Source organism: Bactrocera oleae, chromosome 6 (assembly GCF_042242935.1).
Source record: "Bactrocera oleae isolate idBacOlea1 chromosome 6, idBacOlea1, whole genome shotgun sequence".
Lineage (NCBI taxonomy): Eukaryota > Metazoa > Arthropoda > Insecta > Diptera > Tephritidae > Bactrocera > Bactrocera oleae.
The window spans coordinates 2,538,312-2,599,259 of NC_091540.1; the positions used below are offsets into that span (position 1 = coordinate 2,538,312).

The window sequence follows — 60,948 nt, forward strand, 5'->3', positions numbered from 1 at the left end:
AAAGTATGCAAAAACTTGGTAAAACATTTTTATACATCCTTATAAATTTTTAGCATACATTAGACGCACCTAAAAGCCGGTTTCAAAAATCTCAACGTCGAACAGCAGCAAAAAGCGTGTACACAGTTTGCCGTTAACATTAATCAACAATGCTTGGGCGCCTAAAAGGTTGCTTCCTTCTTTACCATATACAACACTTCTTTCCTATCGACGTTCGTTTTTTATGCTCTTGCAACTTGCTGCTACAGGGTATACTAGATTTGTTCACTTAACGGTTGTATTACCTAAACCTAATCGCGATAGATGTAGGTTTATGTATTATATATATAAATGAACATGATGACGACACGAGTTGAAACCCGGATGTCTAACTGTCCGTTCGTCTGGCTGTGTGAAAACCCCAGAAGCCATACAAGTACTTGTATAACTAATATAAAGATTTTCAAACATTCGGTTGACTGTACTCATTACATATCGTTGATGGTATGTGGAGTACCTTACTGAAACTCAAGCGTTCAACATGTAGCATATCTGCCGAAATATATGAAGTTATATTATAATACATATAACAAGTTCCGTTATTCTAACAAAATTAATTATATTGGCCTTATTCTCATATTCCTAATATCATTAATTTCGATCTTCTAGTTGATGTTTTGCAATCAACTCAATATATTCAATTTAGCCTCCTTTTAAGTATTTTAATAAAAGTTAATTATCGATGACGGGAAGTAAATATAGTTACAAAACTAATTGAATCTATCATCTATAATATAACTTAATAATATAAAAATTTTTATCTTAATTCATTCACGGTTTAGTCGAATAATGAATGTTGAATTCTTCCGCAAGATTGCAAATGAAGGTATTTGCCCGTCTTTGTATAAAATGATTTGTTACATCCGAACTTAGCCCTTCCTTACTTGTTTTTTTTTTTGTTGTTTGTTTTTTCGGTGTGTCTTTTGCACTTTTCACCAGTCCAGTGCACACACTTTGCGATGGCAACGAGAAGAAAAAATATTTACCTTTAAGAGATAATTTGAAATTTATTTGTTTAGTAACTAAACCGGTTCTAGGCTTTTATTTACATGAAGCTTGTGCAAGCGGAGTGTAAGTGAGTGAATATACATATGGCAAACGCACGTGTGGAAATTTTTTCTTAGCTTTTTTTTATGAAATTTTGAAAGGGAATTTCCGTAGCAGCTAAAAATAGTTTAAACGTTTTCTTGGTTTTCGTAGTTTTTTTAGTTTTTTTTTTTAGTGGAAGTTTTGGAAGAGAATTTTCAAAGCATCAAAAAAACACGCTGCTACCGCGTGCTTAAGTGTGTCTTGCGCTTCCCATTTTTGAGTCTCCAAAAACGTTTTGCGTAACTAATGACTGCTCCGGTGCATTTGCATAGGCTTTATTTTACTTTTTCTTCACGTATGCTTTCTGTATTTCATCTTTAGTCAATTTGCTTTGCGGTGCAAAAACTTCGTCTTCCGTTTGCTGTTTCGAAGTTTCTTTTCTAGTAAACTTTGTCTGTAGACTACATATGTGTATGTGCTTCTATATATTGTATGTGGAATATTGTCTATTTTTTATACACACACATATGCGCTAACTTACTCGTTTATTGTTTTCCTTTGCAAGCAGAACTATCTTAAATATTTTGCTCGTATAACTTTAATAATGCTAAATAAGTACGGTACTTTGTTAGACAATTTCGACCTACATATGTTAGTGGTGTGCGCAGATGTTTCATTACTCTTTCATAGTAGCACAAATAATTTGGAATAACTGAAAGAAAGCAAAGACCAGTACATACAAATCGTTAAATGATGTTTTTACAACAACACTTGTGAATCGAGACCAAATCTTTTTATCATAAACGTCGTAGCCTTCTTTAACCAGAAGATTCATTTTTGTTGAAGCGGTCTTCATTGTAAATCAAAGGCTATTTGCTTGGGTATGTAAACTAAAATGGAGCGAAAAAAAAAGGGTTTTTGACTCAAAATTTATTTTAACGCTTAAGGAAAGCATGTTGTCGTTTAAGACTTTTTTTTAAAACTCCAATAATGACCACAAACAATTTTTTTAAGTTGATAACTTTTAATTGGACAGAAAGAGGACTATCCACAATTTCTAGAACACTTATCAAATTTACTTTAGAAGTGAGTGCGCCGCCTCTAGATGTTAAAAAATTTTCTTTTTTAATAATCTACAATCTACAATTTTACCCTCAGGCTAAGCAAAAAAAAAATTGTTTTTCGTTTTACGCTAATGTGAACTAAGAGTTAGTGGAACAGTCCCGAGCCCTTCTTGAATTGAAAATTGAGTGAGTTGAAATACGTCTTAACCTCAAAGCAGAGTCAGTCCGTGCAACATGTACCTTGAGTAAAAATTGACATATCGTAATGAAACTTGGTACAGGTGTTCCTTGGCCAAAGAGGGAGGGCAAGTTCGTAATGAAAAAATTCGATCTCGTAGCGAAAGTATTGATGTATTTCTTTTATTGATCTGAAGACTTTCCCTCACGTACAGAAAATTTTTTTTATAAAGCTGGGGATTCTCGAAATACTGGCAATCACATCACATCTTCAGAAGAAAAAATCAACACTACACACATTCAAAACTTTTAACGTGACCATATTTTTTGCCTCAATATTTTTCCACCAAATTTTATTTTACGTCAAACGCAGCAGTTTTTTACACTAAATCATTTATATTTTAGCCCATATTACGCCGCGCACATTTATCAAATTTATTAGGGCATGTAAAGGCAAACAACTATGCTTTTTAATGGTGATAAATTGTCGAGCTTGAACAGAGTTATAAATAAATCATGAATTTAGCGCCACAGTAGGCGGATTAAAAACAGATTTGAAAGGTGTTTGAATAATTTTCTTTAATAATTTGACTTGTTTTGCGTTATACGCACGTTTATTATATATGAATTATTTATTTATTATTAAAACAATTAATGTTAATGATTTCTTAAAGTGCGTTAAAAATTTATAGATATGCCTTTCAACTTTTATTTTTGAATTTATGTAAATTATTATCGATTAATTTTTATATTTTCCAAACGTTTAGTGGCATAAAAATATTTATGGTTATTAGTGTGTTTATAACATACAAATGAAAAACTTTTTCATATTTATTTCTAAACACAATATGTGAAAAATAAACAAGCTAGGATGATCAAAGCAACTTTGGTTTGCAAAATATCTTTTTACCTTCGTAATTCTACATAAATTTATGACGATTTAATGCCCACAAGTGAGTTTTTAAGTCAAAATTATCTAATAGCATAAATATCTAAATATTTGCATGTATGCACAAGTATGTGAGCACGCTTTTACTAACTAAGTTGCCATTTCCACTAGTCTTGAATTTGCATAAAAAAGTTCTTATGAAAATTGCTTGGAATTATGCCCAACAGAGGCAATTGCCTGCTCTCCTCATATATCGCTGCCGGTTGTCAACTTAAGAGACCATAGCTTACACATGCTGCGAATACAAAATTTACTACGCACTTGTGCATAATTAAACAATGCAGAGAATTATGTTTTTAGAGAGTTTTTTTTCAGCGCCTACGGCAAATAAAAAGGGAGTCAATAAAATGTTGCAACAAATACATTTGGCCTACGAGCAGTAACTATAGATATTTTAATAATAATGTATGTGTGCGTATTTGTGCGCTTTTATTGAAATGAAATTGCTGTTAAGTTTTCCCGAAAGGTCGACGTTTTAAAAAATGTTGTCTCTAATGCTAATATTCGCATGCAATAAATTGCTGTCGCGTAATAAAAATGCCACAAATATTGGAAAATAAATACAAAAAGACGAATGCATGTATAATTTAATTAAAAGATTATATAGGTACATATATATTTCAAACATTTTTATTCTCATTTCTCAACTAATAATAGCTCACTTCCTCACTTTTGGCTGCAATAAAATATTAAATGTTCATCATACGGTACGTGCTACCCCTAGCTGTTAAGCAACTATTATGTATATTGATAAAGGCGTGACATATTTTGATTGCAAAGCAGAGTTTGAGAGTTTGGTCAACGATTGTTCCGTAGACCGATTTTTCGAAACTCTGATATTTCAATATGTAAAATAACAAAATTTAGTTTTCATAACTTCGTGCATAAAAAATAACTTCTGATAGCTTACTTGATAAGTTTTTGAAACCACTATGGTCTAGCAACTTTATAATGGCCCTAGCTAAGGAAAATAGTCCTTTTCTACCTGAAAAGAGTATATATTAGGCGAGCCGATTTAGTTGTGTCCGTCTGCATGTATGAATATCCAATACCAAAGAGAAATGAGCTTAAAGAATGTGTTAGCGCAAGAAAATGTTTTTATCTAATAGCGGTTCTCTTTCTCACTTCAAAGCCTGCAGACTATATTTAAGTAGCAAAGTAGGAGTTGAAGTACTCAATCAAAAATTTTTAACAACCGTCATCCACTGAGAAACAACGCCCCTTTTGCAACTTCAGCTACTCGACTCAAAAATGTCTACATCGCTCGTTACCTACACTAGTCGTACAGAGCTTTCAATGGAATTTGCAACGGTATCTCAATCGAATTTGATTGCATAACTCAGCTGTTCGCCAAGCTGTGCCTTCATTTTAATTTCCGCCCCATCAATGGTTTCTGATATTTTCACTTGTCAAGCGACTTTATCGCATGCGCATATCGAACGGCGCGGACATATCTCTCACTGTCAATTAAAGCGCAAGCGGGAAGACATGAAATACGCAGAGAGATAAGCAGTCGGGCGGCATGGTCCAGCAATTTACTTAGCGTTTGTGTAATTGCATCTGAGCCAATTACAGCGAACAGTTGACTGTCATAAACATGACAGAGCTTTATACTATACGCACTTTACATGCAAATGTATGTGTGTGAACTATATTTTCCAGCGGAATGTCAGCAAGCGGCATGAAATGAACGGAAATGCGTGAATTCTGCCGCTCATGCGGGAATGCAAGAAAGCCGTTACTTACAAGGAAATGAAATTGCAATCGTTAAATTGATACGCGCAACAACAATATGCATGATATATGCAACAATAACTGCAAATATATGAAAATCCATTTATTGCAAATCTGCTGGTGTGCAAATGTGACGTTACGTATACGCACTGTTCCAACCGGCGCACTCATATGGGGAGCGCATACAAAGGAAATTGCCACAAATTTGTAACAACCGTTGAAAAGAAAAGTGCTGCACTAAGTGCAATACGAATGCGGCTTACGTGCAGGTTGGGAGCACAGTACTGTTTGTATATTACACATTACAAATGCACCTTTCAACCCGCTTGGTCGTTTTTCTTTAGGGAATTCTTTGTTGTCGCGCTATTCGTTACTTTGTTCGAGCTTACAATACGAAATTCGGCTTTGTATGTGTGTGATCGCAAGCACTTGATTGCTTTGTGAGCGAAGGTAATCTCTTTTGGATTTCGCGTGTAAATATTGTATGTAAATGTAAATAAAAGTGCGAAATATAAGAATTATATTGTACTTTTGTTTACGTTCTTCTATTGATTGGGTTGGCTTGATACAATACTGGAGTCAAATATGAATAGTAAATCCAAAGAAGTTTCACACAAAGAGATTTATAAAAAACAAAAAAGTAATTTTCCTTTGGTTACACAGAAGCTATGAAAACCTTCACAAATGAAAAGGTTTCAATACAAGAACTTGGTTTTGATCTGACAGTTTGTACTCCCGCTATGTATGTATATGCTATAGTGGTCTTATGTAAAACATTTATTCGAAGATTGTAGCATTGCTTTAGACAATAAGCTCTGCCAAAATTAGTCAAATATTATGTCACATAAAACAGTTCTCCTTACAAAGACTTGAGTTTAATCTATCAGCTTATATAATATCCTATAATAGTGCGATTCCGACAAATGAGCAGCTTCTTGGGAAAAAAATGTGTACAGTCGATACGCAATGAGTAAATTGTCAGTTCAGTTTTAGTCATTCAGTTCAGTTCACCCTGAACATTTAGATATATACTTTATAGGCGCTCCGACATTTCCTTCCGGGTCTCAGAAACTTCACGGCAAAGTTCAGGTTATATATGTAATATATATATATACAATATAAGGTAAATAATTTATTTGGTCAGAAGGTTCTATAAATACATAAGTTAAGTATACAACGAAAATCTTATGAAATGTCAAAAGAAAAACAAAGATATGATTTTTGCAATTTATGAATAAATATCTAAATTGAAGATGAAGAAGTGAAGTCACTACTCGATGAAGATTACAGCAAAACAAACGAAAAGCACACATAATCTTTGAGAATTACTCAAGCAGCCATTTCAAAACGTTTAAAAGTAGCCGGAAAAGGAAAACAAATGGGTGCTATACAAGGTGCAATTCAAAAGTTTCAGGACTTTTATTAAAAAACGAATATTGTATAGTTTACATCTTCGCCTCTGATGGTCATCTGTAAAACCGTTGTCAGATCTAAAATTCACTGCTCTCTCTCTCTCTCTCTGTGTGTCTTTTAACGCCCTTTTAAGTCCTCCCATACACTTCATTACACACCTAAAACAAATAAATGCTTTCGCAAATTACTTTTCTTGCATAATTTCCATACATATTAACATTACTTACAACTTCTTGCTATTATATGCGGAGATATTTTAGATTTACGACGTGTACGTATTTTCATAATGCGCCGCGTCAAAGCTTATTATACAACCGCTGTAGTGCAACCACAAATCTGCCACACAAAGTTGCATGCATATGGTAGCGATGTCAACACGTTGCACACAAACAGAGTTGGCGCGCACGCATAGCGGAAACCGTCATTAAATGTATTGGTTAGGATAAACAAACATTTTTGGGGGGTGTGGTTATGCTCGAGCGGGTGGGAACGCGAAGCAAGCGTGTAAATATGTTTGCTTTTCCGTCAAATTTGCCACACTGTGGCATATTTATGTGGCATGCACAAATATTTTACTGCGCTTTTGACTTGTGCTTATGTTGTTGCACGCACACAAGTGCACAAACTTACAATTGGTTGCACTTGGCATGCATACAAAAGTACTCGAAGAAAATTTGTTTGTCTTTCATTCTATTTGACTGCAACTTTGCACCCTGCTGCGGCGCCGTTATACGCACAAATTGCTGCTTTTTGTTGCAAAATCTTCAAAGTAAACATATTTATGCGCACATATCTCGGCTGCCGTAAATTAATGTATAATTACACTAATTAAAGAAGAAATACCCCGTGGGTTCGCTGCAGTGTTCTTGGGTTGTATATATATACAATTTTCGGGTAATAAAGTATTGAATAGAAAGTTCAATCAATAATCAGTTGACGGGTTTAGGTTTTAGGCAAAATCCCTTTTGGTATTCTTTTCGCTCTTTTCGTAATCAATTATCCGGTGTTGACCTTTTTCACTGAGAAAAGGTTTGCTTGAAGTTTGCTTGAAAGAAATCACTGAATACATTTAATTTTCGCAACATTTATTATTGTACATATTAAAGCAGTTTTAAATTATTCTATTTATAAATCAATCATAGCGCTAAAAGCAATTTATCAATATGGTATGTGCCTTTGCCAATGCAAAATAAAAGCATTTTCCTAAAGCCTTACAACAACTTGCTTTTAATCGCTCAGCTTGTATGGCAGCTGTATGCTATAGTGATCCGATCTAAACAACTTTTCCGGAAATTACACTAGTTACACAGGGCAATATACCCTGCTAAATTTCGTGAATATATCTTGTCAAATACAAAAGTTTTCCACACAAGCACTTAATTCCGATCGTTTAGTTTATATGGCAGCTATATGTTCTAGTTATCTGATCTAAAGAATTTCTTCGGAGATTGCCTTAGACAGTAATCTATGCGAAATTTCGTGAAAATGTTTCGTCATCTTTGTTCAGTTTGTATGGCAGTTAAAGACTAGTGATTCGATATTGGCGGTTCCGACAAATAAACAGCTTCTTGGGGAGAAAAGGATATGTGCACAATTTCCGATCAATATCTCAAAAACTGAGAGACCATGCTAATCATTAGCACATATCTTTTATAGGGTCTAAATCATTTTAATTTTAATTACTTGCATACACATTGACGTCTTTCAAATTCAAATTCAAAAACTTCTTGCCATAATATATGGAAATGAGAGTTGAAATTCGACATTTATAGCTGTAACATAATATGTATTGCGATTTCATGAGTGTTAAACTGAAGCAATTTTTACAAGATAAATATATTTAACATGCAAGTTAATTTTTACGATGCTCATTGAATTTCTTCAACAACCAAAAGTCAACAGATAATCGGTCCATTACTGTGATCGCTACTTGAATACAAATAAGATAAATATCTGCATCAAAATACTGAATTTTCTCCAACTTTAAACCTTTTAGTTGCTCCTTCCTTTAATTTAATTTTCTTTATCTCAACTATTTATCAACATAAATGCACAGCATACACAAAACCATTAATGATTACATATTTACATTTTGTGGCCTTGGTATTTATATTATAAATGTTAAAGTTCACGACAATTTGATTGAATTTGTCTGCGTACAAAAGAAAACTGGCAATAACATTCAAATCCAGCGATTAAGACACGAAATGGCACGAGAAAAGGTAATTGAACATAAGACGTCGCTATAGGCGTCGTTTTTATTGCCAAAAACCCTTTTAGTCAAATTGAATGGTGGTATAAAGCACGAAATAGATTCAAAAGAGATTAGGGGCAGAGGGAAGAAGCATTCACATAAAGCTTAAGTATCACATATTAACATAATTGTTTCAGTTGTGTTGTACATATTTTTATTGAAATGAAAGTTCGAGTTAGAGCAAACTAAATGTAGAACTTTCATTTACTTTTTATTTTAAATCATGCTCTTCTTTTGGTCACAGTAGATCTTACACTATATAAGAGCAAGTATTTTAAGGTTAGGAAACTATTCTGATGCTTCTTAAAAGGATTTCAGTTCACGAAATTCAAAAAGGAAGTACATAGATTGGAAAGCTAAAGAATAATTAAGAGTGCAAGAGGGATAGAATCCATACCAAATGAAAATGGAAATATCTCATGCATCATTCCAAATCGCAAACCATTTGACCATTTTTTGAAAATTAGACCGAACGAAGTCATCTCTGCAATACAACACATGGAAAGCTGATTTCCAATGCATTGTTGTCTATGAATTCAATAAAGTATATGTATAGAACAGCTCTCCGCAAAAGACGCTTCCTGTTGGCAGATAACTCCTCTATTTAGTGTCAAATCACCATTAAGGCAACTGAGAGGACTGAGAGGAACTCTGTTTAAACCGCATGATGTCCCTATAAATATTCACATGCAATTAAACAACGATTTCATCTTCCCAAATAAACGAAAGTGTGAGATCCCAAAGCAGCTGCTTTTTTATTTATTAGAACCGGAGATATTGTACCACTTTAACATATAGCTGCCATACAAAATGTAGAATCAACCTCACGTACCTGTGTGAAAAACTTTTGATTATTGTCCCAAGCAAAAGTACAATCTTCGAAGAAATTGTTCATATCGGAACACTATAGCATAAAGCTGCTCTACAAACTGATCAAACCAAATCAAGTCCTTCGAAGAAAAACTTTAAACTGTGAAAGGTATTATAGTCTTAAATTTTGTTCTTTCTTTGCAAAAAATGTTCTCAATGTTATTCTAAAATTTATTCATTCACGCTTTAACTCCTCTTAAATACTACTACTGCCACCTTTCAAACTATCAAATATCACATACGAAAACAATAAACACACTATATTGGCATGACACCAAAGTGACAGCTTCATCGTTTACCTTAATATAGTGTTACAACAGCTTAAAGGGAGTTATCAAATCCAGCTTTTATTTTTCGACAAGCAAAAATTAGATTTTACCGTAATTGAAAGCAGATAAGAATCTATGTAAGAAAATCATGTATAAAAAAATGGTAATTGACATATGTCCGAACATATCCAAATGTATGGGTTTATTTATACATGGGTACATATATATGAACATATATTGCCTTACATTTGTTTGTTGTGCTAAAACTTCATAGAATTTGTGTAATAGAGTACCGAGGCACACACATACTTGTATATGTGTCATGTAAAACCCGCAAAATTATTTGTTCCTGAGTACAAATATCCTTTATATGTATTTACAAGTTTATGCACTTGTATATATGTATATTTGTGTGTATTTGTAAGCCTTCTCAAAGCAACCTTTCATAAGTATTTGCTAACATACAGACATCAAATATTGTGTATGCCTGCATAAGCGTGAGAAAAGTGCCGCTTAAGGTCCTTTTACACACTAACAAGCATACTTATACATATGTAAAGTATATCATTCTATTATTTCCAAGGTTAATAGCTCACTATGTACTCCATTTAATTCATGTATCAAATGATTATTAATTTTAGTATCAAGATAGCAAACTACTTTGCCACAGGCACCTACACATAGCTGAATAATTCAATTTATACCACTTTCTATACTAAGTATCTCTAAATTTGTTATTAGCGTCTATTAATGTTGTAATTATTATTATCTTAATATTTTTGTTACCCTGCAGCTTTTATACAAAATTTAGTGAATTTAAATAGCACAATTCACTTTGAAATTCTAGCAATTTTCACAGGGATTCTTCAAATTTAAATATAATATAAATAAGTAAAATTGGCTGGAATATATTACATACTATGAAATATTTGAAGTTAGCTTCATTTGAGCGGATTATTTGTTGGGGTGTTGACAAAGAATGAACTTTGTTCAGATCGGATGGATAAATATTAGGGGGCGTTTCCACTAGTCTTAAAACGTACAAAGTGAAAAAAATATCTGGCAAACCTAGTCAGCTTCAAAACAAAATTGAAATATATTAATTTGTGAATATCGTATCAATGTGTTTGTAAATTATCTAAAAACTGTCGTATCCAAGACAAATTAATATTATTTACGACCAAAACTAAAAACGCTTTCCTTGCAAAGCGAAGCAACTGTAACAAGTAACGAAACTATTGTCTTAATCATTACGAAGTGGTTATTACATAGAATTATGACCATGATTCTTTTTTCCATCGGATTGGTTTTATTGCCACCAATTCACTAAAAATAATCGTAAAGCGCGAAAATCTCAACCAAATGGCATGTTTACGCCAGAAGAGTCAGTGTCGAATGAGTAATAGTTCGAAAACACCGATAGTCAAGCGCCTACAATACACGACAATATATACAAAGGCGAACTCAACAATTTGGTCCTACCACAAGTGAAACAAATAAAGCTACACAAACAAATTTAGAATATATATTTTTAAGCTTTTTCCATTGCCAAAAACTAGTTTCTCCCACCCACGTAAAACATTATTGTATGAAAAATATCATACAACAAGTACATAATTACTCTAAATGCAATTTAGTTTTGAGAAAATCAGCATGTGAGCATTTCCGAGATGTTTTCCTGCAATAGTTTCTACATATATAAGACTGGTGTTTTAGGTTATTTGTTCGTTCGCATATTCTTCCTACCATGAACAATTGTGCCAGAAATATTGCACTCATTTGCATTCGTTTGCTAAATTGCACTACACGCATAAATCTTTCAAATTTCCGGCGAAACAAGCAAAGGTGGAAATTCTCAGCAACGCAAAAACGTCAGACTGAATGGGTTGTTGTTGGGCAAGGTAATACCGGCAAAGGTATTAAGTGTAGCAAGCAGTCACAGTAAATAGTAGTATACTTTGACGACTTAAAATTTGCATTTTCATGAAACTTAAACTGTTTAACCATTGTTGAACTTACTCATATCAAATAATTGCAATTCATTGTATGAAATTTGCTTGACTAGCAGACATACACTGCGGCGTTATTGAAATTTCGGTGAATTGCTTACAAATAAGTACCTAAAAGTTCTGAGAAAAATTAAGGAGACTATATACACTCCTTTATGTATGTATGTATATAAATAGCTGTAAGTAAAATTAGCTTAAGTCGACTAAAAGACAATGTGGATAATTGGAACTCGATGTTTGGTTGTTTCACGTTTCTAGTTTAGAAATAGGTTAAAATAGAGCAAAATATTTTTAAGCTATTCTAACACATTTTCATATTTTTTTCTACCGTCTATTCATATACCCAGAGTATAGTTTCTTTGCCACGAAGTTTATAACAGCCCGAAAGAAACGTCAAAGACTTTATAAAATATAAGTATATCTATACAAAATTTGATCTAGCCGTTATTTAAAGTGGGCGTAGCCCCGCCCTCTAAATGGTTAAATGTACATATCTTTCAAACCGCTGCAGCTAACTCTACCAAACTTGCTGAGAAGAAGTCATTTTAGTACTTCTTCATACACTCTGAAACTCGGTAAAATTAGCTAGTAACCACGCCCACTCGCCATATAAAGGTTATGTGGAAAACTACTAAAAGTGCGATAACTCACTGAATAAATGTGCCACGAGGATTAAATTCTACAACCTGGATGGTAGGGAAAAGCCTTATAGGAAAAAGTGTTAAAATTGTGCAATGAACGTGGAACCGCACACCTTTAGGTGAAAACCTATATCTCAGGAACTAACAAACCGATTTCATTAAAATTTTAGCTGTGAGTTTACCCAAACATTACACTGTGAAATGGCCGAAATCGGATGACAACCACGCCTATTTCTCATATAACAATATTTTTTTCACTGTACAATATCATCAACATCAAAAAAGTTACCAAAATAAAAATTTTCACAAATAGAGCACTGAAGTAAGTTTCATCTTACACCCAACAATTGTTGAAATCGGACAAATGTGTGGACCACAGTGTATATGACTAATTTTTTCCCGAACATATCCATCGACCTGTGAGCTGCATATAGTATTGGAATTCGGAGAGAATACGTTTTTTATGACAGCATGCTGAAAATGGGCAAAATCGGGTCGATTCTCTTAGCCCACATATACTTAATATAAATATTTTTGAACTTCCGGTTAACTTTATACCTTATATATTAATAAATCTATGAGGTATTCTAATGAAATTCAAACAAATTTTCTTTCTAATAACAGTGTATTCTCTCACCTGAAAAGGAGGAAATCAAGGCGATACATATAATTGGAATTGAAAATGTGTGATATCGATCCACCACCCATCATAATATCCCAGCTCTCATTTACTACATACTCGTATAAGGATTTTCTTTAATCCAGAATGAAATTGAAATTTCCCATCCTATGGTTAATGTTTTCCTTATAGATCCCATACATTGAATTTAGATTTGATTGAGTTTAAATCACATACATATATCTCATTTGAGTTAATTAGGTTGAAATTTTTTACAACATTTTGACACTCTCGGAACATGTTGCTGTAGAGTAATGAATTTTCAATTATATTTCTTTTTAACCCGAACTTAGCCCTTCCCTACTTGTTTTTCATTACATTTTCCCATTAGCGCTGCATCAACTGTTTCTTACCTTAATTAATTAAATTGCGATTTACTTTTAGAGCGCTTTAGCTAAGTACACACATACAAATACAAATAAAAACACTACTAAACAAATGCATGCAAAAAATATCTATCTAAAATTAGAAGAAACAGTTTCAATTAATTAACTTTAATCGGCTTTTCAAACCGATTAGACTAATATAATTACTCGCCGGTAAAAAAATTGCAAACCGCAAAACACAATCAATTTACAGCTTCTAAGTAGCGGATTTCCATATTGAGTGTAGAGCAGAAAAAAGTGTTTCAAATAGGCAAAGTGGAAAAACTATACACAATAATAGTAATTTTTTAAGAAAAATATTTTTTAATATCAAGTATTTTTTGCGCGTAACTTAGAAAATTATATGATGATGATTGATGAATATCTAATGAATTCTTAAGCGCTCGCTTAGCAATTGTTAAAATGTTGCAAGTATGATATATGTCTATTGTTACTTAAGTACTTCCCTTTCAGCTACAAAAAAAAACGCTTATATAAAGCTTCATCTGTCCTCTCTAACCTGGCCTCTACCCTTATAATTCTTATTTCGAGTACCACTAGATATTATTATTCTAAATTATGCGTTCAGCGCATTGAAATCATCAAAATCTAATCAAGATAAATATAATTGCAAACCAAAAATGTTTGCATTCAAATTTTTCTTTTCCACCGTCACAAAAACTTTTCGCACAAAAGAGTTTCATAAGCATCAGCACACAGGAAAGTATGACGCTCGGCAGACAAACATAATAAAAATTCTTTACAAATTGCCCCTTGACTGCAGTGAGAAAAAAGAATGTACTTCGTAACAATTTTGAAAAGCAAAGCAGCTTTCATGCATGTGCAAGCACACAGCAGTCCTTCATTGGCATTGTATAATATTTGATTTCAATCAGATGGTCCAGCCATTCAACAATCCACAAATTAGGTAAACTCGAGACTTATTTGAGTGAAAAACTTGAAATTTCTGCCGAATTCACAGTCAAACTATGGACAAAGAATAAATTTAATAAACTCGTAATTTAATTACAAGTTTATAGCCGCAAGCCTGTGCACTTACAAGCACATACTCGTTTATCTAAAGTTACACGTACAGAACAGCAAAACATATGTATATACCGTTACTTTAGCTTACAATAGTCGGCGCCACAAGCTGGCAGATATATTGGAATGTGTGACCACATCCACCACACCACATATGTTAGCATGCCTCTTTATCACTGCTTCACTCAATGAGCCATCAACTTACTCAGCACTCTCCTCCATACTGTCCATCCGTGCTTATACACAAGCAAGTGGTTTGTCCACACTTTCTATTGTTGATTCACCGTCTTGCACTGCATTGACTCACCCGCTGGAAGTTATCTAGAAATTGATACATAAGTACATACATATATGTATACGAGGACAGTTTGGAAAATAAGTATCTCTTTGGTCACAGATTTATTTTTATATTTAAAAGGATGTTTAAGATATGCTCAAACCACCATGTTCTACATTTTACCAAGTTTCTCGTAAACGGCTTCATATAAAAATCCATCAGTTAATGTTTTTGAACGTAATTGAGAAATGAGAAATTAATTTTTAATTTAAAAGGCACACCAAAATTCGTTTTTTGATCAGTTCAACTCGATAGGTCATTGTATGCAGAACTATATATATAGAACAGGCAGAAAAGAATTTAATATTGATCGGATCATTTGTCTTCGAGTTATCACTGCAGCGCATTTGAAAAATGCTGTTTCGAAAAACTTTAAAAAGCTGTAACTCAAAAACTATTTGATATCGATTTAAAATTTTAGTATGTTATTTTTGAAGATATAAACTATCAAAATATGAAAAAAAAAAAAACAATAATCGATTTTTTCTACATTTCACACTAGCTGTGCCCTTTAAATAATATAGCTTCGGCACTTGGCATTCTAACAGGATTTGTCGATAATCAAACAAAGTGGCCCTAAAACTTTTACAGCTACTGAGTTTCTATTAGCAACTTTACTCAAAAACGTTCAGGGTTTACTCTTTGTAAAACACGATACAGCTTTAATATTGGTTTTTTAACATCGGTTTCTAAGATTAAACATATGCTTTCTAAATATAATAAATATTAATATCAATAATCTTGGGTATACCGTCCCAACTGAAAAATGTTCTGCTATAGTATTCATCGCTTTTTGATACAAAATTCTTAAATTTCCTAAACTTTTTCGAAATCTACGAAGCTGTCGATTTCTCACAACTGAACTTGACTTATTAGACTCCTCTCGTATTAAGATGCTCGCAAATCTATTGTTTGACATGTTCACTTTTGTGGTCGATTTGTGTTAGACTGAAAGCGCTTCGTTGAATCGGGGATTCTACTGTCCACATGGGAAACCCATGAGAACAGCAATGAAATCTAACCTAATTTGGGCTGTGCTTTAAGTTCTAGTTTGCCTACGCAGTTTTTTGACTTATTTTCATAGTCCCAAGGCAAGCAGAAATCTACAAGTGTAGGTAAATAAGTATTCTACAGTTATATTATCAGTCGAGAAAAATAGTGATCGATCAAAGACACAAAATCAAAGACACAAATGTATTGTTCTGCGTAAATGTTACGTAGTTCTAAATATGTTCGTAACCAGATCTCACACCTGAGTATCAGCAGCTCAAGATATAATAATCTCATTAGAATGATAGGCAACAGATGTTGTTATTGTATCCACATAATTTCATGCTAAGCTAATGAGGCGACAAACCTTATTCACACTTTTATCTGGATGGTCGTTATTGTTACATAAAGTCACACAGCCTTGTTTTCCTCACCGCTCTCCACGAGTTAAAGCACCAATTGTAGCAGAAAGATGACGCAGCTTATTAAGTTGAAAATAACCCACCTGGTTAGCTGCTTTTTTCGTTTCCACATGACTCTTATTCGAGTTTACAGAAATATTCCTAAACACGTGGACAAACATTTTCTCAACGCTGCATTTGTGACAAATATCTTTTCACTCCTACATAAATTAAAAAAAAAAAATTGTGGGACTTTGTAAATAAATATTTCGAATTGTAATTTCAAACTTTTTAGCAGCTCGCTTAATGGTTTCTGCGTCAAATTACATTAAGTACCAAAAGTAATTACATGAATTACCCAGCAGCAAGTTTAGCGAACTTGTGTGAAAATAATTTGGAAACAATGCGAGTTCAAGAGCGAGTCATATTTTGCCTTTGTAAATTGTTGTATTTGTTGTTGTAATATTTTACTTCTTTTTTTTGTTGTTTCGTTTTTCCATCACAATTTCATTTTTTACTGAAACGAGTACTCTGACTTTGAAGCCACCACCTCGAGCATTAAGGAAGCAGCAGCAGTTATCATGAATACATACACATACAAACATATAAGAATATATATACATATGTATAAGTGTGGAAATATGCCTCTGTAACACAATTGTTTATTCATAACAAGTGAACATGGCGCTTATTCCACAGATATGTATAAATGCCCTGTAAAATACTTAGTGGCAACTTGACTATTATTCGGCTGAAAAATTTAAATAGACACGTGACGCTAATATCGTTATACAAGAAGAAAAGCATACATATGTCTACATACATTATATATATTACAAGTATACATCGCTTAATGCAAATAAACTCAAGGTCTAGTAATAGTAAAAGGCCAGAAGTGGCAGCTGCTACTCGAAGACTTTCGCCTTTCACAGCTTTGAGTTCTGTTGAACGCCACAAAATATTTCAAAAGACATTAATAGGCCAACAAAATCATAGGCATTTTATACCGCCAAATATAGAAATATATGTATGTGAACGTTCTTACATATGTGCTCGCACAGCAGTCGCTAAGCGCCATCAAAGTCAGCCTGCCTATACATAGCTTTGTGCGCCTAAAAGTGCACTTCAAACTCGCATTGAAACAAATTGAGAAATAACGCTGCCTTTGACGTCTCTGAATCGTTATTGCAAAGTCGAAATGTATTTATTATGCATACATGTGCATATATACATATGTGCACATGTAGCTATCATGTGGGTCTTAACAAAGCAGCGGCTGACGCAGTCTCGTTTGAAGTCTGTTCTCAAGAGCGTTTTCAAAGCGCAAATGACGTTTGTTTGGCAAGCGCGTGGAAATCAGCTCATTCAATTCAGCAGCATGTCGATGCGTAGAATTTATACCAATTTTCAGATAATAATGTAAGGAGTCGTCAGTCGCATAAGCTATCATAAGCGATGATTTAAGTTGAATTGTACAGTTTTAATATCTAGTTAGAGTTTAAAGCCTGAAAACCTCTCTAAAGCCCCACATCTGTTCTCGTTCAGCGCTGTAAATATCTAAGCGAGTTGTGTCTACAATAGCTTAGTAATCATTTGTGCTTTCTTTCACAGTTGTTATCAGTTTTGATTTACTGCTTGATACATAATCGTTTTCATAGGGTTTTTTATAAATATCATTAAAACGTGAAGTTTATATTTTACCGTTCCCGGTTGTACCAACCATAGTAAGCGTTAGTCTGAAACCCTCCAACTTAAAAGCAGCCATAAGTACCAACCAAAGAACACTGGCTGCTAAAGGAGTTAAGTGAGGAAAAGGCGGCACCAGAGTTCAGTCTTTATACTGGGTAAGATTGCGAAAGACTGAACAAAATAAAGTGACATATTCACTTCGACATTGGATAGCAAGAGATTTTACATTAGTTGTCATCAAACATTTTCGCAATTGCATTTTTTGAAAGAATTTGCTAAACATAGCGAACAGAGTCGCTTACCATTGTGCAATAGATACACATTTACAGTATAATTTTTCTAACCATAATAAACCGGTTTCTATTTCCCCTAACTACAGCAAAAACTAGTTTCCATTTTTAGTTTTATTTTTTGTTTAACTCACTCAATTATTAGCTTTTTTATATTATTTTTGAAAGTATTTCTAAATAAGCAAACCACTTGCAAATCGCTTTGCACAAAAAAATAAATGTTTAATATTTTGCATTAAAGAAACAATATTTGTTTTTCTAAGCTTTTTTAACATTTTCGCTGCTAAAAACATAATTAGCTTAGCTTTGTGATTTCAGAGCATTTTTTGTTGTTGTTAATTTATGTATTCAGTTTATTGTTTTTATTTCGGGTAAATTCAGAAAACAAGTGGCAAAGCGAGTAAACAGATGCAGCAGCCGGCGAGTATGTAAACATTATCTCTTTCCTACTTACATACAAACAAATATATAAATACATATGTAAATATACAAATTTATAAATATACCCTAATGCTTTTGTTTATGCAAGAAGTACATACATAGCTGAAAATGAGCATTTAAGTGTGGGCGCTGCTGTGTGTGAGGCCACTAAGCATTTTCATTTTATGGCCAATAAAGTGCAGTGAGCGTAAAATTTAACAGCAATTAGAGGCATATAAACAAACTAATCGAAAAAGTAATTTCAGTTTTATTTGATATTCACGTACTATGCACTTTTGCTTATAATTTTGGTGGAATGTAAGAGAAAACCGGAAAGCAAGTGTTGTTGCTCGCTTCTTCCTTGTAAGCATATTTGTAGCAAACGAATACGCAAGTCGCTTAAGCTGTTTGAAAATATTTAACTACTGTAATATTCCAGAAGTAAAACAAACATTTTTTTTAGCCGGAACAAGGTATATTGAGTTTGATACGATTTTTGTAACATCGAGAGGGACATGCCTCAGTTTTTAGTATATCGATCTGAAATTTTACATGCTTCTTTCCTCACTAAGAAGCTGCAGTTTTGTTTTTAAAATAGATAGCAAGAAAAATATATGTACTTTTTATTGAATTTGAATAACTATTTTCATTTTATTCTGTCTCTTTCTTATATTTTTTGTATATTTATCCCTTGACAGGTTTATCTTAATATTTTACTCAGCTCTCTTGTGCGTTACTTATCGTATTCATAGTAATTCTTCAATTTCCCAATTTTTTGTAATAAATACTTTGAAAGGAAATTGTCTACAAGTTCTAAGAATGCGTGGAAATAAGAGTAGGTATCATAGTAAAAATTCAGGAAATAAAATAATACAAAATATTGAAACATAGTATATTAAGTTTGCCAAGCATTTTTTTACACACAGAAGAAAACATCGGAGATTTAGCCATTTCGATCTGTCTGTATATACGGGAACACCCAATTTTTGAGATATCGACCTGACATTTTGAACACATCCTTTTCTCCCGATGAAGCTGCTATTTGTCGGAACCGCTGATATCAGGCCAGTTAAGGACATAGCTGACATACAAACTGAGCAATTAAAATCAAGTTCTCGTATGGAAAACTTTATTATGTGACAAGACATCTACACGAAATTTGGCATAGATCATTATCCAAAGCAATAGTCAATCTCCGAACAACTAACTAAAGCATATAACTGCCGTTGATATTTAACGATCAAAATCGAAACAAAAGGTCTCTTTCCAGATTAAATAACGTTAAATCGATTTAAGTATTGTTTAGAAAACGTTTTCCGATGGATGCAATCTTTTTGGCTTCGTTATCATTTGTTTAAATTAATTTATGTAAATGAAAAAGGTACGAAACTGAAAGTGAAGCAATGAAATAAAAATAAACCAGAAATTTCAATTGAGAAGTGCATACATATATACGCGAGTAAAGTAAAACACCAATCTGCTTCTTTCACTCTAGTCTGGTAATTAAAGCTGGCGAACAGCATATTTACACTCGTGTTCGATATAACTGGACTGTTGTTCAAAAAATTTCAAAATTTTAATTAAAAACTGCTGCAGGGTGTAATTGATGCTGTTTTTCACGAAAAAAGCAAAAAGTACTTTAATGCAAAGGGAATATTAAATTTGGGTTTTCCTTTAAAAAATTAGCTATAATCATAAGGATTTTCAATTGAACGTTTATACCGACCGCTTTTGGCAGATAAACTAACACAAGTTTGGATTTTTGCAGCACGACATGTATGCTTCAAGGCTCGATAGTCTTACTAATTATAGTAGAAAATAATTACAGCACAAAGAAATCGAAGCGATGCTCACTCTACACTCTCTTTTCTGTCATTTGTTGTTTAGCAACAACCCTGGTACTAGAAGCACTATTTGGAGCTGCATAATTTTATCATATCGTTCTTTGTTTAGTTTTCCCCTGCTACAAAACTTAATAATTCTTTATTAAATTCTCTCCAATTATTTCATTTTTCATTCAAAAACTTACTGTCAACAAACTTTTCCGCAATGTTCACAACCGATGAAAAAAGTTCAAAACTTGTATACTCTTTCAATGCCATTAACATTTCTGTTCTTTGCCTCTCGTTCTCTTTTCTGGCAATTTACTACAATTTGCACTACACTTCCTTCCAGCCGAATGCACAATTGCCACGTTATCATTGACATCGTAAGCAACAACACCAAACACATAATCAGTCATAAGAAGAATATCATCATCATCATCACAGTTATCTTCATCGTCATCTGTAATTGTTTATAAGTGCACATAAAAATCTAAATATATACATACAAACATTTACAGTTATCGCGCTCGTCATCGTCATTGACTAGCTTTGCCATACGCTTGTCTGCTTGCTGTTGCACTTGTCACATTTGACACTGTTGCTCGGCACCTGATTGGTAGCATGTTCGTCGTAGTCCTTAGTGGCACTTTTGTATGTGTGTGTAATGTGTATGCTTGTAATATATTTTGCACTTTTAGTAGTCGTACAAAATTATTTCCTTTTTATAAAGTCGTGAAGAATACAAAGAAGACATGTCTTTGAGGATAAGTCCATAAGAGTGTGCCTGTATATTGTAGTTATTATTATCATACGTTTTATGTCGACTGGCTACGAGTTTAATAGCTTAATTTAACACGAAAATAAATTGTTTTGTTAACTTAATAAGATAATTACCTAAGGTCTTGTGTTTATCGACGATCGCATGAAAAGGTATAAACATCCTTTAACCTGATTTTGATCGGTCAGTTCGAATCGCAGCTATACGCTATATATTGCATCCACACGCAGTGAAATAACGACTCCGACTCGACTGAATTTTGACTGTATTATATGTATATCGGGCTATAGGGATCCACTTCATAATCATTTCTCAGTTGGGAACTCAGAATACGCAAACGTTTAGTTTCGCGCCCCGTTCGGTACTGTTGATATTAGAAGTATTATGAAGGCTAATTGCTTTTCTCAAAATACTATGAAACATTTACGTGTGATTTTAAAAAGGAACGCTACTATGGAACTAGGTTAACAAGGTGCTAACAGCCGCGACAACAACATAAATATTGTCATATTTCATAGGCAATGTATTAGATGTTCTTAGAAATATATTTTAACAAGTAAAGCATAATTTTTTGTCTTGTTCTTTGAAAATATTCGAGCTTTGCTGCAGGCAAACAACATAATTATTTAAATGAGCAGTCAAATAAATTTTGCTCAAAATCACGAAAAATAAGAGCGGCAACCTGCAATGCTAATCCCACAAAAAATATTCGGTCAACATATATCAGAGTTGTCAGACAAATAATCCATTGGCGAAAAGAATGCGTTCGTTAGCACATTGCATATTTCACTTAAATCGTCTTTACAGCAAAGTCAACTTGAATAGCAAAAGTTGAAAAAAGAACAAAGTTAGGAGAAATGCATGTTGCATGTAGTAAACAACACACAGCTCATGGCACATCACCGTGACGACATGCCAGCAGCAACAACCAATTCCACTCATTGCCATAATTTTTGCGAATTCCTCAACGCTAACGTAACTGTCAATCAAATGCAATGCGATCGCCGCGAATTCACGAGAAGCGTGAGGCAGCGCCATGGCTGGTAGCGTAGGGAATAGTGACGCTCGTGGGGTATTGGTGTTGTTTGTGGTGAGTAGACAAAAGCGGCACTTGGCACTGGCTGTGGCGGTGCGTTGACACTCGACGCTGTCAAATTGTAGATTGACACCGCCAAGTGATGGCAGATGTGGCCAATACACAGTTTTTGTGCACTCGAACTGATTTGCTCGCAGTTTTTATTGCCTATGAAGTTGTTGATGTTGTTGCCCGTGTTGTAAAATTAGCGAAAAATATGCCTTTCAATTTTATTTTGATTGCTACCATATGCCTTTGGTTTATTTATAGACACGCCAAAAAGTCAATGCACTTACGCAACGAGAGAGGGTAAGTGAAAGGGAGAAAGGGAGAAATTCGCAATAAATTTTCCCATTCATGTCAATTTTGCTAGCAGCCAAGTGACAACAACAACAACAACAGTATATAGTAGCAACAAGTGATTCTGCCTTTTATGTTATTATTTGTTGCATGATGATTTTGCGTCGCTGATTCATTCATTTTCATGTTTTGTATTTGTTGTTGTTGTAGTTGCTATCATTCTCACTGTTTTCCCGCGCTGTTGCTCAGTTGTATATTTACGAAAACATATTTCATGACAATACATCAGAATTTTGACACATTTGGCAGCGATGCCAGACTTGAATGTGACACGGTGGGACGGTTTAATGAAAACTCAAAATCAATTGTTAATAAATAAAATATATAAATGAAATTATATTATTTTAAATATTTTATGGAATATTTAGTAGTGTTTAAAGACAAATCATGCAAACTTTTTTCAACCGAAAAAATTGTTTACCAACTGACCTTACCATCAAAAAGTCAGCGCGATAGTATATATTTCGGGGTTTATCCACAATATTGTTTTACACAAATGCAACTTCGTGCAACTTCTACTCACTTCCTCGTCATCACGAAGAAGTTTTCCATTGATGTCAATAATGTCGAAATTTTCAAAATGAAATCTTGAAATCCACTAAACGACCAGTAATCTACCTTGACAAAACCGGACCAAACCTCCATATTCTTTTGGTAAGCAGCCGTTTCTTGAGTTTCACGCTTGTTGCCGCAGAACACAGCTTTAGTGTGTCTCAAAAGCACTCTTGATATATTATTTTCAAAATGCTACAAAATAGTCCTATTCATTCGATTAATTATAATACGACAGTTCAATTGTATCCTCTGGAACTTCATAAAATAAAATATGTTAATTTTGTCATATGGAATGACAATTACACATAGCTCAAAGGTTAAGTGATTGTTATGACTAAACATAACACATAATTATTGAATTATTTTGTTAAGCTTTTTTATACCCAAGAAAAACATTTTGTAGGATAACGTAATAACTTTGTAACTAAACGATTTAAATAACACAAGACTTAAAGCTATATACAATATTCTTATTCTTTATGATTGATATTTGAAAAGATTTTTCACCTTTATAAAAACATTGGATATGAAGAAGAATAAATCACTCGTGGAAACGAATCAGTCAGTCTATTGTTAACCACACAGCGGCTGCAATGTGGACGTGTAAAACTCAGTTATATACTGTGATGAAATCCGCGAAGGCCCCACACTTCATACTATCACAGAAAGATCTCTTATACCTTCGGAACAACATATCATATATGAGTCTTAAAAGAAATGTAGTTGTAGTCCCAATCACAAGGAACGAGGTATTCAGAAGCACAGCGGCAGCTTGAAATTTTATGGCTATCGGAGCTCGTCACGCCTTTCTAACACTTTTGATACCAGTAACTTTGAACTCAACGCAGCAAAACTACAAACCCTCTGGAACTAAGGCTGGAGCCCTTTGTTGAAAATTCTAACAAACCAGTCGCTACTATTTCGGTTCCACTCATACATAGTATTTCCTTACTTATTCTTCTTTAATTATTTAATTGTTTTCGTACCATTTGACCATTGTATATACAGTTATAGTTGATTTCGCATGCTGTCACAGTGCTCCTTTCTCTTGCAGTTTGTTCGACGACGCAAAAAAATAAAATAATTAATTCACAACATGAAAATTGAAATTGAAATATACGAGCCGAGCAAAAATATGCCGCGTACAAATATAAAATTTCAATTAACTCGAATATTACATACAAACTTGTGCTCTGGATTGATGTCTTCATTTTTTATTAAATGTTTTGCACTTTACTGTTTTAATTTATTTTGTCGCTACTGATTTAAGCTCTCTGACCTTAAAGTATTCCGGATTTATGTACCCTAAAATAATGACTTATTTTGTCAGCACTTTAATTTGTTTTTGGTTTTAAATGTTTTATTTTATTTTCAATTTTCCAGCTTTAACTTTTTTGTTTATTTCGTATTATATACACATGTTGCACGTCATATGGAAATAATGTTCACAAATGCTACTAGAAGGGGTAGGAACCCAGCAGTAAAATGCAATATTTATATATTATATTTCAAACCAGTAAGCACAGCAAGCACTACTAAGTAGACAAATGAATTTTTACATATTGTACTACAAGCAACTAGTAGTTATTGTGTATTATTGTTCTTGGTGATCAATTGCCAGACTTCGTTAGAAGTTTCTCAGTTTTAAACTAGTTCTAATAGTTTCTTTGCTACCTAGTCGTATTTATAATCTCAAGAGAGATTTGCATATTCTTTGGTACCACAGTGACTAAAAGTCTGATGCTTCTCCAACTAGTTTAGTTTTAGTCATTAACAAAGATTCTCCTAACTAGTATGAGATTTTTGTGCTGGGTATTGCTTGTACATATATTGTATTTGGTGTTGTATATACAAGTATGTAAACGTATGTGTTCTCTGTCTACTGATGCGATTTTTCTTCGATGCTTTCAGCTTGTGGTCAAAATCGATTAAAGTCAGCTGGTGAAAATTATATCAAAGTAAGTGAAATGAAATTTGGTATATTGACTGCGCTTAATATATGTATACATGTCGTACATATATATGTACATATATATATATATATTATTTGTGGTTTTTAACAAATTGGCGATAAAGCAATGAATCAAATGTGTTCAACCAAATAGCTTATAAAATATATATTATATTACTTATATACTTGTATATAAGGAATGGATGGAGGAATCCTTTCAATCTACTCAGTCTTCAAATAAGCTTATCCAAAAAAGTTCTTCCGAAAGGAGCAAAAATACATCGGCCCGCAGGTAATTAGTATCTCATCTTGGAAACAAATATCTTATGCTATTTTTAGCATTTCCTCAGATTGGCTTGAGCCAATTCCATAATAATCTTGAAAAGAGATATCTCTTTTGTCTACAAAAGTATGGTGGAAGCATCTACATTCGAGTTGTTCATCTACTTATATTAATTATATAAATTTTTAATATTAGATTAAAAACATCTCTAGTAAATCGAACAAGAGTTTAGATGTTTGTTTTAAGTTAGAAAGAAACCTTGAAAAGCCGTAATAGTTCTGGAGACATTAAAGGATAACCAGATTGGGGTTATTTCGACGACAGTCGGGGGTAACCTGAGTGTAACGGACCTAGATTTTTATAAATCTGGCCAGAGGCATTTATTAAAACTATTGGTGAAATATTTTCAGCTGCTGAAACTAAATCAGCAAAACGAACTCCCGGTCGAGACTTAAAACACATGTCTAGTATATTTTTGCTTGGTTTCAAAAGAACCTATTTTGAAGGCTTCTTGATTTTTATGAATTAGTATTTCTGCTAAAATTGTCGCGAGAAGACTAGTTTTTAGTTAGAATACACAAGCTATGTTCAAGTACTATATCCTTACAAAAAATTGTCATTAGGCCTAACTAACAGAAAAGGTTTCCAAACCCATTTTAGCCAACACTAGCCAAAATTATTCAAAAGCAATTTAACTCTATACCTGCGACTTTTTCACTTTAGCAAAGTAAATTTTGCCAACCTTCAAACCAAGCTCAAGGGCAAATTAAAGCAAACCTGTTGAGAAATATACTAGAATTCACACGAAAAAAGGCTATAGACAAAATTCTCTTGGACTAGCGACACCTTCACAAACAGTTAGGTAGTTGTTCAGTTGGAATATTTCACCGGCGAAGCAATAAATTTTATTACATTTCCTTTGCAGGTTTGCCAACTCAACAATTTCGTCTAACTGCAACGCCCACATACATACTCCTATATATATTTACCTGTGTAGGTAGGTAGGTACCACGAATATATACTAATTGAGTATCTGTTCACTGACAAGAGCAAATAGTCGAGTAAAGCGTACAAAAAAAGTGGAAAGCAAAAGCAAACACATAAAAACTAACGGAATATACTGCCGCTGAGGCGATCAGCAAAGCTATCCAGTTAGCAAATAAAGTTTTGCAACGTGTAGCCAAATCATTTGGTTGCGGTCTGCATTGAAAATATAGATATCCCATACATGTATGTATATATATGTGTACTTTGTGGCGCAATTTTTTCTCGGTTCCACCTCGCCGATGCTTGTCACCTCGGCCGGCTGCCGGTTCTGGTTGGCTTGTAATGCTTTCGGTGCTCATAAATCAATTTGTCACCAGAAAAAAGCAGATATAACGGTAAATAACTCAATTTTTGCTTAAGTGAATTGGCGCTTGTTTAGGAAAATATTTAACGCCCAAAGTGGTGCGTTTGTGGTGAAATTATAGCCTGCTAAAGACACATAAATATATACATATATACTCAAGGATATAATATTTATAACCGTATTACTAAACTCGCACAAAAAGTGAAAGCTGCGTGCTTTCAGCTAATGGCACACCAACAATAACGACACGCCAGCTCACTGGTAATAAATAAATTTAATTATTTTTGCATTGCACACGAGTCTCGGTGTTTCTATTTGTGCAATCGCTTGTTTATTTACTTTGACTACTCGCTTAAATATGACATTCACCCTTGATCCTGTTAGTTGCATATTAAATGTGACACAATATACGAGTGTATGTGCTGTAATTGTCAGCCAATCCATTAATAGCGTTATCATTTGGCAACCAAAGTGACTTATCGCTAATAAATTCATTTGCTCTATGACGTAATCGCTTTTTTCATTATGATTAGTTTTATATAGGTAAGTCGTAGCTATGGTATATTTATTAACTATAATTTAATCAGTTGTGTGCAAATATGCAAATTGCTTATATGATTTTATTAATTAGCCAGCTATCAGTTAATTGAAATGCGTGCAAATGCAGTGCGAAGGTTATGCAGTTAGTACCAAGGCCACTTGACTGACCAATACAAATAAAGGTATTTTAATGAAATGTGCTTTTACATATATATTTTATAGTCACCAGCATAATTTTGATATCTAACTAATTGACTACATTAATAAAGAAAAAAATTTAAACAAATATAAAGAAAATGTGGTCAATTAGCTAATTGTTTACACATGGGTAGACAAAATTTGCTAATTGACTAAATTTAGTGTCTTACGGGAAAGTCTGTTAGGTTGCTTATGTCAAATTAGTTGACTTATATCAGCACTTGGATGTTTATTTAAAATACCTTAATAGTTAAATGATATCTGCTGTAATATATTTTTCAGACAGCATCTTAATTTTGGATAATTAACAATTGTTTACATGAATAGCCTAAATTTTATAATTGTCTAAATTAAGGGTCTATTAAGTCGCAATTTATTCCACTTATATCAGCGCTTAGACATTTTTTTAAATATTTATCGGTTTCAATCAGCCTAGAATAGTAATTAGTCCTTTAAATAAAAAATACAACAGAAGCACTGTATAAGAAGTCCTTCCGCAAAAACGCCATACAAACAAAACGATCCAAAAAACTTTGTTATTTGATAAAGTATCTTCACGACATTTAACTTAGATTGTTATCTCAGGCATAGCTATAGTATCCGAACTCACTGTTCTGATCTGGCCACTATAGCATATAGCTGCCATACAGACTGACCGATCAGACTTGAGTTGTTGTATGGAAAACTTTTTATATGAGAAGGTCTCGTCACGAAATTTAGCACATGTTACTATCTCAGGCAGCGCTATAATATCCAAACAGATCGTACCACTATAGCATGTAGTTGCTATATAAGCTGACCGAGTTTTTTTAAACTTTTATGGCAAAAAGCTACACCTGTGAAGGGTATTTTTGCTTCAGCAAACCCGAAGTTAACTTTTATTCTTGTTTTTTGCATTAAATCTTTAATTGTTAACGCCAAATAGCTTAATTCTAACGCGAAGAAATTATCTTTTATAAAAGTAATGGATTTCTGTAAACTAGACCTAATATTTGCTGATTTTTATAGACTTGAATACCTACTTAAATTATTTTTAAATAAATATGTATAATTATACGTAAGCTTGTATTTTAATTTATTTTTTAATAATAAAACAAAAACACCAAATAATTCACTTATTTGTACAAAAAGCCAGTCTAGTTAGCCAAAAAAACATAAAGAGACACTAATTAATGTAGAAAATACAGATTTCCACGCATCACAATGCACCACAGACACGCAACAGCGGCACAAATCCATCATATTTGAATATCTAATTAACAGCGACGCCTTACGAAACGCACCCACTCACCTACACGACGCAATGCAGTTATGCACAACGAACGCCCGACACAAACCGCAAATCGCATTAGTGTGTGGGATAACGAAAGTGCACAAAACATTTTAGACTAGAGTGACTTAAAATTATGGACTCTAACAAATATTATTATTTCCAAATGTATAGGCATATGTGTATGTATGCTTTGGTGGCATGCATTTTCCAATTGCTAAATACTTGTACTTTGCAACACGCATGTCAAGCGGAGTCCACGCTAACGAATGAAAAACAAGATGTCGGCGCCAAAATGTTTCACAAACAAATTTAATTAGTTTTCGTTTATTATTGGATTTTTTGGACAAAATATTTAGAGAATTTTTAGAATATATTTTTTAATTTAGTGGAATAGGTAGAAAGTCGAAACAAAAATGTATTCCCATTTAAAAAATTTTCTGAGTACATTTTCGAGCTTTAGAAAGCACACCATCACCTTCCCATGAAGTCACGATCAATTCTAAGCGATGGAACTAACTATTTTATGATTTTTTAATGGCTAAAAAATTCACTGGGTTCAACACAAGAGAGATTTCTTCAGAACTGACTTAAGCCAACACATCTAGATATTATGAAAGCTCGTTTCATAAAGCATAAATTCACAATTTCCTTTACCGAACTTCTTACCCTGGAACTTGTCCCTTAGTTTGTTAACTCGAAGCGTTCTTTAGGAGATAATATTACAATATCTAGAGGTTACCAGCGGCTAATTGGAGCTCTTCGAGGGTTAACAGGAGGATTACCGGAAGTCTTATAGCCTATTATCGTTCACTAGCGCTTTTTTCATGTGTGGGGAAGAGTGCGCTTACGATGTGATCAATTTTTGCAGCGTTTAAGTCAGGTGGCTTTGCTCGAACTCCGAGTTTCTTCATTGCTATTTTATATTCAAGTGCCCAGGGATTTTTGTCAACATCTTCACGTAGCTCCTCCCATTTTTATAGCCCGAACAGAGTATAGTAAGTTTGCCACGAGGTTTGTAACATCCATAAGCAGGCGTTGGAGACCCTATCAAATATATATATACACATAAGGTCAACATAACGAGCTGAGTCGATTTAGATGCGTCCGTCTATCTGTCTGTATACACATCAACTAGTCCCTTATTTTTGAGACATCGATCTGAAATTTTGCACATGTTCTTTTTTCCTCAAGAAGCTGCTCATTTGTCGGAACAGCAGATATCGGACCACTGCAAACTGAAATCGTCGGAATCAAGCTTTTGTATGAAACACAAACATATATATTCACAAAGTTTAGCATGAATTATTGTCCAAAACAACGGCACAATCTCCAAAGAAATTATTAAGATCACATCACGATAGCATATAGCTCACATACAAACTTTACGATGGAAATCAAGAGCTTGTATGGAAAACCTTTACATTTGAAGAAATATCTTCAAGAAATTTGGCAAGGATTATTGTCTAAAGCAATGACGTTATCTCCGAAGAAATTGTTTGCATCGGATCCTACGAGTATAGCATATAGCTGTCAAGATAAGGATCTTTTTACCCATTATTGCTATAAAAATATACCTGTGAAGGGTATTATAATTTCGGTGCAGCCAAATCTATCGTTTTCCTTGTTTCAATTGCAATTGATAGCGCTTAGCGTTTGTTACCTCTGCATAACTACTACCCTATCATGAGTGTATTGATATCTAATGCAAAGTTAATCTTCTCTGTGATTTCAACTGCCATACCAGTGCCAAACCACCACATCTAAGCTACTGGCAACCGAAACGGAACAGTGAAATTAATTAACGCTACATTCCTTTGTATATGGTATGCGTACTATTATTCATTTTTATGGTAAACAAATTAATGCTTTGCCGTAGCGCTCGAATTGCTTTCGCACTCATTACAATTATATTCCATTATGCAAAATTTATGCATTTATTTACGCCAAAAACGCTCAACAATCATCAATTAAATTATAATATTCGCAAACACAATGTTGTTGCGCGATAACAGTTTTCAATCGCACACACACACACTTGCCTGCAAAGAGTTATCGAGTAGTCGGCAAAACCGACGTCATAACTAGAACCGCTTTTATCCCACCAAAGGCCATCAATGTCAGCCATTAATGAACATTTAATACGCGCAAATAGATTTTTCATTCATTAAATATATTTGATAATCATGATTTGTAGAAGTGTTGCGTTGTATTTGTATGTATATGTGTCTGTGTGGGTTTGTAATTATTTGCAAATTACGAATTACACTTCCATAAGCAATATGCATATGGTGATTAATTGCCGAACGACGGGGTTTCTAAACTTTGGTTGAACCGGTGGGCTGGTTAAATGGCTCAAGGATCAAATGTTGAAATTTACAATTTTTGCACCAAAATGTAAATTTATTGGCATGTATAGTCTTACATATTTACGCTTATCTCCTGAAATTCTGACTCAGATACCAAAATATACTATATAAGAAGCCGGTCCGAAAAATATTTAGCTTAAAAATCGGAAACATTTCAGAAATGGCGATTTATTGCAAAACATAGTCTGCTTTCGGATGGGATCGAATCGGTCCAATTATTCGGCATAGTAGAAGTAGTCGATGTAGATCACAATTTGTTAATGCATAGAAAATGGCCATCCCATTACTGGCCGTAGTCTTCGCTTACTTCGAAGCTGATTTAAATGATAACGTTAATGTATATGTAAGTCGTCAGGGCATATTTAATAATCTAAAACCTATATGAACTTGCTGTAATCTGACCCCTACTTAGAAACTGGCACCAACGAGTATTGATTCGCGGGTTGAAATTGTTTGTAGGGCATTCCTCACAGTCACCATAGCCTAACAACTACCTTTTGCAGTCGTAAAGCTCAACACAAAGCTCCTTTAATTCATTCAACTCCTAAAAGCTCCTCAAACCAAACAGCGCCATTCCAGTGCAATGAACTCGCTGTTAATCTCGATATTATATAGGCAATGTCTGTTAATAGCAGCGACGGCAAAGCAAAGTCTACTCACTGGAAACTTGGAAGTGCTACTGACACCACCACCTCCCATCGATTGTTAACATTGGAAAGCCATTAACAGGCGCTGCTCGTGCAATGCAACTATGTGCAGCAAACTGTTGTGACACCATCTGCTGTTAAAGCAATTCGTGTTGCTGTTGCTTTAGCTCGGCCGATTGTCTGGCTCGTTGCCGGTTGACAGTTGGGTGTTGCGTGACAGCAATTTGGCCAATTTGCCGGCTGCCAGATGCGTAGTCGGCAAAAGGACGTCGGTGCGTGTGAAGGTGTCTAAATTACTTTCGTTTCAAGAAAATTGTAAACACTCAAGTGTGAAAGCAAAACAAACTCTCAAAGGTAACCGATAGCGCACAACAAGTGGTGCGCCAGCGTTCATTCTAATAGAGTGTTGCTTTTGAGGATTTGTGTGTGAAGTTATTATCGAAAGTGAATTTTTGAATGTGTAAGTGAAGTTGAAAAGATGGAGAAAATGGGAAAACGTATTAAAATGTTCGTCGTAAAATTGTAAAGAAGTATTTAAAATATTCAAGTAGTCAATGTTAATAAACTATTGGGTATTTTGCGATATTTATTTACAAGAGCCGCGTTCAAAATTTCAAAACCTTGACAAAAATATTAAAATAACATTTTCAATATATAAAAGAAATTTTGTGAGTTATAAAAAAATAAAAACACAACTTATTTAAAAAAATTTAATTAACCAAAAATTAAAAACAGAGATTTAGTTTTACCGAACCAGTTTCTTAGTGAACCAAGAGGTAAGTATTGAATATTTAACGTTTTTATTTTCTATGGCATCAATAACATATTTCCAAAAAATTGAGAATTAAAAAATAAATTTTTTGAGTGAAAACATTGAAAGAATTGCCTTCAGAAATTTATTGCAGGCAGAAAATAATACATTTATTATTTTTAATTTATTAACTTGAAAGAGCTAACGTATATCCAAGCTCTAATTAACATTATCGGAAAACTTTTTTAAACAGTTTCTATAAATTTAATTTTTTCCTTTTTGTTAAAATGTTTTTTTTCTTACAAATTATTACAATATATATTTCTGTAAACAGATTTTTTTTTTGTTAAATTACCAAAAACTGCGCCAATTAAGATACAAGGGCAAATTGTAGTAATTATTTTTGAATTTCGTTAATGAGAGTAGTCACATAACAATAAACTTAACTGGAAATTTCAACGGCTTTATGCTATTTGACTATTGATAAGATAATGGACAGCACCTGATGTTCGATAATTTTATCGTTATCATTTATAACAAAATAATATTTAGCTAACTGAAACAGGAGTAAAACATTTGGGTATACATTCTACGCAAATACAATAAGTATCTAGCTTAATAAGCATTTGAAATGGCTTAAATCAACTGAAGCTAATAAGAGAATTTGAGTTATTATAATTGAGATAAAATTACTATTAATATCAAACCCGAATTTTTTCGAAATGAAGATTTCTACCCCCGCATAAGTTGACTTCAGTTACTTTTATATATTGCCAAAGATATTTGCATGAGTGAAAATTCTGCGGCGCAACTAGTTATTAAAGAACTTTGGGGTTTGTTCTTAATAATTTGCTAGCAAAGCAATGTAATCGGTTTAGAGATACATTATATATTATATGCGTTAGTTGTAACCAAACTTTCAGTCGAAGATATTCTCGTAAATTAATTTTGAAATAACATTTTAACACTCTTTTTATAATTACTTTTTAGATACAAATATGTATATGTATATGTAAATACCTCCAAGCAAGGACTAAAACTAAGTAACATCGTTTCTTCTAAAATTCGTTGGAAATACCATGAAAGCAAGGACCGTCACAAAATCTTGCACTGATCTAAAATAAAAACATGAAAAACATCGAAATTTAAATATTTTAGAATTTATAACTCTAAAGAGTAGACAAATTATTTCTCACAATCGATCAACTACTCGTCTAACACTTACCATATACAACAAGAATTAGAAAAAAATACTCCACGCTCAACACACTATTTTTTGTTTTTCAAAAAAAGACTTATTATGTGCATAAGTTTGTTAAAGCCGTTATGGATATTATATCTTTATTTCAAGCTGCAACATATATTTTTATTACAAAATGGTAAAAAAAATTTGAAAAAGTCACTTGTATGGCCATATTTAATGGATAGCAATATCAAACCTTTATTAGCTACCATATTATCATTTAGTTTTGGGGATAACTGTGTAGCAATCGATTAAAACAAGTTTTCGACTTAAAACTATCGAAAAATTACAAAATTTAAATTTCAGATTTCAATCTTACACTTTTATTTACTAACATCCGTAAGCAGTGTTATATTAAACCACCGTGGTGGTTACGCCCCATTGAATTGATGTTCAAGTATTCCGCAGCAAAATCATAATATTTGTTTTTTGAAACCCTCCAAAAGTATGTATGTATCATTATTTCAGCGCTAGCTATTTTGTGTATCGATTTCAATCCCACAAGAGAAACGCGCATAAATTTGCCACATTGCACACAGGTGCTCACAGTTCAAAGTGATTTTTGATTAAAATGCAAACAGAGCGAAGAGATAAAAACGAGTTGATGGCTGATGATGAGTGCTGCAGCGCGAATGTGGAATCAAAACAGTAAAATGCAAAAGGATATTGGGTGAGTTGGGCGTGCTCGTCGGAATGTGAGTGCAGTCAGTTATAATATTTCACATATACGGGTATATGATCGCGGCTTTATAAAGGAGAAGAGAGCTTTTTCCTAGCTTCCTATTTTGGTAACAGAAATATAGCTGTGTAGAAATCCAGCGATTTGTCGGCTACAAATGAACTCACACATACAGTATTATACAGCCATACTAAAAACTTGCAGCTCATTGCACTATAATGACTACCAGCTGACTTGATGAACTGCCTGATGCAGATGCGGAAGTTCTCTTTTATCACTTCTCCCTCGAAAGGATATTTCTTAGCTTGGTCCTTGTAGCTACATTAAGCGTTTGCCTTTTTTTACATTTTTGTCATTTTTTGCAATAGTTGGCAATACGCCAAAAAACATTTTCGACAAGTAATTTTATATTTTCACCGAATTTTATGCGTTACATAAGTATAAAAGTACTCATGTACTTTTTTGTTTTACCCAAATTCTTTTGAAAATGTCATTGAATTGCTGTAGCAAGTAATGTTTGGCAACTCGTTTCTCGCTGCCGTTGATGGCAGTGCATCAATCAACATTTCAGAAATCACTATGTTGCATGCAGCAACAACAACAGCAACAGCGGTAGCAGCAACGGCAGACACCAACAAATAGCAAAACGCTTTGAACAGCACTAAAAGTAAATTGTTGCAGTTGTAATAGTGAAAATTGTAATGCAATTTTTTCCATTCACTTAAAGCGTTTTCTAGTGAATGAGTGAGTAAGTGAGTGAGCACAAAATTGCTCGACAAATGAAATTTTCTTTATTCAACTATGCAGTTGAAGTCCGAAATTCGAATGCACGTGAAAGACTGCATACAAAGCTACACAAAGTCTTATGTAGCAAAATCACGTTCAAATTTAAATATAAGGGGTGTTTGTTTCGGAGTTTTAAAATTTAATAGAGAGATAGTTGTTACACCAGCTGTCAAAGCAAGTTTATATTCGACATTTATGTTCAGTGCATATGAAAGGAGCTCACTGCAGTCTTCATCATACTTATTTTCTATATCATTTAAATTCCTTCGTCAAAATCAAAAATTTAAAAAGCAAAAGGGTGAAACAAACCGAAGGTGTTTATTTTGAAGATTTAAAATTTCTTTGTGGGATAGCTGTCAAACCAGCTGTCAAAGTGCACACATATTATATATTTGACATTAAGTTCGCAGTATGTGAAAGCGACTGACAGTCTATAAAAGTTTCCAGACCTTTTGACTTCCCACGTCAATGCCAAAAACCTTAATAAAGAAGTAACCAGCAGAATGCTGAAACTCACTGTGAATTTATTGGAACGAATTTTCGGTGACCCAATCAAATCGAGTGATAAACCAGGCGATTTGACACCTAAATGATATTATTTCATTTCGGTAGACTACTTTTAGTTTGCGTACATTAAGTTACTAAACCTGCGAAGAAACGTGAAAAGAAAAAAGTGAAAGAAATTTCGATAAGACACATTCAGTGTAATCTTATACCAGAAATGTTTCACTAAATTCCATTGACAATATAATAAAGCCAAAATATTGGTCACTTCAGTTGGGCTTTTGTGTTTTATTTGGCATAAATGTCTATATCTCTAAAAAGCACACCCTTTACAGGCATATAAATTCAGTTCGACGCTTGATTTGCGCATTTATGTTAAAATAAATCAAATTGCGCTTGAGTGGTTTGTGGAAAGGACAAACAGAAAACCATTGAACGAAAAAATAATCGCTGCATCGAGCTGAGCGAGAATATATGCGATGGGGCCATAAACAAATTGGAAATGAAAAGTGTCTAAAAAAAATACTACAAAATCACTTATGAAATATTTGATATATAGGTATAATCTAGCAAGTACTTTGCTCATGTCAGTGAAATTTTCAGTTCTCTAGACAAAACCCTCGGAACTTGACTTAAGTGAGTTACTGGGACTGTTCTAATTATTTTCACGGCAATGTTGTTCCCAGCGCCTGTCAGTTTTGAGTATTGCTACTTTTTTCGCACTCAATAATCATATATAAAAACAGCTCATTTGTGGTAATTGAAACTTGGTGTTATTGCGACACCTCTTATTAGACTATCAGCTTCGGATAGTACGACATATCTTTCTTGAAATAAACTTGCATGATCTACATGGCGTTAAAGACTTTCTATGAGCTTACGTTGCTTCTTCTTCAAGAATAGTATTTTAACAAAAGACTTCTTTTTGTCTCTTCGAAGAGGGTAGACATTAAGCATTTTGTAATATCTTCTATGAGACTGACGAGCTTTTACCAACCACCTACACTTTGCAATTCTTTTGTAAAGCCTCCTTTTATAATTAATCTGCGGATTGTCTTTCTTTTTCAACACAGTATTCAATTTTCGTCCTTAAATATAACGTAAAGGCTGTCACAGCAATTATCGACAGCTTCGAAATAAAATTCTTGTTGAAAATTGAGCAAAATACTTAAAAGCTTCCAGGAAAGCACATGACGTATTATCTCCATTGCTAATTCTTTTATAATATCGGTACATACTTTTATATACTTGGCTGCAGCAATAAGTTCAGTAATAGCAAATCATGTGAGTATTAAGCAATTACTATTCCTAAGTCCCAGTTCGTAGCTTCAAGTACCAGTTTACATTTTTTTTTTTTTTGACTTCCTTTATTCAAACAATATAAACTCAGCGAGTAGAAGCAGCAACTTTTCAGGAATTTTCAACAACTATTATTTGTTTCCTCTTAGCTTCGTTTACTCTCCACTGTCCTAGTTCTCCTGCTTGCTATTAGTTGTCTGCTCAACTATATATTTACGAAATTTTTGGAGCAAAAACGACATTTCCACCCTCTTTTGCTCAAAATAAATTTTAAGACGCTTTCTCTCACCCCACTGAATTTTGTCACCATGTTTTTATTGTGTACTACTCATTTCTCATAATACCTATATATAATATATACATATATCTGTATATATACCATATAAGTGGTTGTAGATAACATTTTCCACTTAAAAGTTTGCTCTACATGTTTAGCTGCATTCAGTAAGCGCCCTTTGCCTCGTGCTCTAAATTTTTCTCGCTTTTCATTTTTTATTTATAATACGAGTACTTTCCTCATTTCCTGTCAATCCACTTGCTTTATACGCGCTTTTGCGCAATAAATTTCAATAAGGAATTTAAGGATATTGGGACAAGTAATAGGGTTTACGTGCGTGAGTGCATTGAGCTTGGTACTTTGATGCGCAGCGAAATCTTCGAAGGGATTCAAAGCTGCATTTGAGTATGCAAAAACAAAAAACTGAAATAATCCAAGGAGTTCAAATACTTATACATGGTTTTGAGGAGAATATAAATAAGATTATGGTAGACAAATTATTTTACTGCTGTTCTTTAAATTTGTTTTGCAATATTATTATATTTTCTTTATGATATGATCGAAATACTACGTAATTTTCTAACACTGTCAGAGATAACACTGTCACTCAATTTTGAAAAGAGTTTTGTATGTATATGAAACCATTTGACGATACGAGTTCGAATTTCAAAGTCCCTTAATAACTCACTTTCTTTGTTCAAAGCTTGATAAGTAGTCTCCTAAAAATTAATATTTTTTGGTATCGTTTATATTTTTTGTAGAATCACTGAGAGCCTTAAAAGAAAATCGGTTTTCGTTTTTGGAGATTATATATTTTCAATTTATATTGTTTTTAAAGATGTATTCCCACAAAATTAGAAAAAGCAATTCAATGTTGGAAAAGAAAAGAGTGTTTCATTTTTAAATAGAGATAACTCTCAGTGAATATCAATCAATCAATGATTTCTGAAAATCTTCGCTAATTTACATCGCGATAAACTCACAGATCAAATCAGGCCTTTTCTATAAAATAATCAATTAACTTCTTACTTTCATTATGTACGTTAGCACGCTCGTTTTTTAATTAGTGTTTCGCGTTGTCAGCTTCCTGCCTCCGTTATTATCACCACACGTAACTTTAAATACTTATCAAGAAATTACGATATCGGAGACAAAATATAATATATAATATATATTTAAAACTTAAATAACCCAAAATCTAAAATTATAAAAAAAAAATATTAAAATAATATCAAATAAGAGGAGAAGCTTAACCAAATATCTACCTGAAAACCTCGAATGCTGTACAAGTATATAATAAAAAATAGTTTTAAGAGAGTCTCCTATCCACTATCTAACCATTATTTAAAAATTTATTACTTTTATATTTATGCTCGTTAATTGTTGCCCAACGAACTCTCACCTCTTTCTCAACCCAAAGCTTTTTCATAAATAATTGACATTTAATGAGCTCCTTTGCCATATCACAGAAGTATCATCATGTTTACTATTTGACACAAAGCATTCTTCAAATAAAAATAAGCTGACACAGTTCACTACTCTCACGAAAGCTCCCAATATCTTTCTTATCACACGGTAAATTGAACACGTAAATTGAACACATATTAATTGCATCTTTCCATTTCATTAACAACCGAATGCGATTGTCCATTCTTCTTTGCCAGCGAAGCGGGTTTTACGCATTCATCACACCATACGAAGTACGCGGGTCTCATTAATAACGCATTTAGGAGTTAAAGAAGAAATAAAGGGGAGTCGCCAAAGTGGACGGAAAGCAACTCGCCAAAGAAGCGGCATTTGTAATCTATAAGCGCACTTCAATTAGTATAAACGCGCAAATACTCGCTCATACTTGAAGCATAATCCCAGCTAGATGAGTAATAAACACTTAGCAACAGAAGAAAGCTACATAAAGTGGGCATTCATACAAAAAGAATGTGTGAGCGGGAAGGAAAGAAACAAATGTATGCAAAAAGTGTCGTACTGGGAGTGATTTATTAGCAAACGATTGCAATTTGTATGCAATTTCGGTGATTTATTTGCTGAAGAATCAGAAATAAGTACTTCTATCTACATATATACAAATTTGTACCTATATTAGGGTGTTTCCGAAAATTGTATTTTATATATGTACAATATATATTATATATAGATACATATGTATATACATATCTATTACATATAAAATTATTCACATTAGCACCAAATATGTACGTTCGTCACTGCTGTCGGCAGCATTATACTAGTTGTGGGTTTCGTTTATAATTGCAGTCAAATGAGCTCATTTAATTTCCTATCAGTCACATATCGAAACACACACACATACGTACATACATTCGCGACTCAACCCATCGCACGTTAACCACCCACTTGGCAAGCAAGCTGACAGCAAAATTATAAATGCCAGTATTATAGTCATGGATAACTGCTGAAACAAGAGTTATCTTGATAAGCATATTCGTACGTGGTATATACATATATACAGATATATGACTGAGTATTTGGGTGTGTGTGTGTGCGTTATTGACAGCTTTGAAGAAGGCCAAATGTGCTAAAAGATTATGGCGATAACCGCACAGGCTAATTTTTATGCCAAATGTAATAAAATGTCAAAAGAGAATTGATTGGTTTGCTGTGCATTGACAAAAACGATAGAAATTGACTTTTTTTGTAATCTTTTTTTTAAAAAATTTTCCGTAAATAAAAGGATCAGGTCCACCAAAATGTTTGTACAGTATATGATGCATATGCATAAGTTGATATCATTTGGAAAGTTACGTATACGCAGCGACGATCATATAATCCAAGACGATCAATATACCAAAAACTTGCTTCCGTAACATCTGAAATGAGAGATCTTTATAAAAAAACGCCAAAAACTTAATTCAATTTTTTGGTATATGACTTTGTAAATTCGTTAAATACTCAAACAAAACTATCAAAATCGTATGATTCCATGGCTGTAAGAGTAGAAGACTGAGACTAAATTATATTATAATATTTTATAATAATTCCTTACATAAAATCCAAATTGAACCATACAATTCGGTAGACAAAAATAGTTCACTAATGATAACAAAGGAGGCTAAAAAGGTTGGATGACACCTGGGTCTGCAAAAAAGTGAATTGTGATGATGATATGGTTTACTACTTGAATACACGGCTATTTTAGGCGTTTTGGCTTAAAAGTATTGTAACCTAACATAACTGCTACAATCTGCCTCTACCTATAAACCACATAATTGTATATATGTATGTCATTTTATCAACTCTTGAACTGCCCAGCTGCATGGCCATTAAGTCAATCGTACCCCATTAGTTATGTCACAGCTGTCAGCTGGCTATCGAAGGGGTTTCTGCGCAACATTTATTATTGCTTTGCGAATTCGCTTCTGTTATCTTTGCTATAGTTTTTTTTTCTATTATGAGTTTTTTCTTTCTCGCTACTCTTATTCCTGCTATTCTAATTAGCGTTCGTCAGCAGATGTTTAATTTGATCATTAATCATAGCGACAACAGCCAGCCGGCCAAGCAACCTCACTCGCATAGTTATGGTCAACACAAATGTTATTATGATACCAATAACAATAACACAACAACATGTTGCGTAGTTTGTGCGTGTTTACAGCTTAGAGTTATAAATGTAAACAAATAAGTTAGTATGTAAATAATTAGTCTGCTGTGCTCAGTGTCGAAGGCAAGCCATTAAAATTGTTGCCACTAAGTTTTTATGTCACTGAATTCTTGCACAAACTTTGTTTTAATATTCTTTTTTGTTCATATTCATGTCTTCTCTTTATTAATTTTTCTTTCCATCAACTTTAACTTTCGCTCACATTGCTTTCGTCGACAGTGGCTTGTTAGCCATTAATACTGTTTTGTTACAAGTTTTGCAGTTGACCAACGACTAATTGCAACTTGGTACTTGATCAATTCATGTAACCACTTACAACAATAACAAGCAGTCATCTTCCTGTCACCGCAAGGAAGACAAGTGTGGTTAGTGGTCAATTTGCCATGAAGCCAAGTCTATTTGTTGTTATTATGCATCTTGTTGTTTGTATTCGTTGTTTATCTTATACCCAACACCTCTTGTCATCATAGTGTTAACTCTGACTATTTTAAAACGAGAAAAAATTTTAATTTCGGCTGCACCGAAGCTACTTATATTACCTTTTCAAAAACACAAAAGTTTTTCATACAAAAACTTGATTCAGATCGGTCAGTTTGTATGGGAGCTATAAGCTATAATGGCACGATATTGGCGGTCCCGGTAAATGACCAGCTTTTTGGGGAGAAAAGGACGGGCGCAAAGTTTCACATCGATATCTCAGAAACTGAAAGACTAGGTTGTGTATATACAGACAGATAAACTGGCATACAGAGAGACATTTATATATCTACAATATATATTTTACAGGTATTCCGTTATTTTTTTCTGAGTGTTACAAACTTCTAATCAGGGTATAAAAAGCAGAAATCTGTAAGTTGTCCGCTGAGGTTAATCATATGTTAAGCTATAAGAGTGTAGAGACCGTATTCCTCTCTCTCATCTCTCTCAATAACGATATGCCGTCGAGCTCAAAATATTTCAATTATTTAAATCTTTCTTTCTCCTTATGTCCGTCTGGCTTGGTTTGTATTTCTTACTCTTTCTATCTCTATCTGATGCTGGGTATCTCGCTTAATCATTGTCCATACCTCATTTCACTTAACGGAAAGGAGGTACTTATAAGGAGATTTCGAGATAAAAGCTCTTGAGATAATTTTTTGTCAACACTCATAATATGAGTTGATAAATTAGCTAAAGCGAATGAACTAAAGAGCAGATGATCTCGCTAAAACCATATTCAAACAACGTTTTTCACCCTCAAGTAAATGCTACGACCTTAAAGTCCACGATAACGGTAATCTAATATTTACTGAATAAAAAGTCACCATTTACATCCTTAAAGTAGTTCCTACAAGAATAGACAATCATTACAATCGTAGCTTTACTATTGGGAACATATTTTTTTTAGCCTATTTAAAAAAATGCTTTACGTGCTCTTCAGAGAAACAGCTTAGCAATATTAAAAGGGGTTTCGAAGAGTTGGTATTTTTAATATGTGGAGTTTGTGTAACAAATTGAGAATAAAATAGTTATTATGTCTATCGACTACCTAAGAATCCCAGTTTCTTTAGAATGTCAGTTCTGCTCGAAGTGAACCCTACCTTACTTATTTTCTTAAGTTTTGTACTAACGGTCTTAAGTTTCACTTTCTCCAACATCAAAAAAAAAGTATATATATAAATACAATATTTTTCCACGATTTCCACCACTTTTTCAGTTTGCCCTCTCTTCTACGCTACTTGCTTATATCCGACCATAATGAACTCTTGGCCCTTCACACCTCACAGCATTATTGGCCAAACAAATTGATATGCCATAAGTTAGCGTAGAAAAATGCAAAAAGCCACTAAGATAGATTGACAGCAGCTGACCCAAGTAGTGGAAGAACAAGAAAAGTTTCTATCTAATTATTAATTATGCTTGGAAATATAAAGCACATGGCGACTTAATGGCAACCAATCAATTTTAAGTGTAACCAAATGCTCTGGTCGTAATTGTAACTCATTTGCAACACCCAAGGAGAAGTGTTTTGTCAGCTAGGCTTGGTTGCACAAAAAAGTAAATAACGGTTGTTCATTATTTAAGGGCACTGCTGCGGATTGAAGGTGGTGAACCAGAGAGGTGTTACCGCATTGCATAGAATAAGAAAAGGTGTTGTGCAAAATCCGGTACAAGTCCAGTCAGAACACCGAAGAAAAATAAACCTGTGGAAGATTCCAGGCACAATCTGCTTTATAGTAAAAGATATATTAACAATTCATTGGTATAATTAATACGTTCTTTATTACAAAATCGAAAACGTCTCGTTTTACTTAAAAACGGATTCTGGGCGCAATATCCAAATGGTTCACTTGATCATCCTGCTTAAATACATTCAAAATGAAATTTGTCTCAGACTTTGTTCGTGTGAAGTTTGATCTTCATAGTTACGTCAATAAGTGTGTGCTTGACAGCTGACAAAAGTTTGTATGGCAGTTTTTATATATTAAGCTCATGGCACATTTCCAGAAGCGAATTTTTCGGTTTCGAAAGTAGAAAAAATCACAGGGGACAAATCTGGCATGTGGAGTGCCTGAGCGATGACTCTCGTTTCGTGTTTGGCCAAAGAGTCAATCACAATCATGCTTATAGAATCTTCTAGGCAAGCTGAATGAGTCTATTGTATGTAATATTACACCGACAATTTAATTTTTCTTTAATAAAGGTAAAAGCGTAGATAAAATCATATTAACTCTCAACAAATATAAGCTCTCAAACAGTTGCTCTTATTCTGGCATTAATAATTGAAAAAATAAAATACTTTATTGAATACCTTAGGGAATACCTTAGGTCGTTCAAGTAACAAGCAAGCAGTCTTATTTATAACAGAAAACAATAGCAAACATACTAATGAGAATAAACACAAAGATAATTGAAAACGACACCAACAGCAAACAAACAAGCACCAACACGCAAAGAACAACAAACAACCGAAGCCACAAACGTGACAGAAAATTAGCTAAAAATTTAAGGTAGTGGATCGTGAAGGTCATCAAAGAAACTTTAAGTTATAAAGGCATTAAATGTTACACGAAGAAATTGTAAGAGAAAATGTTAATAAAGATATGCGTAAGTGAAAGCTGAATGGAGACGTCAAAACAGAGACAGCAAACAGGAAATAAAGAAGTGAGTAGAGCACAGTAGTGACAAGAGTAGTCGAATAGACTCTTGAGTAGAGTAGGCAGCTGAAGGCAAACAGCCAACGCAAAAGCAACAACTAAGCAGCGACCTTGTTGGGATCAAGGCAGCGCGTGACATTGTTTTTTTCCGTTTCCTTTAACTTCTTCTACGTCGTAGTTAAGCCAAAGGTTGCTGGCTCAACGAGTTCAACAGCCCTGAAAGTTATGGAGGCAATGTATTAAAACTTTTCGCAAAGAACAAACAATGACTTCCCGTGCTGGCGAGCGGCGTGCGACAATGCTGATGCTGTCAGCGTATTACTGTTGCGGTGAGTGTGCTCAAAGTTTAGTGGAAGCCCTTGCGCCTAAAAGCAAGACTACGTTTTATGAATGACAGCTGTTTTATGAGTGTCGGGAGTGTGTAGCGCAACAAAATGGCCCTATATGTCCAACATATGCTTTATTAGTGTGTAACTGAAAAGGTGGCAACAGGAACTAGTGGGTTAGAATTGACGTTTGCTAAAGCACAAAAAATATATGCTCACTTTATTGCTGCTGCTTGTTCTTATTTGCTACCACATTCCATGCATTCCACTTCATTTTATATGCCTCACGTGCTCTCTTTGGGGCATGCCACAATGTCTACTGTCTGCTGTCTGCCGTTCCCCGTGCGCTCCGAAAGCCAACGTCCTTAGCTTCTTGCTCACCCATAAATTTGTCTGCGTCTACTTGACGTTTTGCTTGCCTACAATTGCTGTTCTCGCTTTTGTTCGAGCGCTTCGCTTCATTTGCTGCTTTTAAGCTGCCTAGCTCTGCTCATGTAGAAGAAAAAAAAAATTTTCACATCAGCTTTTCTTTCAGCTACTAACTTTAATATACCACTGCTTGCTCTTTGGTGGCTTTCGCCAAACACGATTAAAAGTTTTGAAAGTTTATCCGATTTTTTTTCTTCCTTTTTTTGGGCCTCTTCTGTTTGGTAAATGCATAGACATGACCTGCTTTCAAATTTTCATATTAAAATATTTATAACTTTAATCTTTAGTAATCGACATAAGGCGGCAGCAAAATAAATTATGTGCGGAAAATATAAACAAAATATAGACGTGAAGTAGTCGTAAAAAAAAATCATGTAAATTTAAGGAATGAGCTATTAGTTGGGTACTAAGAAATTTCTGCTCTTTTTAATATTTGAAGAAATTTTACGTCATTCAGCTGGTGGTTTTAGTACGCAGAATATTGAAACTGTATAGCGTGGATGTTATCCACTTAATATTTAAGCGTTTGCTTTTGTAACAAACTCTCCCATCCACTCTCATTTCTTACCGCCATAATTTATAATACGTCGAACTAAAAAAGTTATAAATCACTTTGGCACTTTTATTAACTTAGAGCCAAGAATTAGAGCTGTCAAATCTTGAATTTTGTTCCATTACCTAGCAGAACTTTTAGTAAACGCTAACTTATAAATAAGCGTTCTGGGAGACAAAAATTATCTTTTGCCATATTTGTCAAATTTGGCATCTTATTTTCTGTTTTTCATTCGAAAAAGACACAAAAATTGTGGTTAAGAATAGATATGCCATATCTGGTTTGCTCTCGAATATATAGCCTTTGGTTGGCAAAAATCCTTTGCATATAAAAATTACCGTTGTTTTCTATCATAAACATATTTTAAAATTTTGCAAAAATACATTCTCCAGCTTCTATTGTACTATCGTCAAGAAAACGAAAACTATCAATAAAGAATATTGATAATCAATTTGTGTGTATTTTTAGGAGCGACGGCTGATAATGCAAATTGCTTTGTAAGGAATAAAACTATATTAAGAGATATTGCCTACCTTTAGGCTCGCGGAAAATCAAACTATTCCCAATGAATCGATTGAGATATCTGCTCTGATGGATTGGTTTCCAATAATCCGATTTAAATCCGAATAAAAAATTTCCGTTGTTGTCTCGGCTAAATGTAAACAAAGGGGTTATTGGCCTCGGAAAAATGTAAACAATAGGGTCATTGACCTGATAATGTAAACAATGGGTTCATTGACCCCATAAAATATAAACAAAAGGGTTATTAACCGCATTATGTAAACAAAGGTTGTTGTCTCGGCTAAATGTAAACAAAGGTTGTGGACTTGACTAAATGTAAACAAAAGGGTCATTGACCTCATAAAATGTAAACAAAGGGGTTATTGGCCTCGGAAAAATGTAAACAATAGGGTCATTGACCTGATAATGTAAACAATGGGTTCATTGGCCCCATAAAATATAAACAAAAGGGTTATTAACCGCATTATGTAAACAAAGGTTGTTGTCTCGGCTAAATATTAACAAAGGTTGTGGACTTGGCTAAATGTAAACAAAAGGGTCATTGGCCGCATAAAATGTAAACAAAGGGGTTATTGGCCTCGGCAAAATCTAAACAATAGCGTCATTAACCTTATAATGAAACAATTCAATCAGCGGTTCGTTCTAGAGCATCTAGATAATTTTTTTAGAAGACCTCGGTGGATATACAATTTTACGGTACCAAAGTAAATGCCAACTACTGTAATATTTCCCACCTGAATTAATCATGTGGACACACTAAAATGAGAACTCAATCTTTCTCACCTACGTGCAACATAAATATCGCTGGAAATCAACATTGAAAAACTTATTGGAACTAGAAATCTTTCTGATTTCAAAGTTTTCATCATCTATTTATATTCACTGTTAGGGAACCCTTAATAATTTTCGAACAATGCATTCTTTAACTGAAGCCCACAGCTTTTTACCTCAAAGTCACCAAACTTACATGCCCGTCCTCGCCCATACTTCTATCCAACAAAAGTCTAGGAAATTCAAACTTTTTTAATATGCTTATAACTACATATGCATACTTTTAGGATGAATCTTTGCGCATAAATAAATTTAAAATCTTTTATAGTTACCCCGAATTTAAAAGCTTTTGTAAAACTTTTGTTATTATCAGCTTATGTTAAATACCTCATAACTGCCTTTTTATATTTAGTTAGAGCGCTTATTTTGAAATAATTTTTTTTTGTACCCATTTTCTTTAACTTACTTACGCAGTGCTTTAAAGAGATAAATGTATTATCTCTCTTCTCTATATTTATTTACTTGTTTACTAACCTAGTTGTAGCGCACTACCTTTTGTCTGTGTGGCGACGCATAAAAGTATGCACTAATCCTATATACAGTTATAGTTTATTAAATTTGTTAGCTGTTTTCATAGCAGGCGACAACAAACAATATTTTCTGCTTCCTTAGTTTTTGTTTTCTTTTTTCTTTTGTTTTATGTTTTGCTTTTGCGGCTTGCTGTGATCGTCTGCCAAACACACCACCAGACAGCCTGCATAATTTATCTTATTTTCCGGCGCTTAACTGCTATCTCGACTTTCTAAGACTCGCTTGTATGTATCTTTGTTGTGTGTTATATTTGTTTTTGTAGTAGGCGAATAAAGGCAGGCGATAATGTGTAAAAGCCAAATAAAATTAAAGCTAAACACAATAGGCTGTCAACTTTCTTGCTAGTCTATACAGTTATGCCTCCAACGGCATGAGCTAGCAAAATTCGCACCATAGCTGTTCATTTTACTATATGTAGATATATCTGTATGAATATACTTCTTTTCGTACCCCGCTTGAGTGGATTTTAAACTCAACCGCAGGCTTGCCATATTTTTTTGCTGGAAGATTTATCATTTTTAATGTCATTGTAGCAGGTCTACATAAATATAAATGAATTGTGACTTGCAACATGTATATCATACCCTTACTCATATACATATATATAGGGTGTGCCAGTTCTTCTGTCAATATATAATAGTTTTATAATTTTGATTTAGACTTGAAGAATGAGTGGATTGATAACATCTTTTTGTACCACAATAAGTACTCGCCGCATTAGCGGCTTAAAAATAATGTTTAAAAGCGGCGAGGCCAATTTTACAGTGTACAGGGTATTATGAAGCAGAGTTGACGTATTTGGAGGCACAAAAATTTTATTCGCGGGCTATAGAACGTCACAACCAAAAAAAACTGATTTAACCAATATTTGTACCGAAATCAACATTGTACAACGTTTTTCAAACAGAACGAAGTAGTCACTGGAAGTCTATGCCAGTAAATCTTGGCTCATTGAATTTCTGAAACAAAAAACAAAATCTGATATCACATAGAGATGAGTTTCACTGGCCATCTGAGTCGCTAGCCTTTACTCGCTTCATACGACTTTTTTCGGGATTATTTTTAGACATTTATGTGACTAAAAGTGTACACTCAGATACTATCGTACCATTAACTAACTTAAGCCAAACATACGTTCGAAATATTCTAAATCTAAGCCACACAAGAAGCTCGTAAACGCTATGAAAACTTCAATAAAAATATCTCATTTTGGTATGTCCACTTGATTTATGTTGTATTCAAAATATATTCGAAATAAATTGTAATGGAATAAATAAAAGAAATTCCACATATCGCGCAAAACGATGACGCACCCTGTATACACACATTTATCTACAAGGCAGCTCCCCTCTTTCTCTCTCATCTTGGTTTAAGCATTTTCTCATAGTCTCACTGTCTTACTATATTTTAATGGAAATTCTCCTCACTCATTCTGCTATTGAAGCCTTCGGCTTGGCTTTTCTATGTTGAAGAATAAATTTTGTTACATTCATTTTCATTGTTCGTTGACTCTTTTACTCGAACAAATTTTGTGAATATTTTTCATTTCGATTTTTAATCCGATTTACTCTGACTTTTTGTGAATTTCTCCTTAAATAATTTTCATATATTATTTGTGATATTAATAAATTGTATTTTTGGGCAGTAAAATACATTTTTAAAATCTATCAAAATAACTCAAATATAGTTTTGAGTACGGCAATCTGACATGAACACATCCATTGAAAATTCATTCTCGTTGTTGTTTTTATGCGAGTTTTGTAAAAATTTTGTTGCTGTAAACCACACAAGTACTGTATCGTTTTACATCCTAAAAACCCCTAAAAACGTACAACTCAAAAATTAGCTAGCACACATACACAACATTGTAAAACCATATAACTGTAGTTAGACAAAACGATTTTCAGCAAACTTTTTTTACATTGATTACTTTATTTCAGTTTATTGAAGGTTATCATGCCATCAAATGCATCTGTGCTTTTTTGCAGCAAACATGTGCCTAATTGGAATTTCAAATTAGCAATTTAAATTATAGAATCTAAAATAGATAGGTGTAACGACACTTATTCGGCTTTATTTTAATCTTTCAACTTTATTTATACATTTTACAATCTATTTAAAACAAAGTTCTAAAAGTATGCTTCATTTTACCAGTTTTTAGCCTTAGTTACCTTAAGACGAAGGCGTATGAAATATTGCCTACATTTAGGAGTGTAAGCCGATAACAAAAATTGATTTGGGTAGATGACTATCACTCGGCGTGCTATGAATTAAAATCTGGAGAAATGTAAGAAACAAATTTGTATTAAGAAATTTGCCTACTTTTAGCGTTCGGGGCAAATATAGCGAAGAGTATCACGACCGACTTCAAATTTTTGTAACTTATATTATAAAGAAAACTATAGTACCAATCAGATTCAAAGGAGAGTATTAATATCAAGAGATACAGAACAGAATCAGACCAAAAATTTTGAGAGCTATTTTCGGTTAGAACAAATTGTATCTGAAAGCAACAACAAAGACATCAAGCTGAAGAAAAGGGAATATTCTCACTAAGCTCGGAGTAACCAATCATATCTATTCATTACTTCCACATACTATTGCTGAATGTTTACCATTTACGGCACTCGTTTCTCCGCAGATCGTTTTCTCCGCTCTTCTATTTGACATTTTAGAATAACTCAAGAGAAAGCAACATTGTGATGAATTTTTTTTGAATAATAACAATTTTTGCACTCATTGAAGAAAGGCTTCAAATTATACCACCCTAAGAAGTTGATATCACAAATTTTTCATTTGTACTAAACTCATTATGTTATCATAACCCAACATCTTTAATAACAGTATAGATAAATTCTCATAGTTGCCATAAAATATTTCTTTAAAATCTAAAACCACTGCCACAGACTTGGTCATTGTCTGTTTAATTGCCGAAAAATTAAATTAAACTTTGCAAAACTTTGCAGCTGGTAATTCGTATATATTTAACACGTCCATTAATTTTGATTTGTACGCCAACTAAGTTTTAGCTGAACGTTCTTGTTACGAAAGTGCGAGCGCCAAAAATATATGACCATATCCCTCAAACTAATTAATGACTGAATTAAAGGGAAATTTTTATGACTTGTATTACGGTTCAACTAGCTGCAATACTTTTTCAGCATTAAGTGACAAAACTTTTCACTACTGGTACTTTAACGTCCAAAAATGCCTTCACATGCAATATTAGTAAATTCTAAGTTCAATCGAAAACTCATCTGAACAAGAATTCTGCTAAAAATAGGGCATAAATTGTCTTCCGTAAACATCCGCTTACCAAAATGTGAATCCAAAAGAAAGTAAACAACGTTTTCTTTCGTGAGCACAAAAATATTTACAATTCTCAACAGGTTTACATATATTTAATGATATATGTACATCCACACAAATTTGTTGTCCGTATACTTTTAATTAGAGTATTTAATTAGGATTTTCATAAATGACAACAAATGTGTTTTGATACTTGAAAGTCTCAACGTTTCTTGTAGATACCTGTTTTAAGCTAGCGTAGAGAAAAAATAGTCATTACAAGAAATACTGAATGTCGCTTTACTAAAGTTAAGAATACTCTGTACTGTTTACATTACCAGAAATATTGTTCTAATCCTTCCTTCTACGGTTTTCTTTTTCGAAGCAATATGTCAAGAAAAACCAATTCAATCAGAGCTCAGCCACTAAACGGCCATCGAATTTGTTAGGCACTCCAATGAAAGTTTTGAGTTTCAGCAAACACTTCCACTGAACAAATTGAAATCGAACATACATCTTCAGACAACAACCGTAACCATTTCTGGCGAAGTACTCAGCAAGCTTTAAAGCAATCCAATCAAAATCAATTGTCGTGGTCGACGACAAGGTTGGCGTTGCTGTCGCAGTTGTTGTTGGTCTAACAGCAATCACGCTTTGTTGATATTTGTTGATAGCTAGTCACTTGTTGTTCTTGCTGTTTTTGCTAGTGTTTTTGCGATTGTTCCTAAGTTCTTACAATTGACTGACTACTTGTTGTTTCAAGCAAATACTACAACAACATCGTGTGTATTAGCATTTGCGACTTTTGCTATTCGTTCCAGCTTGCCAATCTTTTATGACTTTTTTGAGATGTGTTTACATTTTCCAGTTTGGTGTACTTTTTTTACGAAAACATTCTCCCTCTTCTTCTGCTTTTCTCATTTCAACTTGTGGCTGCTCTTCGCTTATTTCGAGCATGAAATTTTGTTCGTTTTTTCGAAATCAGTTGCCACTAGGCTAATGGATTCGTTTGTTTTCATTGGCATCAAATTGGCGGCGCTAATGGTTTGAACAGTAAAAAATCAGCATTAAAACGCCATGCACAAGCAAATATACATGTTGTTTACCGTAAACTTGCTCATACACTTCGGCCGTCTTCTGTCCATCACTCCTCGGAAGTGATTTATTATGTAAATATTTATGCATTTCAATTACAATTCACTTTCATTTCTTAATGAGTTTTACGAGCGAAAAGACTTTAAAAACTTATTTTTTCACTTTATAGGTCGCCTTGAAAACGTCTTAATATTGTAAAATGTCTCAACTTCCTTAAATAAAGACCGCTGTCATATTCAATCGGCTCAACGAGTTGATAGACATATTGACATCTTACTTGAAGTACATATAAATAAAAATTAATGGATAAGAAAATGGTTACACACTTCGGCCAGATTCTAAATAAAGTATTTAGTTAAAAATATGAAATAATATATAGGTATAGGTATTACCGCTGAACTCAGTACATCATACAACATATATGGTCTAAGACCATACTTTTTACTCTCAGTCTCAAATACCTTTTTGCTCTCTTTCTCACTTTATCATAGGTTTGCTAAATGTCGGTAGTTATATTCACTAAAGAGGAGTTAAACCAAGGAGAGAGCAGTAAAATTTATAAAAATGTATCTATGTATGTAATACGATTTGGCATTGCTTACTCTCCAAAGTAATAATGCCATCTCCCAAGAAATTGTTCAAATCGGGTGACTATAACATGTAGCAGTCCTACAAACTGAACAATCAAAATCATGCTCTTTTATGGAAAACTTTTTAATTTGAGAAATTATCCTCACAAAAAAAAAATAGATTATTCTCCAAATCAAAGCTAAATCATTGAAATTGTGGAGATCGGACCATTATAGCACATAGCTGCCATACAAACTGGCCGATAGAAATCAAAATAAATCTTCAACTTATTTCGCAAGCATTCCTTTTTCATCTTTTTACCGCAACTAAAGTCAAATTTTACCAACAACTTCATTATCACACAATTAGTTTCAGTTTCCGTGAAATGTTTTTGGCAGAACAAGCTGCCACATTTTCACAGTTTGCACTCATTTCGCGTGTTTTTGTAGTGTTGCATTTAATTAGCCATTTGTCCGGTTTTCAACGCTGCCATTTCAATGACCATCACTTGCAATTCGATTTGTTTATTTGTTTGCCTGCCATTTGCCGCAACACTTACGCGAGCAAGCACGCAAAAACATCAGCTGTTGCAACAAAAATAATGTTGCAATATCGATGTGATTTGGTTTCCAAGTTCGTGTCAAAACAAAAAAAAATACAACAATTTATATAAAAAAATATTTTTGGCCATTTCGCTGCTATTTGTAACACAGTGCGTGTTATTTTTGTTGTAACTCTTTTTGTTGTTCTAATTCTTATTGTCGCATTTTTTGTTGCTATAATGACATTTTATTGTTTTTATCGCTACTGGTTTTTGTTGTCACTTGATTGGCACTTACATGTCGCCGTGCCTCCACGTTGCACGTTGCAAACACTGCCACACACACATACACAGTTACACACCACTAACATCAATTCGCATTACAATTTCGATTGTGTGTTTGTTTGCATATTGGTTCGGGCATTTTTGCCACCATTGCTGTTACGGGTGTAGTACTACAACAAGAACAACAACAACAATAGATGCAAAATACGATTTCCAATTGCCATTTATCGCCGAACATTTATACAAATTGGCAACTTAATGCGTTCACAAGTACCGCAATGCAACATACCGTTACGTTGTTGCTGCCACTCTGATTTCCGGTAATGCCACTACCGTTAGCTGCTGCAATTTAGTACCGTTAAATTGTATAAATTTCGTAACCAATTGAAAGTGCTCGTCGGACAATTGAAAGCAATCGGCGTTTAGTGCGCAAAACAAAAGCGTTGAGGGAATTGCGCTTTTGCAACAACAATACAAACAAGCTCAGCTCTGCAATTTTAGCAACTAAGACATCTCGTTAAAGCTCAAATGGCGTATATAAAATAACACGCTCAAGACAATCATATAAATTGCATTCAGCGCAAAGTGCTGCCACCAATACTGAAACACACGCTGACAGTTACAATAACAATAAATTTGGGTAACTGCAATTGGGTTAATTTGTTGTAACTATTAATTTATCCTGCAATCTTGTAGGAACTTAGGGAAATAGAGGTTGGAATAAAGTCTATATAATTTGCAAGAGAAGGATAACTCTAATCGAGTGCATTGAGTTCATGGTTACCCACACTGTCGAACTTTAGTTCCAATCCCATACATTTTTCAATACTTTTTTCAAAAAATTTCCCAAACAGATACGAGCATATTAGGCAGTTCATATAACAGCTGTTTTAAATAATAAATTCAGGGAGAAAAAAAAGAGAGAGAGAGAGAGGTAAAACAGCTATAAATTAATTACAGAGTCGTTACTACACAAAAAACCTATACATTACCATTTTCCTAGTCCGAATATTGTTATTCAATAAAAGATTGAATGAAGATTGAAAAATGAATCTGAAATTCTATTGGTAGTTTGTTAAGGCTCTTGAAATATGATTGATCCGCTCATTTCCATTTTGAAAAGCAATTTATCTTGGAAACAGTAAATAAAATGAAGTGACAGGTGCGGTTAAATCAGTTTCGTCTAAATCTATTTTACTCACTTCGCTTGAAGTAAATACTTTAATATGGTGAAACGTATCACAGCAGATCGCCTCCCATCGTGTACTCTTCACCCTGGTCATCGTCTGCCTCACTTGTGTCAATTTCTCTAAACCAGCACACAATAGCCGAAATTCAATTGAACGTCATTTAATATTAAAATCAACTTATTTATACAACAACCATAGCGCTTATATCAGCTAACGTGTTTGTTGTCATGTAGCTAAGGAGCATCATGGCAAACGCATATGTTTGTGTCATCGTAGTGCGCGTGGCAATGCTTTAAATTCAAGTAGAGCAACGGAAGTGAAGTCAACCGAAATGCCAGCAGAAAGTAGCAACTCATTTCCTAGAATCACACACACGCATACACAAGAATACCCATGATGGCAAAACGATATAATTTTGCTTGGCAATGCACGACGAGTGAGCAGGCGACAAGCAAGTGAAGAAAGCAAATAAAATTCACCTACGTATATCATATATATATATATGTGTGTGTGTTTGTGTTTGTAATGCGCACGTGTATGTGGTTTGTGGCACACATTTTGGAGCGCATTGTGAGTTATTTGCATTTGACTATTCACGCAAATAGTGATTGAGTGCCGCGTGTGCATGTGTGTTTGTGAACGCGGAAAATTCTGGCAGAAAATCGAAGGCACATGCGGCCAGTTCGAAAGTGGTTGAGTTAGCCATCGATGAATACACATGCTTACGAGAGACTTAACTACCATATTAACACACTTTTTTTTAATGACACCTGAGAAAAGTATATTCTTTGTCATTCTGAAAACCTTTTTACGGAAATGTACTGAGATATGAAGCAAAGACTAACCCTTAAACAGGTCAGTATCTTTCGTAGGAGGTTTCTCACGATTGACGTTATTAACCTTTTGACTTTAGCAAAATCGAAACCCCGAATTAAAGCCTCTCCTTTGCTTTCCGCCGAATATTCTAATATCAGCAATGAACCAACGCCATGTAACTTAAAAATCTCCCTACATCTGCAGCAAAAGCTAACAAAAAATAAAGAAAATTAAATTATTAAAGCATACCTTTAGGCCAAAAATCTGAATAACCTGTATTTGCAGCTAATACTGAAAAAGTTAAACATAATTTTGGCTGAAAATTTTTATACATTTATCTTACTTAAACGTGGTCTTTCACAACTCTAAAAGCTCGATGTGACTACTCATTAAACAGGCCAAAATTTGAGCATCGCGGACCATCTCCTTGGTCTAACTAAATTTTACCCGGTGACATTGCAAATTAAACTTTTATTCATATTTTATTAAAACGTTCTCAAATAAATAAACGATCTAGTTGACACCCGAACACCTTTTCTTGGAAATCCTTCTGGACTACTCTTCTCGTTTACACTTTCCCATTTAGCATTCACTTTGAACTAGTAACTGGGTGATTTAAAATACATAACCGTACGAGTTTGTTTGCCATGTTGGCGCTAAGAATATTTAAAATTTATATACAAACACATTTATCTATATTAAATGTATATGGATGTTAAATTGCACGTCTGTATGGGTGCGCACATTTATTTGTTTGCATTTACTAGTGAGCGGCTTTTAAGCACAAAAGCTCACGTTGAGCGGCTACATTTATTCGGGTAAATGGAAACGAAACTGCGTGTCACTGGCACAGACAACGGCGCCAATGGGCATACACACCGACTGAAGTGCGCAAATAATAAGCAAACACTTTACAGTGAATTGTTTGCATTAGATTTATACGCAAGTGTATAAAATTTTCACCACAAAGTTTAACGAACTGCTCGTGACCTCACAAATACACCGAAGCCACAAATAAATTTGAGGCAAATTAAATCATCAGAGTTGGGGTCGACTACAATTAATACCTGACATTGCTAAACGTGTGTAGCTGACAAGTTTGCTTTGAATTTTTGCATACTACTTGGCGTTTGTGTGCTTTTAGGCGCATATGTGCCACGCTTAACTAGGTGACGATGAAGCGGGCGCAATGAATTGCAAAAAAGCCTATTGTGAGGCATAGAGTTTAAAGATATTTCATGACTGCAAACGCTTAAATAAAAGCATTTAAAATTGCTTAAGCGCCTAAAGATATGCAACTGCAGATTAAATGACGCACGAAGCATAAATCGAGGCGCCAATGGTTGCGATAATCGGATTTTCATAGTAATTGTGGGGTTGAAAATTTATTCCCCGTATAAATAAGTTTGAAAATCATTTCCAGCAAATCGATTAGAGTCTTTTCTCAAAGTGTATAATGTGTTGTTGTTTACGGCAAGCGTACACACAGGCGGGCTTGATAATTGCGTTACGTAAACCATGCTGCAGTAGGTTTTTTAATTATAGAAATTACTTCGCGTCGCATATGCGCCTATATGTATGTAATGTATAGTTAACAATGTGCAAAAAACAATCAGCCATATTTTCGAAGAAATTTTGCACATTTCTAGGTAAACATAGTTATATATAAATATGTATATGTATGTTTTGTAATATTTTATGATTCAAATCGCTGAATTCACTTCCATTGGCATACGCCTAAAAGCATATACACGCATTTGCATAGCTCTAGTATAAATTCAAGCGTTTCTACCTTAATGCGTTTTTTCATATTTACTTATTTATATCCATTAATTGAGAGATTTTCATTTACGCAAATAAATTAATATGAATTTATGCTTTAGAGTAAATACTTTTGCATACAAACAGCCATACATATACCTACAAAAGTGTAGCAACAAATTCATTGGAATTTTCGAAATGTAAATATATTTGTATAACAGTTAGTTTGTATATTCGCACGTAAGTCTGTTATATCCATACCAAGTTGTTTGTTTTTGTTTCTCCATGCGAAACTCATAACCTAGAGAAATTATATACATTTAAGTGGCTTGTCTTCAAAACAAGATATCCGTTTTGGAAATTATTAAAGCAAGTGAGCGGTTCTCGCACTAAAACGAAGCTAAAATGACATTTAAAGGGGTCACCTTTAGAGATGTAATCTAAACGCATTTTACCTTTAAATAAATTTCCTCACTCTTCTCATGAATATTCAATCATAAAATCAACACCAAAATAATATTTTAACTAAATATGTAAAAGTTTTATTACTATAGCATACCTTTAGGCGAAAAACTTTAATAGCTAACGCTTGAACGCTTTCATTCAGGAAATTAAGGATAAGTCTAAGTGACAAATCTTAAACACTAATCTTGTTGAAGCATGGCGTGTCTCTATAGTAATAGTTAACTTAAAGAGATAATATAAAATATATAAGAATATGTCTTTGTACACTATATAATATAAGTCTAAAGTTATGCTTCTTTAACCTCAACAAGTATTATATTATTGTACAAATTTTCAATTTAATATTTTACTTGCAGGTCAATATACAGCCACGCCTCATTGAACCTCAAGGGTACATGCTTACATACAGGAAAATATTAAAATCACTTAAACGAATAAATAACTTGCGAAGCTTTTAATAGCCAACAACAAGACATACATTATTAAAGCGTAAAAGCATAAAACTCAACTGACAGCTGTCAACTGTCCATCGGCAGCAAATCAGTCAAGTGCAAAGCCCTTAACGAAATTCGATACCACAAAAATGTGGCGGCAACGACTACCAACGACGGTGACGGTGAATAGCATAACATTGATCATCTTTAGCAGCTCATTGTTGTTATTTAATTGCATGCAAACAGCAGGTGAGGCAACGGCACGCATGACAGCTGAGGGGGGTGAAAAGATTGAGGGCGATGAAACAATTGAGCGCGACAAAGCGGAAGCGCTGACGACAATTTGGCCAGGCAGCAGTACAGTGACGCGTGTAATGAGTACTACGGAAATAAAAATCATAAATACTGTAACGCCGAGTCCGCAGTCGAGCGCGCAGCAAATGTGGACCGATATACGCACTGTAACGCCACGAAATATACGTAATACCACTAGCATGTCAGCGGCAAACAATAGTTCTCACGCTCATGCAGCTCTGACCGGCCGACATTCACAACGCAGACGCACTTTCTATGAACACTGCATGGCACATCGTAATTCACTCGCCGATCTGGCCACTCTTATACTCTACTCGCTCGTATGCCTTATCGGCATCTTTGGTAATACGCTCGTCATTTATGTCGTGGTGCGCTTTTCGAAAATGCAAACAGTGACGAATATCTACTTACTCAATTTGGCGATCGCCGACGAGTGCTTTCTCATCGGTATACCGTTTTTATTGTATACCATGCGTATTTGTAGTTGGCGCTTTGGCGATTACATGTGTAAAGCTTATATGGTTAGCACTTCGATTACACAGTTCACGTCATCCATCTTTCTACTGATAATGTCTGCTGATCGTTATCTCGCAGTTTGTCATCCGATCGCCTCAACGAAATACCGCACACAACGCATCGCTAAAATTGTATCGGCCATAGCATGGCTGACCTCAGCTGTACTAATGCTGCCAGTCATACTCTATGCGAGCACTGTTAGTCAAGAGGATGGCGTGAATCTCTCTTGTAATATAGAATGGCCCGAAACGTATAAAAGGCATTCGGCGACCACCTTTACGCTTTACACATTCTTTCTTGGTTTCGCCACGCCACTCAGTTTCATTTTATGTTTTTACTGTTTGGTCATACGTAAGCTACATGCGGTCGGCTCGAAGCACAAGTCGAAGGAGAAGAAGCGTTCGCACCGCAAGGTGACCCGCCTTGTGCTTACCGTCATTACTGTTTATATATGCTGTTGGCTGCCGTATTGGATATCACAGGTGGCGCTCATCAACTCTAATCCCATGCAAAGTCAACTCTCACGACTTGAAATACTCATTTTCTTGCTACTCTGCTGTCTGGTTTACTCCAACTCTGCTGTAAATCCGATACTCTATGCCTTCCTTAGTGACAACTTTCGTAAGAGCTTTTACAAAGCTTTCACTTGTATGACTAATCATGAAGTCAACGCTCAACTGCAGGCCGAGCCGAGTTTGTTGGCAAAACAGAGCAACAGCAAACATCGGCAGACTCGTCTGTTCAACGCTAACGAAAATGAGCCACATTGTATAGCAACAACAGGCGCAAATAACAGTTCGTCGGTTACTACTTCTTCGACAACCATAGCGCCAGCGGTGGGCGAGAAAGCGTCTGCTCTGCTGTTGGCAACTGCAACGGCATCCACAGATGGCACCGCTGGCACCACCACTGTGACACTACAGCCGAATGGACGCACAACGGTGCACGCGTCCACGATTGAGGGTGAAGAGATGATACTAGTGCTTGATCATGAGCGTCCAATGTGCGCGCTAGTGGAGCGTGATGACGTGGTTAGAAAGGTGCTGCAGACGGATTTGTAGACGCCGGTTGTAAGTTTAAACTTTTAAGCGTTTTGCACAAAATTCAAAAATCAGTAGTCATAGATTGGTCTATAATTAATTTTTACTTTTAAACAAAAGTAGAACGTTTATCTTTAAATGTCAGTTGTTTGAAAGACACAAAATAATATAAAACAAATCAATTTTTGCCTAAATGCATGCTTCAAAATAGAAACGAGCTTTTAATTTGTTGTATCCATTGCAACCTGTGGAAATTTGTGAAATGAATTTGTTGTGAAAAATTATATAATTCTACTGCCGGCATGAGATAATAAATAATTTATTAATAATTATGAATCATGCAACATATAATATTTTATTCCAAAACTTTAGTAACTTTCACCCAATAAAACTATGAGAAAATAATAATAATATATACAGGAAATAAAGCAAATTACTAAAAATTTAAGTAACTCTAGAACAAAGTTCTACATAATAATGAAAACTTCGACACATAATGAAAACATAGCATATTTTTGACGTTCCCTAGTAAAAGCACCGACTCCCGAACAATTGTTGGTAACTTTTGGCCACAAATTTCCCTAAAAGTATTCAACACTACTAATACTTTATGTCATATCCCTTAAATGTTGTCAGTCCAAAATTTTTTAACATAAATCGACAAACCTTTTTGGTCAATATCGCAAATTTTTAATTAAGACTGAGAAAATAAACTATATTTCAAAAAATTTAAAATTTTATTGAATTTTAAAAATTATAACTTAGTTAAAAAGAAAAACATCTGTAAAATCTTACTTATTCGACCTTTTGAGTATGTGGAACTTATTCTTTTGAATATATGATAACCTTTTATTGAATATATGTATATTTCTTTAAAAAAAACCAAATATATAAAAATTTAAAAGTATAAAATACAAAAAAAAAATAAAAAAAAAAAATAAAAAATATAAAATATAAAATATGAAATATGTAATGTAATATATAAAAAAAAAAAAATAAAGAAATATATTTAATGTTAAAAAAATATTGAACTCCAAAACCCAAAAACTTTTCGAATCGTAATCTGTATTTAAAAGCTTTTACTACAGTACGTTTTAATTTCCTAATACACAAACTTTGTAATTGAAAAATTTGCTGAAGGAAAACTTTTTCGAATTTGATAAATGTTAACACAGTAATCAGATTGTAATAAAAAAATATATATTCTGTGTAGACGAGAATATAAATGAAACCCGGAATTTATTGATAAAAAAACCTTGTTGAA

At 33.9% G+C, this 60,948-nt stretch overlaps 1 protein-coding gene across 1 annotated transcript; it reads left to right on the forward strand.

Annotated features, from left to right (window-relative positions):
* The first annotated feature begins 32,121 nt into the window (after positions 1-32,121).
* On the forward strand, positions 32,122-60,496 carry LOC106622599 (Allatostatin C receptor 1). The gene is made up of 2 exons (XM_036358449.2): positions 32,122-32,642; positions 57,736-60,496. The coding sequence occupies exon 2, from the start codon at positions 57,963-57,965 to the stop codon at positions 59,703-59,705; it is 1,743 nt and encodes a 580-aa protein (XP_036214342.2). The 5' UTR covers positions 32,122-32,642; positions 57,736-57,962; the 3' UTR covers positions 59,706-60,496.
* Positions 60,497-60,948: the final 452 nt, after the last annotated feature.

What these genes read in the sequence shown, in the direction of transcription:
- LOC106622599 (XM_036358449.2), top strand. Translation starts at nt 57,963, where the DNA reads ATGTGGCGGCAACGACTACCAACGACGGTGACGGTGAATAGCATAACA.